The sequence below is a fragment of the Zea mays genome, chromosome 5 (assembly GCF_902167145.1).
Source record: "Zea mays cultivar B73 chromosome 5, Zm-B73-REFERENCE-NAM-5.0, whole genome shotgun sequence".
Taxonomy (NCBI): Eukaryota; Viridiplantae; Streptophyta; class Magnoliopsida; order Poales; family Poaceae; genus Zea; species Zea mays.
This window is the reverse complement of record NC_050100.1, coordinates 18,421,226-18,493,314: the sequence shown is the minus strand read 5'-3', so window position 1 is coordinate 18,493,314 and position 72,089 is coordinate 18,421,226.

Genomic DNA, 72,089 nt, shown 5'->3' with positions numbered 1-72,089 from the left:
ATCGCACTGTGAGACTCACTGCTCCACCTTTTCTCTTCCTGCCCGTTGATATAACTGCCGCCGCCATTGCTGGTTGTGCTGTGGCTGCCGCACTTGTGGAGGACTGTATTCCTCTCTGTTGGATTTAGAGGTGGCACGGTGCTGCTCGGTTGCGTATTGTATTGCACGGTGCTGCTCGGTTGCGTACTATATTCCTCTCTGTTGCTGTGCTTGGGTACCTGTGTGGTGCCGTGCACTCTGACTGGTCTTTGTTCCCAACTTTTTTGCATTTTAGCTCTTTTGGGGTTTCTTTTGCACAATTATGCCCTTTATAGTTTCATTTCAAAAAATGGACCCTTACCTCGGCGCCGTCATCATTGGCGCCGAGGTAACACATAGTGGCGCCAACATAATTGGTGCCAACTTTTCCTACGTGGCAGTCGATGTGGCAAGTCTCAAGGGGTCGGCGCCATAGATCTTGGCGCCGACCCCCCTGGATAGCACCGGACCCCACCGTCAAGGGGGGTCGGCGCCAAGATCTATGGCGCCGACCCCCTGGGACTTGCCACATCGGCTGCCACGTAGGAAAAGTTGACGCCAATGATACTGGCGTCGATGTGTGTTACCTCGGCGCCAATGATGATGGCGCCGAGGTTGAGGTCCATTTTTTGAAATGAAACTGTAAAGGGCATAATTGTGCAAAAAAAAACCCAAAAAGGACTAAAATCCAAAAAAGTTGGGTCTCTGTCCACCGTGGCCTGGTGTTTGGGCTCCCTGCTGCGCGGTGTTCTTCTTCTCGGGCTGATGCTGTGGACGTCTCCCTCGGCTCAGCAGCGGCTCTAGTATCTCCGTTAACCTCCCGCTGTGCAGGCCCGGACGTGGGCGGCGGAATTGGTTTTCTGGAACAGAACTTCGTGTTCGCTGAGCTAGTCTTCCCAAGTAGATTTTCTACGTGCTGTGAGTTACTCGTTACTTCTCTATATTTATTAAGTAATTTTGTGCAATCTGCTAGTATTATTTACTTGGGTGTGATTGCGCAATCTGTGGGCGGATTTGATTGCTCGATGATGATAGCGGTACAGTGAGACGACGTGACAGTCTGGGTTTTAGTGTATTATTATTTTCAGCAGTAATATTATTTATGCCTAGTAATTTCTTTCACTATTGTGCAAGCTGATTATTCAAGTTCATTATTGTTCCTTAATTCATGTGCACACTGTTTTGATCTTGATATTCATGCTTGATTTCTAGGCTCATAATATTTAATCTAAAACCCTGATTTGGTAGGATTGGACTGTCACGTTAGTCGAGGATCTCTGATCACCTTTTTGCGTTGGAGGGCTGTTTATTACAGCAACCCGCTATTTTGAGAGCAATATTTTAAGATAAACAATCATGTTTATTTGTTTAATCTGCCTTCTTCATCTGCAAGCCATGTTTAATTATAAAATGGACCTGAGATGCTATTTTACATGTTTACATGTTCTAGAATTATTACTGTTCATTGCTGCAATAATTATATATGGCATTTATCTGAATTATATGCATGTTTTATTCAGAATTAAAATATTTAATATATTTTAATATAATGGAAGCATGTCACTTATTTCTCTAATTTTACAATAATCCAGAAAACCAATTCGTATAATGGCCTCCCGTTCTGATGTCATTAAGCCTGAAGTGTTCGACGGCGCAAGCTTTAAACGCTGGCAGATTAAGACTCACATGTGGCTCACTGACCTAAAATTATTTTGGGTAGTGACATCGGTTGTTCCCGAGGCTGCATCAGATAATGCTGATGATGCAGCGAAGGCCGCCGCACTAGCGGAGAAAGCCAAGTGGGACGAAGCCAATGAGGCATGCTTGTCTCGTCTCCTGAACGTCTTGTCGAACCGCTTATTTGACGTGTACTCTGGTTTTACCTCCACTAAGGGTCTATGGACTGAACTTGAGAACGAGTTCTCTGAAGTTGACAATGGCAATGAGTCATTCACAACGGAAAACTACCTCAACTATAAAATGGCTGAGGGAAGGTCTGTTATGGAGCAGCTACAGGAGATTCAACTCTTTGTTAGGGATTTGGTCCAATATGGCTGCGTCCTACCAGACAGTTTTTAGGTGAATGCAATACTGGCAAAGCTCCCACCTTCTTGGCGAGACTTTGTGACTTCACGCCGCCACATGAAGAAGCAAATGACTCTCACTGAGTTGTCAGCTGCGATAAATGTGGAAGAGCGTGCAAGGTCCAGTAACAAGCCATCCCAAGCAACTTCAGGCTCACATTGTTGAGAAGGGCGGAGATAGAAAATTTCAGAAGAAGAAGAAGAACTCTCCACAGAAGAATATGAACCAACCTAAGTCCAAAAAGATGAAGAAGAAAAAGGAGGACTTTATCTGCTACGTTTGTGGTGTCTCCGGGCATACAGCTCGGAGGTGCAAACTTAGGAAGGGAAAAGGTCCTCCACCTCAGCGCAAAGAAGGGAACGTGGTGGTTAACTCCACCCTAGGGTATGCACCTCAGGCCTTTATGGCAAGTCCATCAGATGACTGGTGGATGGATTCTGGTGCTACTGTGTCACACCCGGTTTTAGAAGGCAAACCGAATGCGAACCATGTACGTGCCAGGATCAGTTATTCACGTACACAGCAGTTACATAATATGGACATCATCACACAGTGCTCAAAATAGTATTAAAAGGGGAAATAGTCGATTACATCATACGTCTGAGACGTCCATATAGGTCTTACAATAAATCAAAGTGCGGAAAAGAAACGTAGATAACGCGGCCTTCACAGGCAGCCGACTGGGGGGTTGCCGCTAACCCACACCTAGAACTCGTCGTAATCTTGGAACTCCTGGAAGTCTCCTTCCACAGCTTCATCTTCGCCTGAGCAGTGGTTGCAATGCTGACAACCTGGGGGGGGTTTGGTGTGTAGAGCAAGGGTGAGTACACATCAACATACTCAGCAAGTATCCTGTTTGGCTGTAGTGGACTAGCTTTATGTGGGGATAAGTCAAGCGGTTGCTTTTAGTTGGTCAGATTATTATTTACTAGTAGAAAGCCAAGTTTTAGCATTACCCAAGTTATTAACCCGATGTATCCTTTCCAAACGGAAAGAATACCACTTACCAATACCATAATCATAATCAAAACCATCCTCCTCATAACCACCTGTACCACAATGTCTCTGATCAAGTACCACTAATCACTGGAGCTCCCTTGGCCGCTCATAACCGCGAGCACGGCTGATATATCAGTTTCATAACACTCTGCAGAGGCTGTGCACTTTACCCACAAGCCGTGATTCCCTTTCTGCCCGGAGAGAGCTACTCCCCATTGACCACTACCTAGGTGGCCTAGCAGGGCATCACTACGTAGCCTTTACAAAGATTCCCCGGGGCTGTAGCCACCCGTTAGGTTTCCTAAATGCACCGCACTCCTCCCCAAGGGGCGAACCCAAACTTGGCAAAGCGAGCCGCATACACCGAGCCCCATTGACGGCACGACGGCTAAGTGAACTACACCCCGGATCCTCTAATTATTCAGCTAAGGGCACCCCATTCCACCCTCATGGTTGCACTGTTTTCCCGGGCGGTCATCCATAGAACAGGTCCTTACGGAGAGGCACTCGAGAAACCGCTCGAGCCCCCTTGAAAACCACAAGTATAATCATAAAGAAGAACGGGAAAACAGCGTATCATAGATAATCACATCATGTTCATTGATTAGAGTTGAGCAATAGCATCAGACTAAGTAGTAATAATCCGACCCAAATAGGTAAACAAGGACATGGATAACAAAAGCTAGTCAATCCTTAGGTATAAATGTGTAATGCGGGAGGTGAATTAAAGAATGAATAGGACATAGATAGGTCAAAGGACACTTGCCTCCACCAACCGACTGCTGCTCAGGGGCTTCTCCTGCGAATTCCTCGGGCTCTTCGACCGGATCGTTCTCTATGCGAGCGCAAACATACATACATACATCCACATATTTAATACAAAAGAACAGTACACCATACAAGATAACAAATAAAGCGAATATGCATCAAGTATGACATTCGATAACGCATTTGTTATGGTTAGAAAGAAACGGGAAAGGTCTCGCAGGGGGTTAAATCTTATGCACTAATGACACAATTGGTTTTTAACAAAATAATTCTGTTATATATATTTATATATACTGATGGAAACCTAATCACTTTTAGTTGATCAACATTGCACAGGGTAAACAATTAACTACGTGAATCAATAACATAACGGAATTTTAAACTAAACTTCCTATTTTCCCATAGCATGAACAGTGATTAGCCTACTTAAAATACAGTAATTATGATCACAGAAAGTAAATAAAATAAAATAAAAAAAATAAAAAAAACAGAAGGGGGGGGGGGGCGGTTGAACCGGCCCTAGGGCGGTTGAACCGGCCCTAGGCGGGGCGCGCAGGGGCGGCCGAGCCGGGGCGGCTGAGCCGGCGGCGGGCGGCCGGGCTGGCGAGGGCGGGCGGCGCAGGGGGCGGCCGAGCCGGCCGAGCAGGGGGGCGGGGCGGCCGAGCGGCCGAGCCGGCGGGGTGGGGCGGGCGGCCGAACCGGCCATGGGGCCGAGCGGCGAGGGGAAGGGGAGGGAGGAGAGGGGGAGGAGGGAGAGAGGGAGGAGGGGGGGGGGGCTCACCGGTGTCGGGGATCGACGGCGAGGGGCGGCCGGCGGCAGGGGGCGGCGCGGCGACCTAGGGCAGGGGGCGGGTAGGGGGTAGGGGCGGCGGCTTAGGTGGGGAGGGAGAAAATGAGGGGGGAGAGGGAGAGGGTTAGGGAATAAGGGAAAGAGGGGGGGGGCGGCTGGGCCTATTGGGCCCAAGGGGGGGGGGGCGCGCAGGGGCCTGGGCCGGCCGGGGTCGGCCCACGGCGCGGGAGAGAGAGAAAAAGAGGAGAGAAAAAGAGAGGGAGAAAAAAGAAAGAAAAGATCTTCTCCACATTTTCGAAATCCGATCTTTCTACATGAATGCAATTGCGCTTTCAAAAAAAATGCAAGGGCGGCATGGTGCATCAAACAACATAAAGTATTTAGGGTTTTTATACGTACGGGAATTCCAAACCGAATCCCGCTTAGAACTTTGGAAAAGGTCAAGGTTTAGCGAAGGGAAAAAAGAAAAGGAAAAGGTAACGCCCGAATTTTGGCGAGTAAAGAAAAGAAAAAAAATTCAACTGCAAAATTCGGGGCGTTACAAACCTATCCCCCTTAAAAGAATCTCGCCCTCGAGATTCAGGGCTGGCTAGCAAAGAGCTCCGGGTACTTGGCCATCAGATCATCTTCACGCTCCCAGGTTGCTTCTTCTTCAGAGTGGTGACTCCATCTGACTTTGCACATTCTGACGGTCTTCCTTCGGGTGACTCTATCTGCAACCTCAAGGATCTGAGCTGGCTTCTCAACATAGGTCAAGTCCTCCTGGACCTCAAGACCTTCCACTGGCAACTGCTCTTCCGGCACACGCAAGCACTTCTTCAACTGAGACACATGAAAGACATTATGCACAGCAGACAAATTCTCTGGCAAACTGAGCTGATAAGCCACTTCTCCTCGTCTTGCAAGAACCTGATACGGACCAATGTAGCGGGGTGCTAGCTTGCCTTTCACTCCGAACCTTCTGACTCCTCTGATCGGTGACACCTTCAGATAAACAAAGTCTCCGACTTTGAAACTCAGCTCTCTTCTTCTTGTGTCTGCATAGCTTCGCTGCCTCGATTGCGCTATCTTCAGATTCTCTCGGACCATCTTGATGTTCTCTTCGGCTTCAAGCAGAATGTCTGGCCCAAACACTTGCTTCTCTCCAGGCTGATCCCATTGCAACGGAGTTCTGCAACTCCTTGGCCAACTCATAAGGCATCGGGCGAGCGACCATCAGATTGACTTGACTCTTTCTGCTCAAAGCATCTGCCACTACGTTCGCTTTTCCTGGATGGTAATGAATCTCCAACTCATAGTCTTTGATCAATTCTAACCATCTTCGTTGCCTCATGTTCAACTCTGACTGAGTGAATATGTACTTCAGACTCTTGTGGTCTGTGTAAACATCACATTTCTGTCCATACAGATAGTGCCTCCATGTCTTCAGTGCGTGAACCACTGCTGCCAACTCTAGATCATGTATTGGGTAGTTCTTCTCATGAACCTTCAGCTGTCGGGACGAGTAAGCCACAACTCTTCCCTCTTGCATCAACACGCATCCCAAACCTGTGTAACAAGCATCACAATACACCGAGAAGGGCTTGTGCACATCAGGCAAGACTAGGACAGGCGCTGTAGTCAACTTCTCTTTCAGCGCTTCAAAGGCCTCTTGGCATTTCTGGGTCCACTTGAACTCAACCTTGTTGCCTAGCAACGCTGTCATTGGCTTCGCAATCTTCGAAAACCCTTCAATGAATCGCCGATAATATCCGGCCATTCCAATGAAGCTCTTGATTCCTCGAGCATCCGTTGGCGCTTTCCAGTTTAGAATGTCTGCCACTTTCTTCGGATCCACAGCCAATCCTTCTTTGTTGATTATGTGACCCAAGAACAGGACTTCACTGATCCAGAACTCACACTTGCTCAACTTTGCATACAACTGGTGCTCTCGCAATCTCTGCAATACCATCCTCAAATGATCTGCATGCTCTTCTTCACTTTGAGAATAAACCAGAATGTCATCAATGAATACCACCACGAACTTATCAAGATAATCCATGAATACACTGTTCATCAAGTTCATGAAGAACGCTGGCGCATTGGTCAAACCAAAAGACATCACTGTGAACTCATATAAACCATACTTGGTAATAAATGCCGTCTTCGGAATGTCCGAAGGTCGGATCCTGAGCTGATGATAACCTGACCTCAGATCAATCTTGGAGAACACACTGGCTCCTCTCAACTGGTCGAACAGATCTTCTATTCTGGGCAAGGGATACTTGTTCTTGATCGTGACCTCATTCAAAGCTCGATAATCGATACACATCCTCTTGGTGCCATCTTTCTTTTCTACGAACAAGACAGGAGCGGCCCAAGGCGAGGTGCTTGGCCGAATGTAACCTTTCTCTGACAGCTCATCAATTTGCTTCTTAAGTTCATCCAACTCTGGTCCAGATATTCTGTAAGCTCTCTTGAAGATAGGGGCGGTTCCAGGAAGAAGCTCTATAGCAAATTCAACTTTCCGCTCTGGTGGCATACCCGGTAAGTCCTTTGGAAACACATCTGGGAATTCAGACACAACCTTGATACTCTCAATTGGGTCTGCTTCACTGCTATCGACAGCCATCTGATAACAACTTCCTTTCTTTGGCTCAGGTGGGACTAACTCGGTCACCACTTCCTCTCCTAGTGGGGACACCAACTTGATTGTCCTTTTATCACAACTGATAACTGCCTGATACTTATCTAGCCAATTCATCCCTAGGATGACATCTATTCCCTGAGTACCCATTACTATAAGGTTGGCGGGAAACGCTATCCCCCTTATTTCCACACTTACATTTAAACAAATGCTATCAGCTCGAATTCTACCACCGGCTGAGTCAATTTGAATGGGGGTTAACATGGTAGTAGTTGGAAGATTATGTGCTTCTACCCATGATGCAGTAATGAAAGAATGTGTTGCTCCAGTATCAAATAACACTTCTGCAATATGGGAGTCGACTGGGAACATACCTACTATCATGTCGGGGGTCTCCTGAACTGCTTCAGCCTCCAAGTGATTCAATCTTCCATGATTATAGCGCTGCTGAGAGCGATTGCCTGCTCCAGGCTGAGGCACATTCTGCTTTGCTGGGGCATTGGGGCCTGACTGCTGCTGGGCTGCCTTCTTCGGACATTGCATCACCCAATGGCCTTGCTCTCCACAGTGGAAACATGCCCTGTTTCCAACCTGAGCTGGTGCTGCCTGACTGTTCTGCTGGGCTGTTGGGGCAGGAAGACGAGGTGCCTGCTGATTCTGCCTTTGAAACTGACCTCCTGACTGATTGCTCTGACGGTTCTGGTACTGGTGCTGAGGATACTGCCTTTGAAACTGCTAATGCTGCTGAGGTGGACGCTGGTTCTGCCTGAACTGCTGGGGTTGATTGCCTGCAAAACGGGGACGATTGCTGCTTCCAGGCTGGGGTCCACTGATCTTGCGCTTACGATCTTCCATCTCCTTACGCTTTCTTTCTGTCATGATTGCTCTGTCAATCAGGTGCTGGAATGTCGGGAAGGTGTGATTCATCAGTTGATACTGCAGAGGGTCAACCAAGCCTCTCAGAAAACGGTACTGCCGCTTGGCATCGGTGTTGACATCTTCAGGAGCATAGCGAGACAATTGCAGAAACTTGTCCCGGTACTCACTGACAGACAATGGCCCTTGCTTGAGGGCCAGGAATTCCTCCTTCTTCACTGTCATCAGACCTGCAGGGACATGGTACTGACGAAAGCTACCTCTGAATTCTTCCCAGGTGATAGTGTCGGGGTTGGCATGGGTGGCGAGGTAAGACTCCCACCATGACTGGGCTGCTCCTCTCAACAGACGGGGACCATACAAGACTTTCTCCCGGTCATCGCACTGAGCGGTATGCAACTCCCGCTCCACAGTGCGCAGCCAATCTTCAGCATCCATGGGGTCAGAAGAATGAGCGAACGTTGGTGGATGACCTCTCATGAATTCAGCACGCTTGTCTCTAGGCATCTGAGGCATCTGAGGCTGGGGTGGTGCTTGCTGCTGTTGCTGCTGCTGCTGCTGCTGAATGGCGGCCAGAGTCTGACCGATGGCTTGAACTGCCTGAGTCTGCATCAGAAACATCTGCTCGATGGACATCGGGGGCGGGGGCGGCAGGTGCTGCTGCTGGGGCACCTCATCCTGTGGAGCGGCTCGCTCCTGCTGAGCACGCCTTCCTCCTCTGCGCCTGTTCTCTGACATCTGCAGAACGCAACCACACATCAGAACTGATCTGGCAAAGCTTGCAGCATAAGAAAAGAGTATAGAATTCTCCAACAGCACTGAACAGATGAGCATCTTCACTGATTCTCCAACACAGACCACACAGCTTCTCAGATAAAGAGGAAAGGAGAATAATGGGTTTCCCAACTATATAACTAACTTTATTGACATAGTATGTAAACCAAAATGCAGGGGATACCCACACTCTGGTGACAATCATTACAAAGATCCAAACCAGACATAGTCCATCATGACAAACATAAATGCACAGGATATAGCAAACTACCCTGTCTAACTAAAACTAACTAAGACCGAGACTAACGCTAAGACTGAAGCTTCCATGTATATATTTATTTCGTATTAATTACAAGATCCAACTCTAACGATCTATGGTTCTAGGTTTATCTTGGTCTTGCAGGCGGGATTGCCATAAGACTGGTGTCCACGCTGAGGTGAGCGGTACGGGTGCTGAGTCCCAACGGGAGCGGGGGAACCACCATCCAGGTGACGACGTTCCGCGCGCTCAGCCCGCAGCAGGGCGATCTCAGCACGAGCCCTACTCAGCTCGTCTAATGCATGGTCCAGCTCCGTGTTTAGCACGGCGGCTAGGTTGACTGTGCTGCTCAACCTAGGATTGCCCTCACCGACAGGTGAGACAATCACGCCTCCTGTGCTGCCAGATGAACGGCGGGGGTAATACTTCAGGTCAAGACCGTCAGCTGCCCCACCGAAAACCGAGCAGTAGTGCGAAAGCGCACGCCGTGCAGCATCTTGCATGGCTGCCTCAGCTGAGTCCCGCTCAGAGATAGAATAGTGCTCTGAGCAGGCCTCTGCACCCTGGAGACTGTCCTCCGGGCAGCGCACCAAGCAAGTTGCCTCCCAGCGGTCCGGGTAGACCCCGCGACTATGCTGGTAGACCACACAGCGATACTCGACGGACCAAGTATGCCGGTCAAATGCCCGACGTAGCAGGGTGTCGAGCGCATCATGGAAGTGACACCCGCGAGCAGCGTCGCGAGTGATGGGTCGAGCAACCCATCCTTCCGGCTCAGGGTTAGCAGAGAAGTCGGTGTCGTGGCTCGAGCTGTCGTCGCCATCTCCGTCGTCTGGGTCTCCTCCAGCAGCTACTCCAGAGGCTGGGGCGCCCAGTGGTGATGCAGGGGGCGGCTCCAGAGGAAGCACAGGGGAGCAGCTCCTCACAGACTCTATCTCCTGGTGGAGCGAGAGGGAAGAGCTCTGCTGCTCCTGTCGTCGACGTTCCTGCTCCTCACGCAGGCGGTGGTGTAGTCTCTCCAAGTGGCTGGACTGTCCGGCCACGGGACGGCGAAGCGGACGCTCAGCAAGGCGGGAGGGTAAGAAGGGGATGACTGACTTTCGTGCAGTGTGTCTAAGTCGAGCCATCTACAAAAGACATCGCAAGCAAAAGGGTGAGAACAGAATTAATATGACCAGCAAGTAATGAATCATAAATAGATGAAGGATTAGAATAAAACATGGTTTTCAGCAAGGTATAATATATAGTAGAACATAGGTTTGGTCAGTAGGACCAACTTTTGAAGGGATATCAAAGTCAAGGAAGAGACAGAGGTCTATAATCCTTAGAACGACCATTCTACTCTAGGTTAGCGGTCCTACAGTCAGCACGGCTTTGATACCACTTATGTCACACCCGGTTTTAGAAGGCAAACCGAATGCGAACCATGTACGTGCCAGGATCAGTTATTCACGTACACAGCAGTTACATAATATGGACATCATCACACAGTGCTCAAAATAGTATTAAAAGGGGAAATAGTCGATTACATCATACGTCTGAGACGTCCATATAGGTCTTACAATAAATCAAAGTGCGGAAAAGAAACGTAGATAACGCGGCCTTCACAGGCAGCCGACTGGGGGGTTGCCGCTAACCCACACCTAGAACTCGTCGTAATCTTGGAACTCCTGGAAGTCTCCTTCCACAGCTTCATCTTCGCCTGAGCAGTGGTTGCAATGCTGACAACCTGGGGGGGGTTTGGTGTGTAGAGCAAGGGTGAGTACACATCAACATACTCAGCAAGTATCCTGTTTGGCTGTAGTGGACTAGCTTTATGTGGGGATAAGTCAAGCGGTTGCTTTTAGTTGGTCAGATTATTATTTACTAGTAGAAAGCCAAGTTTTAGCATTACCCAAGTTATTAACCCGATGTATCCTTTCCAAACGGAAAGAATACCACTTACCAATACCATAATCATAATCAAAACCATCCTCCTCATAACCACCTGTACCACAATGTCTCTGATCAAGTACCACTAATCACTGGAGCTCCCTTGGCCGCTCATAACCGCGAGCACGGCTGATATATCAGTTTCATAACACTCTGCAGAGGCTGTGCACTTTACCCACAAGCCGTGATTCCCTTTCTGCCCGGAGAGAGCTACTCCCCATTGACCACTACCTAGGTGGCCTAGCAGGGCATCACTACGTAGCCTTTACAAAGATTCCCCGGGGCTGTAGCCACCCGTTAGGTTTCCTAAATGCACCGCACTCCTCCCCAAGGGGCGAACCCAAACTTGGCAGAGCGAGCCGCATACACCGAGCCCCATTGACGGCACGACGGCTAAGTGAACTACACCCCGGATCCTCTAATTATTCAGCTAAGGGCACCCCATTCCACCCTCATGGTTGCACTGTTTTCCCGGGCGGTCATCCATAGAACAGGTCCTTACGGAGAGGCACTCGAGAAACCGCTCGAGCCCCCTTGAAAACCACAAGTATAATCATAAAGAAGAACGGGAAAACAGCGTATCATAGATAATCACATCATGTTCATTGATTAGAGTTGAGCAATAGCATCAGACTAAGTAGTAATAATCCGACCCAAATAGGTAAACAAGGACATGGATAACAAAAGCTAGTCAATCCTTAGGTATAAATGTGTAATGCGGGAGGTGAATTAAAGAATGAATAGGACATAGATAGGTCAAAGGACACTTGCCTCCACCAACCGACTGCTGCTCAGGGGCTTCTCCTGCGAATTCCTCGGGCTCTTCGACCGGATCGTTCTCTATGCGAGCGCAAACATACATACATACATCCACATATTTAATACAAAAGAACAGTACACCATACAAGATAACAAATAAAGCGAATATGCATCAAGTATGACATTCGATAACGCATTTGTTATGGTTAGAAAGAAACGGGAAAGGTCTCGCAGGGGGTTAAATCTTATGCACTAATGACACAATTGGTTTTTAACAAAATAATTCTGTTATATATATTTATATATACTGATGGAAACCTAATCACTTTTAGTTGATCAACATTGCACAGGGTAAACAATTAACTACGTGAATCAATAACATAACGGAATTTTAAACTAAACTTCCTATTTTCCCATAGCATGAACAGTGATTAGCCTACTTAAAATACAGTAATTATGATCACAGAAAGTAAATAAAATAAAATAAAAAAAATAAAAAAAACAGAAGGGGGGGGCGGTTGAACCGGCCCTAGGGCGGTTGAACCGGCCCTAGGCGGGGCGCGCAGGGGCGGCCGAGCCGGGGCGGCTGAGCCGGCGGCGGGCGGCCGGGCTGGCGAGGGCGGGCGGCGCAGGGGGCGGCCGAGCCGGCCGAGCAGGGGGGCGGGGCGGCCGAGCGGCCGAGCCGGCGGGGTGGGGCGGGCGGCCGAACCGGCCATGGGGCCGAGCGGCGAGGGGAAGGGGAGGGAGGAGAGGGGGAGGAGGGAGAGAGGGAGGAGGGGGGGGCTCACCGGTGTCGGGGATCGACGGCGAGGGGCGGCCGGCGGCAGGGGGCGGCGCGGCGACCTAGGGCAGGGGGCGGGTAGGGGGTAGGGGCGGCGGCTTAGGTGGGGAGGGAGAAAATGAGGGGGGAGAGGGAGAGGGTTAGGGAATAAGGGAAAGAGGGGGGGGGGCGGCTGGGCCTATTGGGCCCAAGGGGGGGGGGCGCGCAGGGGCCTGGGCCGGCCGGGGTCGGCCCACGGCGCGGGAGAGAGAGAAAAAGAGGAGAGAAAAAGAGAGGGAGAAAAAAGAAAGAAAAGATCTTCTCCACATTTTCGAAATCCGATCTTTCTACATGAATGCAATTGCGCTTTCAAAAAAAATGCAAGGGCGGCATGGTGCATCAAACAACATAAAGTATTTAGGGTTTTTATACGTACGGGAATTCCAAACCGAATCCCGCTTAGAACTTTGGAAAAGGTCAAGGTTTAGCGAAGGGAAAAAAGAAAAGGAAAAGGTAACGCCCGAATTTTGGCGAGTAAAGAAAAGAAAAAAAATTCAACTGCAAAATTCGGGGCGTTACATACTGTTCATATTTGTGCTGATCGATCCATGTTCTCTTCATTCCAGGGAAACAACAGCGCACCAGTCTTGATGGGAAATGGTGTTCCGGCAGCAGTTCGAGGTACTGGACAGGTCTACCTAAAGTTAACTTCAGGAAAGACGCTCGTTCTGAAGGACGTACTCTATGTGCCATCGATGAGCCGGAACCTCATATCAGTGTCGCTGCTATGTCGACAGGGTCTCAAATTAGTGTTTGAGTCTAATAAAGTGGTCCTGTCTAAGTTTGGTACTTTCGTTGGAAAGTCATATGAGTCAGGCGGTTTGTTCCGCCTTTCTGTTTTGAATAATCATTCTTCTTACCATGTTAATGTGGTCTGTAATAACGATTCCATTAATAATATATGGCATTCCTGTTTGTGTCATGTGAATTTTGAGGCCATTAAGAGATTAAGTGACATGTCTTTAATTCCTGAATATAAACATGTAAGGTGTAAAATGTGGTATTTGTGTGCAAGCTAAGCAGCCTAGAAAACCGTTTCATACGGTTGAAGGCAGAAGTACCACTCCTTTAGAACTAATTCACTCAGATATCTGTGAGATGAATGGTATAATCACAAAAGGCGGTAAAAGATACTTTCTTACCTTGATAGATGATGCTACCAGGTTCTGTTATATTTACTTACTCAGAACTAAAGATGAGGCACTAGAACACTTTAAGATCTATAAGACTGAAGTTGAAAACCAGCTAGACAAGAAAATTAAAAGGTTACGGTCTGATAGAGGAGGTGAATATCTTTCCAACCTTTTTGATGAGTACTGCAAAGAGTGTGGAATCATTCATGAAACCGCTGCTCCATATTCACCTCAGTCAAATGGGGTAGCTGAAAGGAAGAACCGAACGGTGTGTGACTTAGCTAACGCTTTGTTGCAAAGTTCGGGGATGGCTGCCATCTGGTGGGGCGAGGCAGTATTCACAATGTGCTATGTCCTGAACAGGGTGCCGCCTCGCAACCGTGAGGTCACGCCCTATGAAGGATTTAAAGGAAGGAAGCCAGATCTTTCGCATCTTCGAACTTGGGGCTGCCTTGCAAAGGTGAATGTCCCGTTGCCAAAGAAGAGAAAGCTAGGCCCTAAGACCGTAGACTGTGTCTTCCTGGGTTATGCACATAACAGTGCAGCTTATAGATTTCTAGTGGTTCATTCCGAGACAAGCGAAGTCTCTATAAATGTAATAATGGAGTCTCGGGATGTGACATTCTTTGAGAGCATCTTCCCTATGCGGGATAAGGAAGTAGTAGCCCCAGATGGTCCATCTCGGACATATTCTCTGCCCTTGAGTGTCCATGACCAGACTCCGGATTTGGAGTTAAGGAGGAGTAAGAGACAAAGGACTGAAAAGTCTTTGGGTGATGATTATATTATTTATCTAGTGGATGAAGAACCACGCTCCCTCACAGAGGCATATAAATCTCCGGATGCAGAGTACTGGAGGGAGGCTGTCCGTAGCGAGATGGATTCAATCATCTCGAACGGAACTTGGGAGATAACCGATCTCCTAGCTGGTTGCAAGCCTGTGGGCTGCAAATGGATCTTTAGGAGGAAGAGGAGACCCTATGGTACTATTGAAAAGTACAAGGCCCGTCTTGTGGCTAAGGGTTTTACTCAAAAGAAAGAGGAGGATTATTTTGATACTTATTCTCCGGTGGCTCGATTGCCCACAATCCGTGTGCTTTTAGCACTGGCAGCTGCTTATAAACTTTTTGTTCATCAAATGGACGTAAAGACAGCATTCCTAAACGGAGAGCTGGAAGAGGAAATTTATATGCAGCAACCAGAAGGATTTGTGGTTAAAGGTCAAGAGAGCAAAGTGTGTCGCTTGATTAAATCCTTATACGGTCTTAAGCAAGCTCCCAGACAATGGCATGAGAAGTTTAATAATACTCTAACCACTGCCGGGTTTTGTGTAAACGAAGCCGACAAGTGTGTGTATTATCGCTTCTCTTGGGGCAAAGGTGTCATCATGTGTTTATACGTTGATGACATATTGATATTTGGGACCAATTTGGAGGCTATCATGGAGACAAAAGTATTCCTCTCCAAGAACTTTGATATGAAGGACTTGGGTGAAGCTGATGTTATACTGAACATCAAGCTGATAAAGGGTGAGGATGGGATTACTTTGTCACAATCCCATTATGTGGAAAAGGTTCTGACTCGCTTTGGACATATGGACTGTAAACCAGTCACCACGCCCTATGATCCATCCTACACGCTCAGTAAATATGAAGGCGAGCCTGTGAACCAGCTACTATATTCGTAGATCATCAGATCTCTCATGTACCTGAGCAGTGCAACTAGACCAGATATCTCATATGCAGTATGCAGACTGGCTTGTTATTCGGCCAATCCAGGAGATAGACACTGGGTAGCCTTGTACAGAGTGCTTCAGTATTTGAAGGGAGCGATGAATCTTGGTATTAAATATACCGGATTTCCGTCAGTACTTGAAGGATTCAGTGATGCAAACTGGATCTCTGACTCGGATCAAATGAAGTCTACAAGTGGCTACGTGTTCACTTTAGCTGGTGGGGCCATGTCATGGAGATCGTCTAAACAATCAGTGTCGACACATTCCACCAAGGAGGCTGAATTAGTTGCACTTGATTCAGCAGCATTGGAGGCTGAATGGTTGAGAGACCTGTTGTCAGACCTTCCAATGCTAGCAAAGCCGATACCGGCTGTCCTAGTATACTGTGACAACACTTCTGTGTTGCTGAAAGTAAACAGTAGAAAGGACAACCAAAAATCCTCGAGGCATATCAGAAGACGACTTGATTCATGTCGGCATGCTAGAGAGACGGGTGTAATAACCGTAGATTACATCAAGTCTGAAAGGAACCTTGCTGATCCTTTCACCAAAGGACTGGCTCAAAAGCCAATCCAAGCAGCGTGCATGGGAATGGGACTCGTACCCTGTTAGCGGTTTCAACTGCGGATAACTCTCCTATGTGACCGGAGATCCCGAGATCTAGGCTCCAGGAAACGAAGCACTGTGTAACCAAGAGCACAAAAGACAAAGAGTCTCATGAGCTGCTGTGCTCTATCTGTATGGCAGGTTGAGCAATATGCTCTTAATGAAGTCAATGCTATAAGCAGGGAAATTGTCCTACAGAATTTCCTTAATGATTTCACCTATATGAGCTGACTGTGGGGTCGCAGTCCGGGAGAGAATGGAGTTTTCTCTCTAGTGAGTTCATGAATAGCTATTAAAGGGCATGACCGTAACGCCCTGCCCCGTAAGAGAAGCAGATAATCTGCCTAGTACTATGTGCCTTTTGTGCGAAGATTCTCACACTAGGGTTTGTGGATCAAGGCGTAGTCCTCCGCTTACTCGTGCAGGGTTAGAGTACACTGGGATAGGCTTTAGTTCAAACCTAACAAGTACCTCTGCCGAAAAGTAGTATATAAACAGTACGGGAGCTCAATGACATTGATCAGAAAATAAGAGTGAAAATGGTGGGGATTGCTGTCCGATTATGTGTTTTCACCTTATTAAAAAAGGCTAACCAGGCTGGGCCGCTACAAAGGCCTAAGGCCGAGAAGTCCACCCAGCCGGTTGGTAGAAAGGACGCACGTTCCTAGGGCAAAAAGCAAGAGACCGCAGAAGGAAGCAAGTGAGCGGACAGAGGGAGAAAGGAAGCGGGAGGCTGGCGGCGGCGCTCATCGGCCGATCTGTTCGGCTCCCGCCGAAATCCACGCCACCCCCTGCGCAACTTCCTGGAGGTCGGCTCCTTAAAGAATGGGCACTTTCTCCCTCCCGGTATCGCACTGTGAGACTCGCTGCTCCACCTTTTCTCTTCCTGCCCGTTGATACAACTGCCGCCGCCATTGCTGGTTGTGCTGTGGCTGCCGCACTTGTGGAGGACTGTATTCCTCTCTGTTGGATTTAGAGGTGGCATGGTGTTGCTCGGTTGCGTACTGTATTGCACGGTGCTGCTCGGTTGCGTACTATATTCCTCTCTGTTGCTGTGCTTGGGTAGCTGTATGGTGCCGTGCACTCTGACTGGTCTCTGTCCACCGTGGCCTGCTGTTTGGGCTCCCTGCTGCACGGTGTTCTTCTTCTTGGGCTGATGCTGTGGACGTCTCCCTCGGCTCAGCAGCGGCTCTAGTGTCTCCGTTAACCTCCCGCTGTGCAGGCCCGGACGTGGGCGGCGGAATTGGTTTTCTGGGACAGAACTTCGTGTTCGCTGAGCTGGTCTTCCCACGTAGATTTTCTACGTGCTGTGAGTTACTCGTTACCTCTCTATATTTATTAAGTAATTTTGTGCAATCTGCTAGTATTATTTACTTGGGTGTGATTGCGCAATCTGTGGGCGGATTTTATTGCTCGATGATGATAGCGGTGCAGTGAGACGACGTGACAGTCTGGGTTTTAGTGTATTATTATTTTCAGCAGTAATATTATTTATGCCTAGTAATTTCTTTCACTATTGTGCAAGCTGATTATTCAAGTTCATTATTGTTCCTTAATTTATGTGCACACTGTTTTGATCTTGATATTCATGCTTGATTTCTAGGCTCATAATATTTAATCTAAAACCCTGATTTAGTAAGATTGGACTGTCACGTTAGTCGAGGATCTTTGATCACCTTTTTGCGTTGGAGGGCTGTTTATTACAGCAACCCGCTATTTTGAGAGCAATATTTTAAGATAAACAATCATGTTTATTTGTTTAATCTGTCTTCTTCATCTGCAAGCCATGTTTAATTATAAAATGGACCTGAGATGCTATTTTACATGTTTACATGTTCTAGGATTGTTACTGTTCATTGCTGCAATAATTATATATGGCATTTATCTGAATTATATGCCTGTTTTATTCAGAATTAAAATATTTAATATATTTAAATATGATGGAAGCATGTCACTTATTTCTATAATTTTACAACAGTTTATAGGACTGGATAACGAGCCAGCTCGGCTCGACTCGTCCGAGTTCGAGCTGGCTCGTTAAGATAACGAGTCAGTTCGGCTCGACTCGTTAAGTTAACCATCAGCTATAGAGTCAGCTCGGCTCAGCTCGTTTACGAGCTCGAATTGGCTCGTTTATCTCGCGAGCGAGAGCAGAAAAATTTCAAACTAATTTAACAATAGAAAATAATAATTATACTCATAGTTTCACAAATCGCGTCAATGTAACACCAAATTAGCATAATTCATCACTTATCAATTCACAATTCGCATACATGTTCATCAGTTTAATCTACAATTATATTTGCATAGACCAATTTAACACATAGACCTAGTTCATTAATCATTATTTTAACTCATATGCCATAAACACCTCACATACACATAATATGTTCATCAATTATTCCGTGAATGATATATATAGTTTTATTTTGCTGGAATGTGGTAGCTCGTTTAGCTCACGAGCAAGCTCGTTAACGAATTGAGCTAGAATGTTAGCTCAGCTTATAAAAAAATTTAAACGAGCCGATCCGAACTGAGCTAAGTCGAGCCGAGCTGACCATGAACCGAGCGAGTCACGATCATTTCGTCGAGCCCTAGTTGTTTAGTTTTTCGTTTGTGTTTTCTGGGTGGAATCCCTTCGCGTATCGTATAGTAGTATATCCTGGTACACAGTACTAGCTCGTATGAAAATCAAAGTACTGCAGTGGGGGTACGGAGTTGGACTGCGTACGTAAAGGTCTCTTTGCTGAGCATTTGAACCAGCTTTTACTTTTGTAAAAAAACAACCAAAAGACTGAAAACCATAGCGTTTTAGACCAAAAGCTTACAAAAACTAAAAACGGTTCTATCCCCTATTTTATCTGCGTGAAGATGGACAACTTTAAAACATTATCAACTTGTCACTAGTTATGAAGATATCGGTTCACTCTGTCCTCTTCTCGTTCGTGAGACACTGATCCTTTTCTCTCGTACCATAGAGTTTCTAGTCGGTGCCGATGCTCCTTTCTCTACTGTGCTCGTTCGGCCCCGGTAACCTCTCCTCTAGTCTCCTCGGGGGCGAGGCCACCCTTTCAGGGCTGATTTTGTGATCGGGATCCTCAGGGGAACAAATTCTCTTGCTATTCAAAATTGAATTAGAAGATGATTCCTTTTCTATAGATCCCTAGGGGTTCCCTAATCACTAAATGAGTCCTCAGGTCAGTTTAGGAGTTAAAATACCGAGGGGATTGAAGGGGCTAAAAATCCTCTTTTTATTTAATTTCTCTAACCCTTCTAATTTTGTGGTTCTCAAACTAGTCCTTAAGAGTTAGTAATATTGGAGAGGAAAGAAAATCCCCTTCTTATTCAAACCCCTCCAATTTTGTGACTTCCAACCTCTCCTCTAGTCGATGGTTATTGACTTATGTATAGGATACGTTCCTGTGCAGCTGTGCTTACGGGTAAGCTTTTGCCCGTTTAGCTATAGGTCCACGCAAATATAATTGAACCTACCGTAGTCCGATACGATGTGCCTAAAAGAATATAGGCTAACAATACGGTAAATCTAAAAGACATTGAAATGAATACACATTAAAAATCATGGCAAAAGTGACGAGGTTAACGAAGGGGCACAAAAAATCATAAGTCGTGGCACTTGTCCCACTCATGTTATTGTTAGCTAAAGTAACAATAGAATAACCATTTTCGTTCAGTTAAGGACCTTTACACTCATAAGTTTATATGAACTGTACCTTTTATGTCACAATAGTAGCATTACAAATACGATTTTATCTCACAGGTGATAGGATAGTTGTATATGCCAACATATGGACAAACAAAAAAGCAAAAGAATTTGGTAGAATATTGTCCTTCATTTAGTCTTCGTTTCTCTTTAGTTTTATAATTAAACTATATTTAATACGCGTAGTTGACATTTAAATGTTTGATGTGACACATGCTAAATTTTACTCAGGAAAACCAAGCACCTCAGTCGAATCGATCGAACCTCCACCAGCACCATCCTCAGTACACACCGTACATACGAATATTACTTGTACCATATTTATTTTTATTTTTACCCTTTGGATTCGGATCGGATATTGATATTAATAAGTTGTGTCGGATAAGATTTGAATGGATATCAACATCTTAAGTACCCAACTTTGATTATACGTATGTGGATATAAATCGAATATGAATCGGTTACTGAATACAAGGACTCGGATGCGGATCAAATCTTAGCCCTTTTAGATGGATCAAATTCGAATATGTACAGATAATATTCGTACCATTTGCATCAGTATGGCAGGCGGCAACAACATGTCAATGAAAAGAATAAAACAAGAGAATTAATTAGAATTTTAAAGATAATGAAATCAAATAAGAAAAAAACATAAAAACTAAAGAAAAGAAATAGAAAATAAGTCAACAAAAGTGTATATGATTGACGTCGCGTACATGATTGAAGGTGGAGAAGAAAGAAAATAAAGGAAAGAAAGAAGGAAGGGAAATAAAAAAAAATAAAGAAAAGAAAGAGAAAATAAATAAGGAAAGAAAGTGTCATGCCCATACGGTTCTTGTGGGGTGGTAGCGTGGGGACGAGTGATGATCCGAAGAATGTCCTTCGTTGGATGTGAGTGAGTAAGAAAAAGGAGAATTTTATGTAGGATCTTGTTTGTTTATTTTTAATGTGTTGGTTTTCTGGGTGCATTTGTTGTGATGGCTCTAGATTTATTTGAAGTGATGGATTATATAACGGTGTAGATATAGATATAGATTAGTGTGGTTAAAAGGACGATCCATCTGCTTGGTTTCTCGTTAGCTAGTCGTCCCAGCTTCGTTCACTTCACTTCAACCATCTCTATAGATAGGGATGGGAAAAAAGCTCGAGCTTGCAGCAAATCGACTTAGCTGGTACAGGCTCGACGCTTGGAATGAGCTCGAATCGAGCTTGTTTTTGTGGCTCGTAAAAAGAGCAAGCCAGTTTGGATCGCGAGCTGGCTCGTGCTCGACCTAACAAGCTCATACTCAACCCAACAACAATTCATTACATAAAATTCTAATTAACGTATAATGTTAATATCAAATAGACAATTAATTTATATTATTCGAGACTAATATACAAAATCTATTTTCTATATTATATTAGTAATATATTTATTTCGCTAATTTAAATATGTTATTTAAATTATTTTTGATATTTTATATTATAATTTGGAGGCAGCTAGCTGAATCATTACACTGGAGTCACCGGATCCAGATATCTACCAACTTTCTGGATCCAGTCGCTGAACACAATTCTAACGAGCAACCACATATCAGTACAACACAACAACCTGTAACGACTTTCTTTCGCTACCATCCAGACTTTCTTCACCATAGGGTTGTTCATTCGTCATCTAGCTAGTATTTATGTGCAATGACGAGTGCACCGAAAAGCTTCACGATGACGACGCTAGCTGAAGAACAACAATGCATGGGTGTGAAGCTAAGAGAGGCTTTCTCATCACAGTCATCATCAACACATGATCGGAGAGCAGCAGTAGCAGTATGAAATTAATGTGGTATAGTATTAGGTATTTAGCGGCAGGAGGGGCCTGCCCGCGTCATCCTAAGCTAAACTAAACGCTCTCTCACTAATCGCATAGCTCTCATCCTAAGCTAACCGAGCCGTACGTAATCACTTTGGGTCCTTCTCATCGACTTTTGCTTGCAGCGTCTAATCCTCTGTCGATCCTAATTAGCCTTCGTCTCACGAAGGAGAAAAGGAGCAAGTTACCGATGCCGCCTGCTTACTTCCGCTGGCGAGTGCGTCATTGCTAAGATTTTCTAGTTGTTCGCGTCCTTTCCAATGACCAGACCCTGAAAGCGTGGCTGTGCGTTCTAGAAAACGTTTTTTTTGCTTGTAATCAAGTTTTTTCTTCAATAGACAGTATAGATGAAGACTTTAACCTTTGTGTACGCAAATAAAGTGATCTCTATATGTGACAACGTTCGGAAGTTGCCTGAGAATATATATGACACCATATTGTCGAAAACATTAAATCGACTGTCTGAGGTACATACCACAAGAAGTATGACGTAGGGTGGGATCAACAAGAAGCAACAAGTATTCAAACGGTTGGATATCGTCCGGAGGCCAACCACATCCTATCTGACCCCCGGCCGCGAGGGATGGACAATAGACGTTTTTCTGCCTCGCCCGACCCTCAACCCCCAAGGGTCTGGGGGACAGATGACCCCGACTTGCGGTTCCGTCTTACTCAACCGCTGACCCCCAAGCACCATGCACCAAGGGTCAGGGAGACAAATGACTGTACTTCAGAGTTCCGTATCGCCCAATCTCGCCTCAAAGATTTGCCTCGCTCGATCCCCGTGGGCAAGGGGTCGGATAGCTTCGCCCGACCACGCGGGTCTATGATTCTTGGAATCATACCGCCTCAGCCACTATAGACGTGGGGATGTGTGAGCCAAGCTCTAACACGACGTGAAGTCCGAATGATAACACAAAGGAAGGTATGTCAAAACGTATGCATCATCCATGAAAGGATCACGATGCCCAAGAGGAGGGGTGAATTGGGCTTTTCTAAAAATCAACACTAATTAAAACCTAAGCAAGAGCTAATAGCAAGAGCCCAACTTCACCCCAACAACTAGTACTACGAATATAATACTAGAAATGCAACAAAGCTAAAATAATACTTCAAATACTTGCTAAACAAATACACAATGTAAAGTGCTTGAATTAAGTGCGGAATGTAAAGCAAAGTTTAGAAGACTCCTCCAATTTTTCCCGAGGTATCGAAGAGTCGGCACTCTCCACTAGTCCTCGTTGGAGCACCCGCGCAAGGGTATCGCTCCCCCTTGGTCCTCGCAAGAACCAAGTGCTCACTACGAGATGATCCTTTGCCACTCCGGCGCGGTGGATCCCTCGAGACCGCTTACAAACTTGAGTCGGGTCACCAACAAGATCTTCACGGTGATCACCGAGCTCCCAACGCCACCAAGCCGTCTAGGTGATGCCGATCACCAAGAGTAACAAGCCGTAGACTTTCGCTTGACCAAGAGAAGCCTAATGCAAGTGGTGTGTGCTCTAGGTGGCTCTCACTAGCGCTAATGAGGAACAACCGCGGATTATGATTCCCTAATCTCCTCACTAGGCTTTTGGTGCTTGCAATGCTCTAACAATGTGCTGAAATAAATGTGGAGTGCAAGACATTGAATATGGTGGGTGGAGGGGGTATAAATAGCCCTTACCCACCAACTAGCCGTTACAGGCATTTCACTGCGCGATGGCGCACCGGACAGTCCGGTGCGCCACCGGTGCGCCAACGGTGCGCCACCGGTCGTTTCCAACGGCTAGTTCTGGCAGCTAGCCGTTGGACTCATGGCACACCGGACAGTGAACAGTTCACTGTCCGGTGCACACCGGACAGTCCGGTGCGATGTCCGGTGCGCCACTAAAATTCAACTCTCAAAACCTGCGCTCTCGGGTTTCTGCGGAGGGAAAGCCTCTGCCCTGGACCAGCCTGGCCCCACTTGGCAGAGGGTGCACCGGACAGTCCGGTGCACACCGGACAGTCCGGTGCCCCAGGGCTAGAAACACTACTAAATCTTGATTTTCAGCTGATTTTCAAATCGGTTTTCGTTCTAACTTGTGAGTGAGTTCTAGAGTGACACCTAGCACTGTGTAAGAGTGTGATTGTGCACCAACACTACACTAGAACTCTCTTGGTCAAACTACTCATCGATAACCCCTCTTTATAGTATGGCTAAAAGAGAATAAAAGACCTAACTAAATCGCGAGTGTCCACATCTCCTTGACACTCGGACTCCGTAGACCTTCACCTTTTGTTTCGTCGTTTTAGCCGTCGCTTTGAGTTCTTATCTCCGGGATTGTTTTCACCGTTGTAGTACTTCTACCTGTCATGCGACCTAACTTACCATTTGTCTCTGCAAAACACACGTTAGTCACATATAATATTACGTTGTCATTAATCACTAAAACCAACGAGGGGCCTAGATGCTTTCAATCTCCCCCTTTTTGGTGATTGATGACAACCCTACAATTTTTGTGAGAGTAGTTTGTTTTGAAGTTTCTGTCAATAGAAAGAATGGTTAGTTATACTCAGTAATCTTTGACAGAAAGAACGTGTACCATAATAATAAGAGTGAGCGCATACACATCATAAGATTCTTGTTCATATAAAAGTGAAGTTAAATCAATGAAACAAGAGCTAGAAGACTGGTGATAAAATATAAGAGCTATAAGGTGAAAACATAATACACACAGTCAATCATAAGCAACGAGAGTATATGTCGAGTTTGTGAGCCAAAAACATCAAGCTAGTACAGAGAGTAGCAAGCACATATATTACATCAAAATGACTCTCTACTAACTCTCTAACTCCCCCTAGCTCTCACAACTCATATCTCTCCCCCTTTGGCGTCAAACACCAAAAGGGACCTGAACCTAAACATCTGAAGCAGGAGGAGGCGACGGGGGCGCATCCGGTCGTGGTCGAGGCAGCAGAGCGAACGCCGGCGGAGGGTCAGAGTCAGTCTCGGATCCAGGATCTGCGGTAGAAGCTGGAGCTGGTACTGACTCGGACTGAGGCCGCGCTGCAGGAGCTACCGGAACAGAAGCGGTCACAGATACTGCCACAGCGGTAGTGGTAACAGCAGATGCTGGTGGCACTGGCGGCTGCGGGCAGACAGAGCTGAGAACCGGAGAGGTGAACGCCAAAGTGACCGGCCGGAGCGGAGAGGTACCAACAGGGGGTCCTGACAAAATCGATGGCACCACTGGAGCGTGAAGCGGAGGAGGTGGAGCAGACTGAACCGGAGGTACTGAGATACCAGAATGCTGAAGCATAAGAGCCATGAATGCCCTAGTCTCAGCCCGATCCTGAAGTAGCTGCTGCTGAAGGGCATCCTGCCTGTCCTGCATGTTCTGAAACATCGAGAGCATCCTCTCGGATAACCGGGCCTGCTCGGCCGCCAGGTTGGCCAGAATCGAAGCAAGAGCAGGGTCCATAGCCTGAGGAGGAGCAGGGGCAGCACTAGAACTCCCAGCCTCATGATCATGTGAGCGTGGAGGCATAGGAGGCGGAGGCGGAGGAGGAACCCCAAAATCATCATCATCATCATCATCAGCTGCTGTACCCTGAGTGTCAAACTGTCGAAGAGCTGCATCCTCGGCCTGAGAGTCAAACACAGGAGCAGAAGCTGGCACAGGAATCTCAGGCGCAGGATGGTAGGATCCAAAAACGAGGCGTGAGGCCTCAAGGGTGCTCTGAAATCGAGGGGGCTGAATCAGCTGTGCAAAGATGTGGCACAAGTAGTGAGCATAAGGCAACTGCCGACGAGCACGAATCCCATCCAGAATGGTGTCCTCGATCTCACAGATCAGGAAGTCCACAACGTCAAACTCAGAGTGGGAGACCAGGGCACCAAGGAGCCAAAGCTGTATATGAGTGGTAGCCTCCCTGTATCCCATCCTCGGCAGAAGAGTCCGTCTGATGAGCTCATATAAGTACTTTGCTGCTGTAGTAAAATCTGCCGGTGAACGTCGCGACCCATCTGAGAAGGGCGGGCGGAACAGAGCCGCGACGTGAGCTGTACCCGGAGCTACACCGCCGTGAGGGCGACGAGGAGGGTCAGAAGTGCCGTAGCAGAGGCTGTGAAGACGAGTCGTCGACTCGGGAAATCCAAAAAGCTGGCGGATATGACTGGCAGTAATGGTGACATCCTCGCGCTCAAAGCGAAACCTCATCCAGTGATGATCCGGGTCAATCCAAACAGAGGCGTAGAAGACTCGTACCCACTCCTCAACATACCTGCCGCTGGTAGTCAAAAGGGTCTGAAGGCCAGGCAGATAGGTGAGGTGCGCCTCAGAGTCAGCACCGACTGCAAGCAGAAAGGCTGGAAGATCCAAAAGCCGGTGCACACGCAGAGCTATCTGAGCAGACATCTGAGCTCTGAAAAACGACTCCTGAGTACGTGTGCTGAAAAGGTCACCTGCTGCAGGGTCTCTCTGAGCTGGTAGCCAAGACTCCACGGGTACGTATCTGAACCTACGTACCCGTGCCGCTGTAGCACGCTGAAGATCAAACAAACGAGGATCCGTAGCCAGGGGTCGAACCCCAGTCTCATCGCGCTCCCGGAATCGAGGTGGAGGGACAGGAGGAGCTGAAGCGGGAGCGGGAGGAGCAGTGGAAGCTGGCGTAGTGGAGGTAGCGGGTATGGCTATGGAGGTGGATGGAGCAATAGGAGTGACGGGAGCAGGCAGAGTGGGTGGCGGAGTGGAGGCGGAGGTGTGAGTGGAAGAGCGATGCCGGGAGGCGAGACGACGAACACGGTATGCAATCTGATCGGATGGAGTCTGCGGCTGATCTCCATGCTCGGCCTGCGCAGCGGCCGCTGCAGCCGCTGCCGCTGCACGGGCTGCTCTGTCCGTACGCCGCTTCTTGCGGCCTTCCTGCTGCTCCAAGTAAACAGTCTTGCCCTTGACCTGCCTAAAGGGGCGACGAGGATCCTCATCATCGCCTCCCCCTGGCGCCGACACATTCTTTGTGCGCGGCATCCTGAACTGATGTCTGGAAAGCTCACCCGAGAGGTGACGATCCAGGCAGGACGGGAGACGGCACACGAGCAGTCAAGGTCACTGAAAGGACAGAAGAGGTGAGCACGTATTAGTCACATAGTCATAAGTATATGAAATGTGAATAAATACATACACGGAGAGATATGGCACAGAAAACACGAGACGAGACGATCGAGAAGTCAAACGACGTGAAAACGACGTTTGAAGGATAAATAGTGTCATAGGAGGTTTGGAATTCGAATTGAGGCACGGAACGATATGGAATTGAGCCGATACTTCACGAATAGGTTTATTTAGGTGAATATGAGTGAAGTGTGTGCTTGGTTTGAATTTATGCGAGGAAAAAGGGATTTGGGCACTCGGCTCGGAAACGATCGCTCAAAACGGGAAATTTGGTGAAATTTAAGCCTGGAATCTCGGATTGGCGTGAAATTTGGCAGGTAGGTTACTGGAAGTGTTGTGAAGGTGCCTGAAAAATTTGGGTTCAATTGGAGCATTTTTGGCTGGTTTGGGCATTTCACCGAGCACGTGGCGTGCGGAGAATTAGGTTTTCGGTGAAACGGCTATTTGAGGTGGGAAAACCCTCCCGAAGGAGCTAAGAACCTGCAGGGATACTCAATACACACAGAGACACACAAACCACAACAGGGATTCACCAGATTTCTCAGGATTTGGAGTTTTTGCACAAAAGGGAGAAGTGGGAGCCTCTGCTCACCAGAACAGAGGGAGAGGAGAACTGAGGGAGAGGTTTGCTCACCGAGGAGGGAAGGAGAGGGGCCCAAAGTCGTCGGAGCACAGTCGGAGATGGTGGCCGCCGGTGGTCGGAGATCGCCGGTGGGTGAGAGGGAATCACCGCGGGACAGAGAGGAAGTCTGGCGAGGGGAGAACAGAGAGCCTCTGGCTCGGTCGGGCTGGAGGCCTTTTTTTTAAAACGCGATATGGGCGCACCGGACAGTCTACAGTGCCTGTCCGGTGCACACCGGACAGCGCACAGTAGCTGTCCGGTGAACCACCGGACAGCGCACAGGAAAATGGATTTAGTGCGCGCGGCTGTTGGTGCACCGGACATTGCACAGTGCAGTGTCCGGTGCACACTGGACTGTCCGGTGAGCCCAGACAGAGGGGAGTTTGGAAAATTTTGAATTTTTCTATCTAACTCCCAACCAAACCAAATCCCAACTTATAATCACACAAAATAACACTTGTTGGGACAGGTATTGGCACCCTCATATACTTTTCAAAATATTTTGCCATAGGCTAGATAATTTTTAGAGAAAATAGGCAAATGGTGAAATTTGCATTTTGGCTTGCACTAGGGGTTTTCATGAGTGATTTGAGTTTTGAATACTCCCCCTAAGTGCAGTACCTCATGCATATTTCAAGAACCAATATTTGCATAAAAAGTAAGAATTTAAGTGCTAAAAGCTTAAAACTAAGACTTGTCAGGTTTGACCCGAGTTAAGCTTTTTCACTCGCTTTGTTGGCGGTTATCCCAACTAGGTTAGACAAGTCCTAGATGCAATACAAGGAATTTAAACATGCAATGCAAGCTTGACAACACCATTTGACATTTTACATGAAATTTCTGAGATCAAGAATATTTAGTTCATTTCTCAACATGCAAAAGCGGGTCTTATCAAGTGGCTTAGTGAAAATATCCGCTAATTGATCTTCCGACCTCACTCCTTCTAAAATGATATCTCCTTTAGCAACATGATCTCTAAGGAAGTGATGACGGATATCAATGTGCTTGGTGCGAGAGTGTTGTACAGGATTATTAGCAATTTTAACATCACTCTCATTATCACACAACAAAGGTACCTTTTCTAGAACTACGCCATAGTCTAGAAGAGTTTGTTTCATATATAAAATCTGTGTGCAACAAGCACCTGCGGCAATGTATTCCGCTTCGGCAGTTGACAAGACAACACTATTTTGCTTTTTGGATGTCCATGAAACTAGTGATCTACCAAGCAGATGGCATCCCCCAGAAGTACTTTTCCTATCAATTTTGCAACCGGCATAATCCGAATCGGAATAGCCAATTAAATCAAAAGTAGCTCCTTTGGGATACCACAGACCGACGCTTGTGGTGTGCCTGAGATACCTAAGAATTCTCTTAACAGCGCGAAGATGAGCTTTCTTAGGATTAGATTGAAATCTAGCACACATGCAGACACTAAACATAATATCGGGCCTAGATGCGGTAAGGTACAATAAACTACCAATCATAGAACGGTAGAGAGTTTAATTAACCGGGTTACCTCCCTCATCTAAGTCGAGATGTCCATTTGTAGGCATGGGGGTCTTGATTGGTTTGCACTTCTCCATGTTGAACCTTTTCAACAAGTCTTTGGTATACTTCTCTTGTGAGAGAAAGTTACCATCTTTCATTTGCTTGACTTGAAAGCCGAGGAAGTACGTTAGCTCACCAATCATTGACATCTCGAACTCCTTCGACACCAACTCACCAAATTCCTTGCAATGATAGTCATTTGTCGAGCCAAAGATTATATCATCAACATATACTTGACAAATGAAAATATCACCGTTATGTTTCTTTGTGAAGAGAGTTGTGTCGACGGTCCCGATCTCAAAGCCCTTTTCGATGAGGAAGTCGCGAAGGCGCTCATACCAAGCCCTTGGAGCCTGCTTTAGCCCATATAGCGCCTTGGACAACCTGTAAGCATGGTTAGGATATCTAGGGTCTTCAAATCCAGGCGGTTGCTCAACATATACAAGTTCATTTATGAAGCCATTTAGAAATACACTTTTTACATCCATTTGATAAAGTTTGATATCATAGCATGATGCATATGCAAGTAGGATACGGATGGCTTCCAGTCGAGCAACCGGTGCAAAGGTCTCTCCAAAATCTAAGCCTTCAACTTGAGAGAATCCCTTTGCGACAAGTCTTGCCTTGTTTCTAACAATCACACCTTGATCATCTTGTTTGTTTCTGAACACCCACTTCGTTCCAATGATTCTTGCATCTTGCGGGGGCTTCTCCAGGGTCCAAACTTCGTTACGGGTGAAGTTGTTAAGTTCTTCATGCATGGCATTCACCCAGTCCGGATCCTGTAGCGCCTCATCTATACAAGTAGGCTCAACACAAGAAACAAAAGAGTGATGTTCAATAAAAGAAGCATGTCTATGTGATCGAGTAATAACCCCTTGTGAAGGACTCCCGATGATTTGGTTTTGAGGATGAGCTTGAAGTAGTGATGAGTTTCTTCTGTCGACCACTTGGGAAGAGGATCCAGGAGCATCAACATCATCGGCTTGTACCCTTGCTTGTTCATGAGAGACAAATGTATCTTCATTTGCATGCCTCTCATCTTTTTCATCATCTTGTGGTACATTTGACGAAGAAGGCCTGTCAATGATTTGCACCTCTTCTTCATCTTCTTTTGGTTTGATAGCTCCAATAGGCATGTTATTCATTGCTTCCCTAAGTGGCTCATCACCTACATCATCAAGATTTTCAAGTGCTCCTTGGGAGCCATTAGTCTCATCAAATTCCACATCATATGTTTCTTCTACCACGCTAGTGGCATGGTTGAATACTCGATATGCTTTGGACTTTAATGAATAACCCAAAAGAAAACCAATATCACAACGTCTTTGAAACTTCCCTAGGTGATGGCGTTTCTTGTAGATGTAGCATTTGCACCCAAACACCCGGAAGAAGGAGACGTCTGGCTTTTTCCCATTTAGCAGTTCATAAGGAGTCTTCGCAAGTAGCCGATGAGGAAATAGCCTGTTTGATGCATAACAAGCAGTGTTGACAGCTTCGGCCCAAAACCTCTCCGGTGTGTTATACTCATCAATCATTGTTCTTGCAAGAGTGATCAAGGTCCTATTTTTCCTTTCAACAACTCCATTTTGTTGAGGTGTGTATGTGGCAGATACTTCATGCTTGATCCCAATTTCATCACAGTACTCATGAATGTTGGTGTTGTCAAATTCTTTGCCATTGTCACTTCTAATCTTCTTAATCTTGCAATCAAATTCATTTTGTGCTTTCTTGGCAAACTTCTTGAATATAGATGCAACTTCAGATTTGTCATGGAGAAAGAACACCCAAGTGTATCTTGAGAAGTCATCAACAATCACTAGACAGTAGAGGTTGCCACCGACACTGACATAATTTGTAGGTCCAAATAAATCCATATGAAGTAGTTCCAGTGGCCTTGATGTTGACATGAAAGCTTTAGTGGGATGTGTATTAGCAACTTGCTTTCCAGCTTGACATGCACTGCATGGCTTGTCTTTTTCAAACACCACATCCTTTAATCCTCTAACCATATCTTTCTTTAATACCTTCTTGAGTGTGCTCATCCCAACATGTGTAAGCCTCCTATGCCAAAGCCATCCAAGAGATGCTTTGGTGAAGAGGCAAGTTCTTAAGTCTGTATCTTCTGAAGTGAAATCCACTAAGTAGAGGTTGTTGTATCTAAATCCCTTGAATACCATTGATTCATCATCCATTTTGGTTACAATAACCTCTGTTGGAGTGAATAAGCATTGAAGTCCAAGATCACAAAGTTGACCCACTGATAATAAATTGAAGCTCAAAGGTGCAACTAAGAGAACATTTGATATTGATAAATCATTTGAGATTGCCACCTTGCCAAGTCCTTGCACTTTTCCTTTTGAATTGTCTCCAAATGTGATTTTATCTTGACCATCAACATTCTCATCTAGTGAGGTGAACATCCGTGGGTTGCCTGTCATATGTTGTGTGCATCCACTGTCAATAACCCAATGACTCCCACCGGTCTTGTAGTTCACCTACATTCACAGACAATTCAAGCTTGAGTTTTGAGGGCCCTATATTGCATAGGACCAGTGACTCTCTCAATTAAGGACTTTGCCACCCAGATTTGTCTAGGTCTACTCTTGTTTGGTGGACCTAGGAATGTAACCTTAACCTTTCCATTTGCAACCTTTCTTAGAACATAGTGAGCATTGAAAGCAAATGGTCTTGAGTGCTTAGGCAAGGGAGTTGGTGGTTTAGCTTCGCAGTTGTGGGCAAAATGACCTTCATTCCCACACTCAAAGCATTTGATAGGCTTGTGAGTCTGCTTTGGCTTGTATTGAGTGGTAGCTTTCTTTTGCACAAAAGCATTGTATCCAATACCACTCTTGTTATTTTTCATAACAGTGTTCATAAGCAGCTCATTTTGGAGGTATTGACCCTTGTTGAACTTTTGCACACTTGTTGCAAGATGTTCATTTTCACTTTTTAGTTTCTTGACCTCATTTTTAAGCCTTTGATTATCCACTGCCAACTCATTGTTGAAATCATTGTTCTCAATAGCAACCTTTCCTCTAGTAGTTGCATCAGTCAAGTAGTTCTTCAATTTTTGATTGTCTAAAGTCAGGACTTCAACTTTTTCAGTCAATTCAGCATGTAGACTAGTTTGCTCTTCTTGAATCAAATCATCACATGAGGTTGCTACATCAAACTTAACAACAGGGTTAATAGCCTCATGTGTTTTGCAAGATAAAAGTTCATTTTCAACAAGAAGATTGTCATGATCAAATTTAATTTGAGTATAGTCTTCCTTGATCTTTACTGTTGGGACTATGCTTCGTCACCGAAGGTCTTGTAGGAAGAAGCGGCTTTCAGATGAAGCTGTTTGTATGGGATGGCCGAAGGTTCCTCTTCATGAAGCTTCGGTATTACAAACCGACTTAAAGATAGAATGACCTTTTAGCCCATAAGGGTCTGAGTCAATGTTGTAAACTTTTATGAGGGGCGTAATTGTAATTCTTCACAGGCTGCGACCTGTGCCTATAAATAGTGAACAATATTCCTTTACTGTTCACGCATTCTGGTAATTGCTATCGCATCTTTCGGGAACCAATCTTTGCCAAGGCAGAGGTATAACTGTTTTCAATGATTCAATATATTGAGTAAATATAATATAATTCGTTTATGATTCATTTACCTTTTTATACCCTTTATTTTATGTTATCTTATACAATCTATTAAAATTTAATTACGAAGACTTAACCTTCATAATTATATTCTCATCAACCTTCGTACAAGGTTCATTATCCTCAAGGGAATAATGTTTCATGGACGAAGGACGTTAACATTTAACATTTTATGTTGCCTTGTTCTTAATTCATAGCATTTGAGAACAAGTCCCCAACATTGGCGCCCACCTCCGGTGAACTCACTTCCACTTTTTTGAGCTGATGGCTTCGTTCAACGATCAAGCTGGAGCTGCTTTGGACCCGAAGCTGGTGCTCCCGATTACAGGTGGTTCGTGCTCAGAACCAGCCAATAAAAAGCAGAAGAAAGAGGCGCAGAGAAGGGTACAACATGTTGGAGTGCAAGGACCCTTTATCAAGTCAAGGTGGTCCCACATCCCAATCACCTTCTCCCAGGAGGACCTTCAGCTCAAGGATTTTCCTCATAACGATGCTATGGTTATTTCTTGCGTTATCAAAGGGTTTCTGGTCCACAATGTCTTGGTTGATACATGCAGTGCAGCTGATATCATATTTGCTAAGGCCTTCAGACAAATGCAAGAGCCAGAAGATAAGATTCATGATGCTACACATCCTCTCTGTGGCTTCGGAGGAAGACAGATTGTAGCACTAGGCAAGATCACCATGTCAGTGACCTTCGGGTTCATCAACAACACTAGAACTGAGCAAGTTGTGTTTGACATTGTTGACATGGAATACCCTTACAATGCAATTATTGGTCGTGGCACCCTCAATGCTTTCGAAGCAATTCTTCATCCTGCTTATCTTTGCATGAAGATACCTTCGGATTAAGGACCCATCGCTATTCATGGAAGTCAGGAAGCTGCCAGAAGGGCCGAAGGAAACTGGACTGACTCAAAACCAATCCATAACATAGATGGAGCTGAAGCTCGTGAACAGTACAAATTCAGAAGGGAGAAAGCAGCTTCAGCAGATCAGCCGAAGCCCATGCTCTTATGTGAGGACATAGCAGAGCAGAAGGTGCTGTTGGGCTCTCAATTATCCGAAGAACAGGAGAAAACCTTGATAAGGTTTTTGTTCAACAACAAAGATGTTTTTGCATGGTCAGCCAATGATCTCTGCGGAGTTAATAGGGATGTTATTGAACACTCGCTCAATGTTGACCCATCCTTCAGACCCAGAAAGCAGAGGCTTCGGAAAATGTCTGATGATAAGGCCGAAGGTGCTCGTAATGAAGTCAAAAGACTCCTCAGTGCAGGAGTTATCAGAGAAGTAAAGTACCCAGAATGGCTAGCTAACACTGTTATGGTAAAAAAGGCCAATGGCAAGTGGCGAATGTGTATCGATTTTACAGATCTCAACAAGGCTTGTCCGAAGGACGAATTCCCATTACCAAGGATAGACTCTTTAGTTGATGCAGCAGCTTCTTCAGAGCTCATGAGTCTGCTAGACTGTTACTCAGGCTACCACCAAATCTGGATGAAGAAGGAAGATGAGCCGAAGACTAGCTTCATAACCCCAAGTGGCACATATTGCTATCTTCGGATGCCTGAGGGGCTCAAAAACGCTGGAGGAAGTTTCAGCAGAATGACTGCGAAGGTTCTCCAGTCTCAGATAGGCAGAAATGTGCTAACTTATGTTGATGACATCATTGTAAAAAGCACGAAACAGGAAAATCATATTGCTGATTTGCAGGAGACGTTCGCCAGTTTCAGACAAGCTGGCTTAAAGTTGAATCCAGAAAAATATGTTTTCGGAGTAAAGAAGGGGAAATTTCTTGGATGCTTGGTTTCAACAAAGGGAATTGAAGCTAATCCAAGTAAAATTGAAGCTATACTTCGAATGGAGCCACCAAATACAAAAAAGGGGGCCCAAAGATTAACAGGGAGGTTGGCATCTCTTAATAGATTTATATCCAGATCAGCAGAAAGAAATTTACCATTCTTCGAAGTGCTGAAATCAGCCGAAGTCTTTCAATGGGGACCAAGCCAACAAAAAGCCTTCGAGGAACTGAAGCAATATCTGATAGATTTAACAACATTAACTCCACCAACGCCAGGGGCTCCTTTGTTATTATATGTGGCAGCTTCGCACTCAGCGGTAAGTGCAGCACTTGTCCAGGAGAAGCTTGATGGCCAAGTCAAGAAGCAGGTCCCAGTGTATTTTGTATCTGAAGTTCTTAGTATATCAAAGAAAAACTATACAGAATTAGAGAAGGTGTTATATGCTGTTTTGATGGCATCCAGGAAGCTTCGGCATTACTTTCAAGCATACAATATTGTTGTTCCTTCTTCGCAGCCGTTGAAGGATATTATGAGAAATAGAGAAGCTACTGGGTGGATTGGAAAATGGGCTGCAGAGCTCAATGAATTTTGCATTGATTATGTGCATAGATCTTCGATCCAGTCCCAGGCGTTAGCAGACTTCATTGCTGACTGGACGCCAGGGGCTCAGGATGAAGAAACAAATAAAGATGCCGAAGTATGGACAATGTTTTGCGATGGGTCTTGGGGAACCTTCGGGGCAGGAGCAGCTGCTGTGTTGGTCTCGCCATCCAAAGTTAAAACTTGTTATGCGGCAAGACTCGATTTCAGTTGTACAAACAATATTACTGAGTATGAAGCCCTGCTTTTGGGTCTTCGGAAGCTAAAAGCAATGGGAATCAGAAGGGCCATTCTTAAAACTGATTCCCAGGTTGTTTCGGGTCATATCGACAAGAGTTGCAAGGCTAAAGATCTGAAGCTTGAAAAATATCTGGACATGGTTCGAAGAGTCGAAGCTTCCTTCGAAGGATTTTCTGTCAAAAATATCCCTCGATGACAAAATGAGCATGCTGATTTGCTAGCTAAGTCAGCAGCGCAGGGGCTGCCCTTACCTTCGAATGTGTTCTTCGAAACAATAAAAGCACCTTCGGTGGAACTTCTTGAAAGAGCAGTCCTCAATATATCTCCTGTTTATAGCGAAGATTGGAGAACTGAGATCATCTCTTACCTTCAGGGTAAATTCCTTTCAGATGACAAAACTTATAACAGGAGGATAGAGGCAAGAGCTCGTCCATATGTCATGATAGAAGGGGAGTTGTACAAGCATGGAGTTTGTGCTTCGTTACTCAAGTGTTTATCTAGAACCGAAGGCATAGAGTTGATGAAAGAAATACATGCAGGCCTGTGTGGATCTCACATTGGATCTAGGCCATTACTTGGAAAAGTTTTCCGTCAAGGGTTTTATTGGCCGAAGGCAGCTTCGGATGCAGCGGAATTAGTTCAAAAGTGCGAAGGTTGTCAGAAATGTGCAAGAGATCAAAAACAACCTTCGTCCTTAACACAGCTCATACAACCCATCTGGCCATTGCAAAGGTGGGGCCTTGACTTGTTGGGTCCATTACCACCGGCCCAAGGGAACTTAAGATATGTTGTAGTGGCTGTGGAATATTTTTCCAAATGGATTGAGGCAAAGCCTTTAGCCACAATAACTTCGGCCACCATTCAAAAGTTTTTCTGGCAGAATATTGTTTGTCGTTTCGGGGTACCAAAGGCCATCACTGTGGATAATGGAACACAGTTCGACTCCGAAGCTTTCAGAGATTTCTGTGATCAAATTGGTACGAAGATTCATTTTGCATCAGTCAGGCATCCGGAGTCAAATGGGCTCGTTGAAAGAGCCAATGGCATTATAATGACAGGAATAATGAAGTTAATCTTCAATCAACCCAGGGGAAAGTGGCCAGATCAGCTAACCAAAGTGGTGTGGAGCCACAACACAACAACATCAAGGTCTACAGGCTTTACTCCATTCAAGTTATTATTCGGTGACGAAGCAATAACTCCGGAGGAAGCTAAAACTGGATCAATAAGAGTAGTAGCTTCGGCAGAATCAGGTTCTGAAGATGCTTATTCTGTGGAAAAAGATGCTTTAGAAGGGATCAGGCTTCAAGCTGTGGAGAATATCAATAAATATCAAGCCGAAACAATCAAATGGCGAGATAGAAAAGTTCGGCTAAAGAATATTGAGCCAGGACATTTGGTGCTTCGGAGAGTGGCCAACCCAGACACAGTGGGCAAGTTGCAGTTGAAATGGGAGGGACCTTTCTTAGTAGCATCTTCGTCAAGACCCGGTTCATACAGATTGAAGGATATGGACGACAACGACATTCCTAGATCTTGGAATGCGGATGAGCTTCGGCGATATTATGTGTAACTTGATGTAACTTTTTATGTTTTTTCTTTTTCATGGCACCCTTTTCCTTTCTAAAGGGGGAGAAAGGTTTTTAATGGGGCCATCATATGTAATTTCCTTTTTTAGTTCTATAAGAGCAAAATCCCCCAAGGAATGTAAATGTAAAAGCTGAGAACGCACCATCGAGTGCCGAAAAGTAAAAAGCGAAGAAGCTCCAAAGTCGTTCCTAAGGGAATGCAGAGCTTACAGCGAAAAGTCAACACTGATTCCGCCAAAAGTAAAAGGCGAAGAAGCTCCAAAGTCGTTCCTAAGGGAATGCAGAGCTTACAGCGAAAAGTCAACGCTGATTACGCCGAAAGTAAAAGGCGAAGAAGCTCCAAAGTCGTTCCTAAGGGAATGCAGAGCTGACGTGTGATTGTTTCTAAGAAAATAATGGCTGAGAGTATGGCTTCGGATATGTGTTTGGACATTCATTCGCACATCACATTACATCATAGCATTTGCATTCATAAACATTCATCCAGGCATATGTAGGATAATCATCATCATGGCATAAGTGGTTGCTTCGGCATAAGAGAAGAGCTTCTTCGCGTACAAAAAGGAGAGCTTCGGAAGAAAGGGAAATGTTGTTTTCTATGCTTCGCTGTGTATGAAAAGAAGGGAAGGTGTTTTTTCGCCTTCGGCTCAAAAAAGATAATTTCGTCCACAACAAAGCACTTCACATACATTAATGGAAGGGTAAGAGCATAATACAAGGTATGAACAGAACTCATTAAAGACAAGTTTAGTTACATTTACAAAAGTTATCTCAAAAGTTTCCTGAGTCTGTCTACAGTCTACTCCTACTTAATCTTCGAGGGATTTTAGCTTCGGTGTCATTCTTTTTAATCATCGACTTCGGCTTCGTCATCCTACATGAATTAAGTTGTTGTAAGTCAAAATCGAGCTTGAAGGAAGAGGTAAGCACAGGGTATGATTTCTTACTGGTTCAAGATGACTCCGAGCTTCGTCTCCAGCCTTTTCTCGCCCGCCTTTTGTCCATATCATTTTTACAAATCTATTGGAAATACTTCGGGCGAGATCAGGAATGTCATCTAGGATTGATGGTGATAAAGTGAAATTGGGCCTATTGACAATCTTTCCATGATCGCAGCCAGCTTTTAGGAAAGCTGCAGCAGTGCCCCGAGAAGCTACCCAGGCACAGAAGTCACCGTGCCCAGCTATAACTTCGTCGAGCTCGTCAATTTCACCCTCAATATGTTCGAAGGTCTTCGGTAAATCTTCAGCTGAGGGGGTGAATTTCTCACTGCTGGCTCCAACTGAGTGGAAAATTTTTCTTAGTCGTTGAATGCATTTGTTGCTAAATTCCAAACATTTTTCTTGAAGGCCCGCCAATAGTTTTTTCAAATCTGAATTTTGTTGAGCTTCGGCTTCAAGTTTTGCATTAAGTTCTTGCTTTTCTTGTTCAAACTGCTCAGATTGGCAGAGAAGCTTCGTGTTCAGTTCTGTTATTTTTGCTTCGGCTTCCGCCAATAAACCTTCAGTTGCCTGGAGCTCAAAGTTCTTTTTCTCAATAGCAGCTGATTGCTCCTTTATTTTGCTTTCTAAATTTTCAATTATAACTTCGTGCTTCTTGTCTTCAAAATCTTGCTGCATTTTCAAGGCTTTGCTCAACAACATACTCTGCACGAAAACAACCTTCGTTAGACATGTTTTCATTATTAAAAACAATAAAAGTTAAGGGAAAAGTAGTTCACCTTGAAATTGGAATAAAATAAACTACCAACAATATGTTGTCGTCGGTAGCGGCTAATGTCCGTTTCTAGCTTCGGAAAACCGATACTCTTTGACAGAGTACCGATAACTTTGGCTCCAGTTTGGTTTCAGATACAATCTAATTTTTCATCATCAATACCTCCGAAGAGGAGTGCTCCTGGTTTGTACCCGCAAGATTTGGCATACTCTTTAAGCTCTTCTATTTCGGGTTTTGACAATTTTTCTCCAACTAAATTTTGAAACATGAAGGCCTCGTCCTCTGAAGCTTCGTCAACAATTTCCTTTTCTTTCTCCGGCACTGCGGCCATAGTCTCTTCGGCGGCAGTGGCAGCTTCTTCTGTGGCCATGTCTAGCAGTATTTTGTCAATGTGTTCGATTGTGCTTTCCAGGTTCAAATCTTCAATTGAGGCAGCTTCGGCAGCCGCGACCTCCGAAGGTGTGATTTCAATATTTGTTCTTTCCTCAGCCGCTGATGTCTTCTGAGCTGAAGCTCTTGGTGGTGTCTTGTCAATGACCTCGGTCACAGTGATGATTCTTTGTCTCTTTGCTTTAGTCGTTTTCTTCGTTTTTTCAGGCTCCTTTTCCTTCTGAAAAAACTTTGTCAGTTGAGGCCCCAATGGACTTAGCTTCGCAGGCAGGGATTCAGTCATTACCTTCAAAATTTCCTCCACGTCAGGGGCAGAGGGTGATGCGGGGGTTTCTTCTTCGTCGGATATTTTTTGCTTCGGAGAAGACGCTTTCCTCTTCTTCGGAATTTTCTTCTTTGATTCTTTCTCATCTTCATTTAAGGCTTCAGTTATCCTTTTCCTTTTCTGGCCCCCGACACCTTTATTCAGATTTTCATAGTTAGGGTATTCAAAACCCAAGGCGTCCAGCACTCGGTTCAGTCTTCGCTTCGGACGGGTGCCGAAGGCCACAGTCATCAATTGATCTTCTTTTTTGGAGTAGTTGCCAAGTATTTCATTACACATTACTTCAATTGTATCCAACCACTCTTGGCAAGGTGTTTTAAAGTATTTCTTAAACTTGAAATAGTAAGGTAAACGCACAAGTTCACCTTCTTTCTTCTCCCCCTTTAGCTTCGGCATTTCCCATTCTTTTAAACTAGGAAAAACCTTGAAAGCCAAAAACTCCTGAACCAGGTCTCTTGTACTGATATGCTCTGCAATAATTCTGAATTCATTCAACGCTTGTTGTGTTGGACCTTCTGGTGTCATGTTGCAACGAGGTCGGGTTTCTCCGAAGATTAGTTCGAGTGGACTTTGCACAAGCTTCTCCTTGTCGTCATCAACCTTGACATATAACCACTCCGACTTCCAGCCTGCTGCCCATTTGCTCCGGTAGCTGATTACAGGAAACTTTGTGGTTTTCCGATAAGCAAAATTATAGCAACCAAAATTGTCATGCAATCCATCTTTTTTAGCCTTCGTCTGATAGTGCAGTTCGTGAACTCGACAAAAGCTGTCCGCAAACGGCTCCACCGCTTGGCTTCGGAGGGCCCAGATATAAACACTAAGCCTAACAATAGCGTTAGGAGTCAACTGATGAAAATAGATACCAAACCTCTTCAGTACCTCTGCAATAATCCCATGTAGGGGGAATCTTAATCCAGCCTTTAGAAAGCTCTTGAAAATGACAATTTCATCCTTCTCCGGCTTTGGGGTAGTCTCTTCTCCCCCGAAGCGTAATAGCTTCTTCTGATTTTCATTGAAAAAGCCCGACTTTACCATCTTGGAGAGATCAGCCTTCGAAACAGTAGATTTTCCGAAGTCCAAGTGGCTGGGCTTGCTTGGCATGGCAATACGATAATCGTCTTCGGGATCAGTTTCCTCAATATCTTCTTCTTCCGCTTCGGCAATTGCTTGTTCTGCTTGTTCTGCATCATCACTGGGGATCTTTTCCGAAGTTACCAGTCCGGATCTTTGCATCGCTTCGGAGATGGGAACAGTCTCCGAACCTTCAGCTTCGCCCCCCTCACGCTCAACCCTAGCGGTAGAACGCACTCTGGCCATTTAATTCTGAATTTGTGGAAATTTAATACTTTTTTCTTCCCAAGTTTTTTCTTCTGACGAAGCAGGCTTCAAGTTGGAGCTTCGTTCGATTCCGAGAGTCAAGCTTCGGCGTCGGTTAAAAATTTTGGCAGCAAAACAGTGCAAATAGCAATGAATGCTGTGGTAACTTCACACCTACTCGTCTGTTTATATAGTACTGCAGGTAAGAAGGCGAAGCGCCAGGATTTTTACACCAGGCGGATACGCGCTTGCACTCGCTGCGTGGTGGACCGCAGAGTCAAACAGTAACTCTGCAAGGTGGGACCGCCACGCGCTGGGAAATTGAATCGTTTCTCGACAACGAGCTCAGGGAAGGTGTTTTTTGGACCTTCAGCTCCCCGAAGCTTAAGAGACTTTTTTCATGGATCAAGCTCGTTACGAAAAACGATCTAGCACCGCGAAAGGGGCTACTGTTGGGACTATGCTTCGTCACCGAAGGTCTTGTAGGAAGAAGCGGCTTTCGGATGAAGCTGTTTGTATGGGATGGCCGAAGGTTCCTCTTCATGAAGCTTCGGTATTACAAACGGACTTAAAGATAGAATGACCTTTTAGCCCATAAGGGTCTGAGTCAATGTTGTAAACTTTTATGAGGGGCGTAATTGTAATTCTTCACAGGCTGCGACCTGTGCCTATAAATAGTGAACAATATTCCTTTACTGTTCACGCATTCTGGTAATTGCTATCGCATCTTTCGGGAACCAATCTTTGCCAAGGCAGAGGTATAACTGTTTTCAATGATTCAATATATTGAGTAAATATAATATAATTCGTTTATGATTCATTTACCTTTTTATACCTTTTATTTTATGTTATCTTATACAATCTATTAAAATTTAATTATGAAGACTTAACCTTCGTAATTATATTCTCATCAACCTTCGTCCAAGGTTCATTATCCTCAAGGGAATAATGTTTCATGGACGAAGGACGTTAACATTTAACATTTTATGTTGCCTTGTTCTTAATTCATAGCATTTGAGAACAAGTCCCCAACATTTACTAGTCTATTTTGCAACTCCCTATTAGCTTCATTTAATTTGACATATTTTTCCTTAGCATCTTTTAGGGAGTTTGTGAGCTCATTTATAGTTGATGACATAGTTTTATTCTCTTCTTTTATTTCATCACTAGCCTTTATAACTATGTCATATTTGGCATTTAAAGATTCATTTTTATTTTTCAACCTATCACATTTAGCTTTTGACTTTCTAATGATTTGAGTATATTCTTTAAGTAAGTCAGCTAACTCATCATATGAAGGTGAAGCAAATTCCTCATCACTATCACTATCACTATCATCAGCAATATTAATATCATTTTGTACCTTCCGTTCACCCCTAGCCATGAGGCATAGGTGAGAAGTGGATGATGGTGATGGTGGTGGTGAAGAGAAGTCCCCGGCGATGGCGGCAACTTTTTCATCATTCTCTTCTTCACTTGAAGAAGACCCACTTGATGATTCGATGTCGGTGAGCCAGTCGCCAACAATATATGCCTTTCCATTCTTCTTCTTGTGGAACCTTTTTTTGCTTCCCATCATTTCTCTTGAAGAATTTCTTTTCCTTCTTTTCATCATCGTTGTCATCTTCTTTCTTGCCCTTGAACTTGTTCTTCTTGGGCTTGTTGCATTGATGAGCAAGATGACCAAGCTCACCACAGTTGTAGCAGTCCATCCCAGAAATGGGCTTTCTTTTGTTGGAAAAGAACTTCTTCTTCCTTGAATCAAATTTGATACCTTCTCTATTTAGCTTCTTCAACATCTTGGTGGTCTTCCTTACAATCAAGGCAATGTTTGCATCAAGGTCATCATCACTTGAGGATTCTTCCTCAACTTGTATTTTTGCTTTTACTTTTCTTTCATGATTTGCTTTGAGAGCCAAATCCTTTCTTTTGGAAGACGATTCTTCTTTGTCGTTGATGTGCATGTACATTTCATGGGCATTGATCTTTCCCAAAATTTGTGTAGGTGTGGTAACTGAAAGATCCATTTGATGTAGCACAGTGACAATGTGTCCATATTTGTCTATTGGGAGGACACTGAGAATCTTCCTCACAACATCCGGTTGTGAGATTTGAGTAAGCCCCAATCCATTAACTTCCTCTACAAGAATATTAAGTCGTGAGTACATAGCATTTGCATTTTCATTAGTAAGCATTTCAAAAGAATTTAACTTTCGCATGGCTATGTGATATCTTTCCTCACGTTCACTTCTAGTTCCTTCGTGTAGAGCACAAATGTCCATCCACAAATCATGAGCATTTTTATGATTTCTTACTCTATTGAACACATCTTTGCAAAGGCCTCTAAAAAGGGTGTTTTTGGCCTTAGCATTCCATTTCTCATAATTGAACTCATCACCTACAAGATTTGTGGGATCTCTAGGTTCGGGGAACCCTTGTGTGGCGGCTTTATAGACACCGATGTCTATAGCCTCTAAGTATGCTTCCATACGAATTTTCCAATAAGGAAAATCGTCACCATCAAAAACAGGAGGAGGTCCATCCCCACCGGACATCGTAACTCTAGCGGTTAAGCTAATCTATGAGCAACAAGGCTCTGATACCAATTGAAAGGATCACGATGCCCAAGAGGGGGGGGGGGGGTGAATTCGGCTTTTCTAAAAATCAACACTAATTAAAACCTAAGCAAAGCTAAGCAAGAGCCCAACTTCACCCCAACAACTAGTACTAAGAATATAATACTAGAAATGCAACAAAGCTAAAATAATACTTCAAATACTTGCTAAACAAATACACAATGTAAAGTGCTTGAATTAAGTGCGGAATGTAAAGCAAAGTTTAGAAGACTCCTCCAATTTTTCCCGAGGTATCGAAGAGTCGGCACTCTCCACTAGTCCTCGTTAGAGCACCCGCGCAAGGGTATCGCTCCCCCTTGGTCCTCGCAAGAACCAAGTGCTCACTACGAGATGATCCTTTGCCACTCCGGCGCGGTGGATCCCTCGAGACCGCTTACAAACTTGAGTCGGGTCACCAACAAGATCTTCACGGTGATCACCGAGCTCCCAACGCCACCAAGCCGTCTAGGTGATGCCGATCACCAAGAGTAACAAGCCGTAGACTTTCGCTTGACCAAGAGAAGCCTAATGCAAGTGGTGTGTGCTCTAGGTGGCTCTCACTAGCGCTAATGAGGAACAACCGCGGATTATGATTCCCTAATCTCCTCACTAGGCTTTTGGTGCTTGCAATGCTCTAACAATGTGCTGGAATAAATGTGGAGTGCAAGACATTGAATATGGTGGGTGGAGGGGGTATAAATAGCCCTTACCACCAACTAGCCGTTACAGGCATTTCACTGCGCGATGGCGCACCGGACAGTCCGGTGCGCCACCGGTGCGCCAACGGTGCGCCAACGGTCGTTTCCAACGGCTAGTTCTGGCAGCTAGCCGTTGGACTCATGGCACACCGGACAGTCCGGTGCGATGTCCGGTGCGCCACTAAAATTCAACTCTCAAAACCTGCGCTCTCGGGTTTCTACGGAGGGAAAGCCTCTGCCCTGGACCAGCCTGGCCCCACTTGGCAGAGGGTGCACCGGACAGTCCGGTGCACACCGGACAGTCCGGTGCCCCAGGGCCAGAAACACTAAATCTTGATTTTCAACTGATTTTCAAATCGGTTTTCGTTCTAACTTGTGAGTGAGTTCTAGAGTGACACCTAGCACTGTGTAAGAGTGTGATTGTGCACCAACACTACACTAGAACTCTCTTGGTCAAACTACTCATCGACAACCCCTCTTTATAGTACGGCTAAAAGAGAATAAAAGACCTAACTAAATCGCGAGTGTCCACATCTCCTTGACACTCGGACTCGGTAGACCTTCACCTTTTGTTTCGTCGTTTTAGCCGTCGCTTTGAGTTTTTATCTCCGGGATTGTTTTCACCGTTGTAGTACTTCTACCTGTCATGCGACCTAACTTACCATTTGTCTCTGCAAAACACACGTTAGTCACATATAATATTACGTTGTCATTAATCACTAAAACCAACCAGGGGCCTAGATGCTTTCAATCCACTTTGGCATGGAGTCTGGCACCAGATCAACAACTCCTTGAATAGGAAGTCAACAAAAGACACATAGAAGCCCACTATAGGATATGATGGGGTGTAACGGTAGGTGCCATGACGATCCATACATGGCTATAGTACCATGATGGAAGAAGGGGACGTCATCCACGACGTCCCTCAATCGACAAGAATCCCGAAGGACAACGACTACACGATAACACCGAGCAATTGTAACCGAACCTACTCATGTAGTCACCAGAGACTTGGGAGCTCCTCTCTCTCGACTATTTGTAACCCACTACTACAAACTTATGTGCCGAGTAACATGAGCAACTCAACTGGATGTAAAGACATTCAGCCCGATTAGTATAAATATTTATAAATATTTATGTACACTTAGCACACCATTCCCTCCAAGACATACAAAGCACTAGAATTTACGAAACACCGACAACTCCAACTCCAACCAATTTGAGTGGACCATCGCTTGAAAATAAAAAACAATACTAAATTGTGCGGACATTCTATAATAATAGTGGATTTGTGAAATGTGGTTAATTGTGCCCATATTATTCAGTGTGATAAGTGGTTAACAAGGATATAATCAACTTTATTTGAGTTTGAGACTAACATTAGCGTGAGTGATTTGATGTCATGTAACATGTCTCTTATCTTGTGGTGTATAGGTGTGGAGCTTAGAGATTCGACAACATTGGAGAAGGTCAACCAGGTTCATATTGATGGACTACACAGACGCTATCAAGTTTGGACCAAGGGATAAAGGAGGCCAGAAACTAACTATGGATGGCTGACACCCATGGACATGGATAAACAGAAATGTGCATAGAGGGTACACCATGTTGACCAAGTCAATACAATAGTTGACTCAGTCAACAAGAGGTGTTGAAGGACTTGGTAATCAGGCGATCGAGGATTGGAGGTGACACACTAGGTTTAGGCCTCAAAACAACGAGATGATGTTTTTAGATTTGGGTCACAAAACTCACTTGGAGTTTCAGCGGGAATGATATGCGACAAGTGGCATCATCATGAAGCTTGTGTCAGATACCCAGGAACGGGGTACCCAAAGCGAGACCCATAAACGTAGCAAGGCGAGGTCCATAAACCTCTCTCTTGCCCATTTACGGACCAAGTCCCCACCAAGCAAGTGTGCGAGGCGGGGTGAACGACCAAAGTCTCCACCGAGCAAGTGTGCGAGGCAGGGCGAACGACCATGTCCTCATCGAGCAACTCTGCAAGCCAGGGCGAACGACCAAGTCCCCACCGAGAAAGTCTACTCGGCGGGGTGAACGACCAAACCCCGCCGAGCGGATGCACAAGGAGGGAACCTAGGCTGACGTTGCCATGACGAATGCGACAAGACGTAACATCGCCAAACCACGTCTGAACCGTACATATAGTACCAAAAGGTCTCTAGCAGACACGATGGAACACCCCCACATGCGCCCACGTATATACCCTCACTGACTCATGGGGCCAGTCAACCTCGGTCGTAGGGGCCTTAGCACTAGAGTCTCTACAGTGGCCCATACATCGAAAAAGACAAGACGATACCCGATACTGGGAGTATATCTACGCGTACTGGATAGTGACGCAAGGAATATGAGGGAACCCTGAACCTCGTCGTAAACTCACTGTTTCCTACACTTATCTCGCTAGAGGCAAACAACACGCGACCGCTTAGGGTTAGCTCACTAATCCTGCTATAAATCTCTAACCCCATTGTGGCCTCCATCCCTAGACAAGCGACGGAAACACAGAACCAAACCCCACTCCCTTCCTCCTTCCTCCGACGGGTGATGCACATGCGGTCGTTGCTCGCGCGAATGTGTGTACTCGCGCAAGGCCACACCATGGCTCCTGTAAGTGCAATCAACCCTAACTGAGGGTTTTGGTGATTAAATGACAAAACAAACAGAGATTTTAACAAGTTTGCTCCTAGCATGTATACAATTATTTTACAGACAGGAGAAGCACAGATCATATATGTATGCAAATGTAAAAGCACAACGGATTAAAATTCTACATCATATAGCGTGCTCCAAGTGCTTGGGAACAACGACAGTTTGCATTTTACAATTCTTGAGTCATAGAAATCGCTGTTCAATTAAGAAGGATCCGTAATAGTTAAGTAAGTATTGTGATGAGCTCAGTCCAAACCTTTTCAAATCCTCTAAGAAAATATTTTACTAGATCATGAATGCTCTTGGAAAAACCACTTTCACTCCCCACTAACATTTCCCCTTGTTTCACCTCAGTTTTCTCAAAATCTGTTCAAAAGTTTCAAAAATCGGTTCAACCGGAATTGAACCGGTTCAACCGGTTTCTGCATTGTTCCCCTCTATCACTTTCTGACCTGCCAGTCTGCCAGTCAATCCTGTTAGAAAAAGTCATGTGCATATTTTTTGAAAATAGGTTCAACCGGATTCTGACCCGGCTCAACCGGATTTGGGGCCAGTCGAGTCTCCAGCTGAGTCCCTCAGTGAACTGAAAACCCCCTAGTGGTAACCGGTTCAACCGGTTTAAGAACCGGTTCAACCGGTTTTCAGTCAACTTTTCCCAACGGCTGCCAGCTTTTGGGGGATCCTTTATATACCCCTCTCACTCTCTCTCTTCATTCACTTCTGCCCTCTCCACGAATTCTTGGCTGACCAACCTTCAAACAAGAGCATTCAATTCACCTCTCACACCCGAAATCACATCTCCTTCAATCGTTTGAAGGACCCTTGGTGTGAGGTGAAGTCGATCTAACTCGCTGTTGATTTCATCTTGATTCTCCCATTCTCTTCATCTCTTGAGCTCATCGCAAACTTGAATCTTGTGCGGATTTGTTACTCTTGGAACCTTGCGTTCCTTGACGGATAGAGGTTGCTTGGGAGTCTCCAAATTTGTGGACGACCCCAAGAAGTTTGTATCACCCGCTCGTTGAGCTAATTTGAAAAGAGATTGCCTTGACCTCGGTGGTCGGCTTGTGGAGGATTAGGGTTGGAAAAGACCCGGCCCTTTGTGAGCTCCTCAACGAGGAGTAGGACACCTTTGTGGTGGTTGCCGAACCTCGGGTTAAATCGTGTGTTCTTGTGTGTTCTTGATAAGTGCTTTAAATTGTTGGTTAGTTCATATTCGATTATATTGTGTGCAAATCGTGTGAAACCAATTCACACCGATTTGTCACCTATTCGAGTGGATTTTCTTTAGGGCAAGTCTTAAGCAAAAATCTCTCATTACTTTGTCACACTTGTTTAACTGTTTATCTAATCTAAGTTGAGCAGGTTCAAACTTGTTCAGCTGTAAACGAAATCAGCTGAACCAGTTTGCACCAGTGCAACTTGAATTTAACATTATCTTGAAGTTTTTAGTGAAAAATTTCAGGTGTAGCCTATTCACCACCTCTCTAGGCTACTTTCAATTGGTATCAGAGCTTCGTACCTCATTTTACGCTTAACCACGTGAGGAAACGATCATGTCTACTCAAAGGTACCATGTGGATCCTCTCCTCGAGGAAATCCCCGTCACATCTTCTGGTGAGGAAATAGACCCCAAGGTCCTCGACCTCGCCATGAAGATTGCCGAGAAGAGGTTCCTCAAAATGAAAGAGGAAGATGCTAAGAAAAGGGCCAAAGAAGAAGAATCAAGAAGAAAGGTCGAAGAAGACAAAGGAAAGGGAAAAATCGAATACAATGATGATTTGGTAGAACTTTTAGTGTCAAGGGTGATAAGCAAGGTAAGTCTCAACACCGAAGGATCATCTACCAAAAGTAATGATAACGAGTTCAATAAAGTTCAATTTGATTATTCTAGAAATTTTATTCCCAACTTCTCTTCTGCCCCACTTGGAAAGTTACCAACTCTTAGTGAGTTGAACTATGATGAGTGGGCCGATAAGATGAAGTCGCATTTAATCGGTGTACATCCTAGTCTTTGGGAGATTGTCAATATAGGTATGTATAAGCCCGCCGAAGGAGAAGAGATGACTCTGGAAATGATGCAAGAAGTGCACCACAATGCTCATGCGGTGAGCATAATAAAAGGAAGCCTTTGTCCGGAAGAGTACCAGAAAGTCCAAGGAAGAGAGGATGCTCGTGACATTTGGAATATTCTCAAAATGTCACATGAAGGAGACCCCAAAGCTAAGAGACATAGAATTGATGCTTTGGAGAGTGAGCTTGCACGATATGATTGGACTAAGGGTGAGTCACTTCAATCACTCTTTTACCGGCTAATGGTGTTGGTCAACAAAATAAGAGTGCTTGGAAGTGAAGATTGGAGTGACTCCAAGGTCACTAGACTATTTATGAGAGCATACAAAGAAAAGGACAAGAGTCTAGCAAGAATGATAAGGGACCGTGATGACTATGAGGAAATAACACCTCACCCAACTATTTGCAAAGATTCAACAACATGAGTCTGAAGAAGCCCCTATCAAGACAAGAGACACTCATGCCTTGATCTCAAATGAACAAGATTCCTCCAAGAAGAACAAAGATCACACGACAAAGAAAGTGGTCGAAACATCAAGTGATGAAGACATAACTATGTTCATCAAAACCTTTAAGAAGTTTGTGAGGAAAAATGATAAGTATCAAAGAAAAGGAAAGAAGAGGGCATGTTATGAATGTGGCCAAACCGGTCATTTCATAGCGGATTGTCCAAACAAAAAGGAACAAGAAGCCAAGAAGGAATACAAAAAGGATAAGTTCAAAAAGGGGGGGGGGGCAAGAACAAGGGATACTTCAAGAAGAAGAAATATGGCCAAGCCCACATTAGTGAAGAATGGAACTCCGATGAAGAAAGTTCTAGCTCCGAAGAAGAGGAAGAGGTGGCAAACATCGCCATCCAATCTACTTCAAGCTTGCAACTCTTCACCAACCTTCACGATGACTCCTACACTCCAACTTGCCTCATGGCCAAAGGAGATAAGGTAACTTTATTTAGTGATGACTTCACAAATGATGATGATGAATAAATTGCCATGAAAAATAAAATGATTAAAGAATTTGGTTTAAATGGATACAATGTTATTACTAAATTGATGGAGAAGCTAGATAAAAGAAAAGCAACTCTTGACGCTCAAGAAGACTTGCTCATCCTTGAAAAGGAGAGAAACCTAGAGCTTCAAGAATTGCTATTCAATAAAGATGAAATGCTAGAAGCTCGGACTAAGGAAGTATCGTTAGTCAAAATAACTATAGAGGATAAAGAGAAAGAAATGACAAATATGAAAACCTCTATAGTTAATCTTGCAAATGACAAGGATGCACTTGAATCAAGCTTGTCATGCTTAACGGTTCAAAATCAAGAACTTCAAGTGCAACTTGAAAACTGCAAGAACTTCAACACTTCATCTTTAGTGGAAAAGTCTAAAACTAGCTCCTCAAATAACAATATTTGTAAACATTGTACAAAATATCATGCTTCTTGTTGCTTGACTAACCATGCAAGAAAGGAAAGCTCATAGGTTAAAGTCAAGAAAATATTGAAGAAATGCTCTAGCAATGATGGGTTAAAGAAAGTTGAACCCAAGTATAAAACTTTGAAGCCCAACAATGGGAGAAAGGGGCTTGGGTACAACTCATACAAGGTAAACCCTAGCATAGAGCATAAGGGGTGGAGATCCCCCAAGTTCATAGAGGGAACCACCCTATATGATGCCTTGGGGAGGATTCACTCCTCAAATGACAAGTCAACTCAAGTAAAGGTAAACTTGAGTTACACAAAGGACAAGATGAAGGATACGGTCTCCACAAATGGAGAAAAGTTTAGAGCTCCCATTTCTCATTCCTATCTTTGTGATTATACGTTGACTTGGGATTCAGGAAAACTGGTTGTTAAATATGTGGGTGCCTACACTAAGAGAAAGGTCATGAAAAAAAGTGTGTGGGTACCCAAGGCTATAACTAACACTGTAGGACCCAATTCAATTTGGGTACCTAAAAGCATAGCCTAAATTTGTTTTGCAGGTCTACTCCTCTGGTGGGTCAAGCTGGGTACTTGACAGTGGATGTACAAATCACATGACCGGGGAGAAAGACATGTTTCACTCCTTGCAACTAACTCAAGAAGCACAAGAAATTGTGTTTGGAGATAGTGGCAAGAGTAAAGTGATTGGTATTGGTAAAATTCCTATCTCTGACCAACAATCATTTTCAAATGTTTTGCTAGTAGATTCTCTAAGCTACAATTTGATGTCTGTTTCACAACTTTGTGGAATGGGATATAACTGTCTATTTTCTGATTAGGATGTGAAGATCCTTAGAAGGGAGGATTCCTCAGTTGCTTTTACGGGTCGCTTGAAGGGCAAACTTTATCTTGTTGATTTCACAACAAGTAAGGTGACGACTGAGACTTGTTTAGTGGCAAAATCCGACAAGGGTTGGTTATGGCATCGTCGGCTAACTCATGTCGGCATGAGGAATTTGGCCAAACTTCAAAAGGATAGTCACATCATTGGACTAACAAATGTTGTGTTTGAGAACGATAGGGTTTGTGGTGCATGCCAAGCAGGAAAGCAACATGGAGTCCTACATCAATCAAAGCATGTGGTCACAACTAAGAGGCCTTTGGAGCTTCTTCATATGGACCTATTCGGTCCCGTGGCCTACATAAGTATTGGAGGGAGTAAGTATGGTCTAGTTATTGTTGATGATTTTTCTCACTTCACCTGGGTTTTCTTTTTCAGTGACAAAGGTGAAACCCAAGATACTTTGAAGAAATTCATGAGAAGAGCTCAAAATGAGTTTGAGCTTAAAATCAAGAATGAGAAGTGACAATGGGACAGAGTTCAAGAATACAGGTGTTGAAGAATTCTTAAGCGAAGAAGGAACCAAACATGAGTTCTCGGTTCCCTACACTTCACAACAAAATGGTGTAGTGGAAAGGAAAAATAGAACACTAATTGAAGCCGCAAGAACCATGTTAGATGAATACAAGACACCTGACAACTTCTGGGCTGAGGCGGTCAACACCGCCTGTCATGCAATCAACCGGCTATATCTTCATAAGGTCTATAAGAAGACTGCTTATGAGCTTCTCACCGGTAACAAACCTAAGGTTGATTACTTTAGAGTCTTTGGTTGTAAATGCTTTATTCTTAACAAGAAAGTCAAGAGCTCGAAGTTTGCTCCTAGAGTGGACGAGGGTTTCTTGCTTGGTTATGCATCAAATGCGCATGGATATCGTGTTTTCAACAATACCACCGGTCTTGTTGAAATAGTGATAGACGTGATATTTGATGAATCTAATGGCTTGCAAGGGCATGTTTCTAATGATATTGCAGGAATTGAAGAACCACCTTGTGATGCCATAAATAAGATTGCAATAGGTTAAGTGAGACAACAAGAAAAGGATGATGAAAAAGGAACCTTGTGGATGACAAATGAGGTCTTTGATGTGGGCGCAAAGGTGGTGGGTGATCAATCCTCCACTCAAGCAAACCCATCAACCTCAAGTCATCCAATTCTTGAAGAAGTTCATCAACCCCAAGAGATGCCAACCATGGTGGAAGATGAACCTGAAGGTGTTGATGATGAAGTGCCTCTTGATCAAGTGGATGATGATGAAGAGCAAATTCAAAGACAACCATCAGTGCCCCATCCTTGAGTCCACCATACCATCCAAAGAGATCATCCAATGGACAAAATTCTTAGGAGTATCAAAAGAGGGGTAACAACTAGATCTCGTTTAGCAAATTTTTGTGAATTTTACTCGTTTGTTTCCTCTCTTGAGCCACTTAAGGTTGAAGAAGCGATGGGTGATCCGGATTGGATAATCGCAATGCAAGAGGAGTTAAACAACTTCACACAAAATGAAGTCTGGTCCTTAGTTCAAATACCTAAGCAAAATGTGATTGGAACAAAATGGGTCTTTAGGAACAAACAAGAAGAACATGGCGTCGTTACAAGAAACAAAGCACGGTTGGTTGCCCAAGTGAGAGCACCTAGAGGGGTGGTGAATAGGTGATCCTGTAAAAATTAACAACTAATAGCCACAAAACTTGATTATAAAGATGTTAGTGCAATAGAACCAAGTGGCTATAGAGCGAGCTCTTGCGAATCACAACAATCACAAAGAAAGACAACACAAGAGACACAGTGGTTTATCTCGTGGTTCGGCCAAGTATAACACTTGCCTACCTCCATGTTGTGGCGTCACAATGGACGAGGGTTGCACTCAACCCCTTTCAAGTGATCCAATGATCAACTTGAATACCACAGTATTCTTCCTTATATCTTTTCCCGTTTGCGAGGAATCTCCACAAGTTGGAGCCTCTCGCCCTTACAAGATTGATCACAAAGAAGGCACAGAGTAAGAATTTGCTAATCTTGAGCGAGTAGTTACTCCCTTGCTTATGTCACCCAGAATCTGGTCAACGGGGTGATTCCTTTGAATCGTCGCTCGGACTTGAGTTGGAGGGGCATGTGGTGCTTCTTCCTCCATAGCTGGTTCTTCTTGTGCTCCCCCTTGATCACACGCCTCTTCTTGAGGAACCTGTCCATCGTCTTGAGTTGGGGGATGCACCATTGTTGAGGAAGAAGGTTGATCTTGCTCTAGTTGTTCCTGTGGTCACACATCTCCAATCGCCATAGTTCGTATTGTGGCCGTCGAAACATCATCTTCATCTATGTCATCAAGATCAACTTGCTCTCTTGGAGAGCCATTAGTCTCATCAAATACAACGTCGCTAGAGACTTCAACCAAACCCCATGATTTGTTGAAGACTCTATACGCCTTTGTATTTAAGTCATAACCTAGTAAAAACTCTTCTACAGCTTTGGGAGCAATTTGGAATTTCTACCTTTCTTCACCAAAATGTAACATTTGCTCCCAAATACACGAAAGTATGAGACATTGGGTTTGTTACCGGTAAGAAGTTCATACGAGGTCTTCTTGAGGAGGCGATGGAGGTAGAGCCGGTTTATGGCGTGGCAAGCTATGTTCATAGCTTCCGACCAAAACCGCTTAGGCGTCTTGAACTCTCCAAGCATCATCCTTGCCATGTCGATAAGCATCCTGTTCTTCCTCTCTACTACACCATTTTGCTGTGGTGTGTAGGGGGCGGAGAACTTGTGCTTGATGCCTTCCTCCTCAAGGTACTCCTCCACTTGCAGATTCTTGAACTCAGACCCGTTGTCGCTTCTTATCTTTTTCACCTTGAGCTCAAATTCGTTTTGAGCCCGCCTTAGAAAGCGCTTAAGGGTCCCTTGGGTTTCTGATTTATCCTGCAAAAAGAATACCCAAGTGAAGCGGGAAAAATCATCAACAATTACTAAACCATACTTACTTCCCTCGATGCTAAGGTAGGCGACGGGTCCGAAGAGGTCCATGTGGAGAAGCTCCAGTGGTCTTCATGTAGTCATCACATTCTTGCCGTGACGAGTGCTTCCCACCTGTTTCCCTGCCTGACAAGCTGCACAAGGTCTATCTTTTTCAAAACATACATTGGTTAGTCCTAACACATGTTCTCCCTTTAGAAGTTTATGAAGGTTCTTCATCCCAACATGTGCTAGACGGCGATGCCACAGCCAGCCCATGCTAGTCTTAGCTATTAAGCATGCATCTAGATCGGCCTCCTCTTTCGAAAAATCAACTAAGTAGAGTTTGTCGTCTAATACAACCTTAAATGCTAATGAACCATCACTCCTTCTAAAGACAGATACATTAACATTTGTAAACAAACAATTGTAGCCCATGTGGCACAATTGACTTACAGACATGAGATTGTAGCCTAGCGACTCTACTAAAAATACATTAGAAATAGAGTGCTCATTTGTGATGGCAATCTTGCCCAAGCCTTTGACCTTGCCTTGGTTCCCATCTCCAAAGATAATCGTATCTTGGGAATCCTTATTCTTGACGTAGGAGGTGAACATCTTCTTCTCCCCCGTCATGTGGTTTGTGCATCCGCTGTCGATAATCCAGCTTGAGCCCCCGGATGCATAAACCTGCAAGACAATTTACGCTTGGGTTTTAGGTACCCAACTCTTGTTGGGTCCTACAAGGTTAGTTACAATAGCTTTTGGTACCCAAATGCAAGCCTTGTCTCCTTTGCATTTGGGTCCCAATTTTTTAGCGACCACTTTTTCATTTTTACATGAAAGTACAAACGTAGTGTTGCAAGCATGAAAGACAATAGTGGGTTTATTACACATTTTCTTGGGAGCATGAGACACAAAATTTCTCCTAGACCTACCATTAAAATTGGAACTTGAAGTGAACATAGCATGTGAATCATAAGCATCATAATCATATCTCCTATTATGACTAGCAATTTTCCTATTATACATGAAAGCATGATTCTTTTGAACGTTACTAGCCATAGGGGTCTTCCCTTTCTCTTTGTTGGAAATGGGAGCCCTTTGGCTTGTTAAGTTCTTGGCTTCCTTTCGAAAGCCAAGTCCATCCTTAATTGAGGGGTGTCTACCAATAGTGTAGGCATCCCTAGCAAATTTTAGCTTATCAAAATCAACCTTGCAAGTCTTAAGTTGATCTTTAAGGCTTGCCACCTCATCATTTAATTTAGCAATAGAAGCAAGATGTTCATCACAAGCATTAATATCCAAATCCTTGCATCTATTGCAAATTACAACATGTTCTACACATGAACTTGATTTATTAGCTACCTCTAGATTAGCACTTAAATCATCATTCAAAGTCTTTAAACTAGAGATAGATTCATATCTCAGAAGATAGTAATTCATTTCTTTTAATCTCTAAGGCAAGAGACTTTTGAACACTAACAAATTTGTCATGTTCCTCATACAAAATGTCCTCTTGCCTCTCTAGCAGTCTATCCTTTTCATTTAAAGCAACAATCAATTCATTGATCTTTTCTACCTTTGCTCTATCTAAACCTTTGAATAAGCTAGAATAATCTACTTCATCATCACTAGAATCATCATAGCTTGAAGTAGTATACTTAGGGGTTTCTCGAACGCTTACCTTTTTCTCCTTTGCCATGAGGCAAGTGTGGTGTTCGTTGGGGAAGAGAAAAAGATTTGTTGAAGGCCGAGGCTGCCAGTCCTTCATCATCGGAGTTGGATGACGAGCAGTCCGAGTCCCATTCCTTGCCAAGATGCGCCTCGCCTTTAGCCTTCCTATAGCTTTTCTTCTTCTCCTTCTTCCCATGTCTTTCTTCCCCCTGGTCTTTTTCATTATCGGGACATTGAGCAATAAAATGACCTGACTTACCACATTTGAAGCAGGAGCGCTTTCCCCTTGCTTTATTCTTGTTGGGGTACTCCTTGCGTCCTTTTAATGTTGTCTAGAAACGCTTGATGATGAGAGCCATCTCATCTTTGTTTAGCCCGACCGCCTCAACTTGTGCCACCTTGCTTGGTAGCGCCTCCCTGCTGCTTGTTGCTTTGAGAGCAACGGGTTGAGGCTCGTAGACGGGTAATGGACCATTAAGCGCGTCGTCTACATATCTGGCTTCTTTCACCATCATGCGCCCGCTTACAAACTTTCCGAGTATCTCCTCGGGCGTCATTTTTGTGTACCTGGGATTTTCATGGATGAGGTTCACAAGATGAGGGTCAATAATAGTAAAAGACCTGAGTATAAGTCGGACGACGTCGTGGTCCGTCCATCTCGTGCTCCCATAGCTCCTAATCTTTTTGACCAGGGTCTTGAGCCTGTTGTACGTCTGTGTTGGCTCCTCCCCTGATCATAGCGAACCTTCCCAGCTCGCCTTCCACCAACTACATTTTGGTGATCATGGTGGCATCGTTTCCCTCATGTGATATTTTGAGGGTGTCCCAGATTTGCTTGGCGTTGTCCAAGCCGCTCACCTTGTTGTACTCGTCCCTGCACAAAGATGCTAGCAAAATAGTGGTAGCTTGTGCATTTTTATGAATTTGCTCGTTAATAAACACAGGGTTATCCGTACTATCAAATTGCATTCCATGTTCAACGATCTCCCAAATACTGGGATGGAGAGAGAATAGATGACTACGCATTTTGTCAGTCCAAAAAGAGTAGTCCTCTCCATCAAAGTGTGGAGGTTTACCAAGATGAACTGAAAGCAAATGAGTATTGGAATTAAAAGGAATACGAGAATAATCAAATGAATAATTTGAGTTAACCGGTTTCTTTTTCTCGTCGTCGTCATCTCTTGGTGAAGAGGAAGTGAAAGGGAAATGTGCCCTTGGGCCATTTCTAAGTATTTTGGTGATTAAGTGACCAACACAAATGGTTATGTGTTAAACTATGCCAAATGTTGGACAAAGTGCAAATCAATACAAAGGTATGATTCTAGACTTAGTACATTGGTTTCTGTGTACTAACATATTTGTCTAAGTGCTAGAATCAGAGAAAAGACAAATGGAAAAGACTTGGCTCGAGCAGCCAAGACTCTGCTCAGTCTGGGTGCACCAGACTGTCCGGTGGTGCACCGGACAGTGTCCAGTGCGCCAGGCTGGCTCTGGTGAAAAGGCCGCTCTCGGGAATTGAACGGCGGCGTACGGCTATAAATCACCGGACTGTCCGGTGGTGCACCGGACTGTCCGGTGAGCCAACGGTCGACCGCGCGTGACGCGTGGCCGGGCCAACGGTCTGATGGAGGCACCGGACTGTCCGGTGTGCATCGGATAGTGTCCGAGGCGCCAACGGCTCCAAATCCTCAACGGTCGGCTGCGCCAGAATAGGAAAGAGATCTGCACCGGACAGTGTCCGGTGCACCAGTCGACAGAAGGCAAGATTTGCCTTCCTGGATTGCTCTCAACGGCTCCTAGCTGTCTTGGGGCTATAAAAGGGACCCCTAGGTGCATGAAGGAGAACACCAAGCACACTCAAAGCATTCTTGATCATTCACACTCCGTCTTTGCGCACTCGATTGGCATTCTTAGTGATTTGAGCTCCGTGTTAGTGGTGAACCTTGTGTTATTCATTTGAGCTCAAGTCTTGGCTGTGTGTGTGTGTGTATTGCTGCGGATTTGTGTGTGTTGCTCTTCCCACTCTTACATCTGTGCTTCTTTATGATCATCTCATTGTAAGGGCGAGAGGCTCCAAGTTGTGGAGATTCCTCGCAAACGGGAAAAAGTTAAGAAAGAAGAACACAGTGGTATTCAAGTTGATCATTGGATCACTTGAAAGGAGTTGAGTGCAACTCTCGTCCATTGGGACTCCACAACGTGGACTAGGCAAGTGTTGTACCTGGCCGAACCACGGGATAAAACTCTGTGTCTCTTGTGCTTGTTCTCACTGTGTCAATTGTGGTTCACAAGAGCTCTCCTTAGCCACTTGATTTCATTGTGCTAACACTTAATCAAGTTTGTGGCTTTAAGCTTCAAGTTTTTACAGGATCACCTATTCACCCCCCCTCTAGGTGCTCTCAATTGGTATCAGAGCTGTTCTCTTCAAGAAAGGGACTAATCGCCCGAAGAGATGGATCCTAAGGGAAAGGGGATGGTGGTCAACGACAATGAGAAGGAGTCCATCTTCAATGAGCCAAGGGACGACAAAGTCAATGACTCCGTCTCGAGTCAAAAGAAGAAGGATGGAAAGAAGAAGAGGCGCATCAGGAAGGTTGTCTACTACGACAGCGACAAATCTTCCTCTTCTCAAAAGGACGACGAATATGAGGAGAAAAATAAAACGGTTAACTCGAACTTTTCTTTTGATTATTCTCGTATTCCGCATAATTCCAATGCTCATTTGCTTTCCATTCCACTTGGTAAACCCCCACACTTTGATGGAGAGGACTACGGATTTTGGAGTCACAAAATGCATAGCCACTTGTTCTCTCTTCATCCAAGTATATGGGAGATAGTAGAAAATGGAATGCAATTTGATAGTTCGGATAACTCCATGTTTATTAATGAACAAATCCATAAAAATGCACAAGCTACTACTGTTCTTTTAGCATCTTTGTGCAGGGAAGAATACAATAAGGTGAGCGACTTAGATAATGCCAAGCAAATCTGGGACACCCTCAAGATCTCACATGAGGGGAACGACGCCACCATGCTCACCAAGATGGAGTTGGTGGAAGGCGAACTAGGAAGGTTCGCAATGATCAGGGGAGAGGAGCCAACCCAAACATACAATAGGCTCAAGACCCTGGTCAACAAGATAAGGAGCTATGGGAGCACGAGATGGACAGACCACGACGTCGTCCAACTCATGCTAAGGTCCTTCACCGTCCTTGATCCTCATCTTGTAAATTCTATTCGTGAGAATCCTAGGTACATTAAGATGATGCCCGAGGAAATACTCGGAAAGTTTGTAAGCGGGCGAATGATGATCAAGGAGGCAAGATATGTTGATGATGCGTTGAATGGCCTAATGCCGATCTATGAGCCTCAAACTGTTGCTCTCAAAGCAACAAGTAGCAGGGAGGCGCTACCTAGCAAGGTGACACAAGTTGAGGCAGCCGGGCTAAACGAGGACGAAATGGCTCTCATCATCAAGCGCTTCAAGACGACGCTCAAAGGTCGCAAGGAGCATCCCAACAAGAGCAAGGCAAAGGGAAAGCACTCCTGCTTCAAGTGTGGTAAGATTGGTCACTTTATTGCTAACTGTCCCGATAATGATAGTGACCAGGAACAAGGAAAGAGCGGAAAGTGGGAAAAGAAGAAGACCTACAAAAAGGCGAAGGGCGAGGCACACCTTGGAAAGGAGTGGGATTCGGATTGCTCCTCATCCGACTCCGACAACGAAGGACTCGCCGCCTCAGCCTTCAACAAGTCGGCTCTCTTCCCCAACGAGCATCACACATGCCTCATGGCAAAGGAGAAGAAGGTAAATACTAGAAGTACTATTACGTATGCTTCTTCAAGTGATGATGAGTCTAGTGATGATGAAGTAGACTATGCTAGTTTATTCAAAGGTCTAGATAGAACTAAAATTGATAAGATCAATGAATTAATTGATGCCTTGAATGAGAAAAATAGATTGTTAGAGAAGCAAGAAGATCTTTTATATGAAGAGCATGATAAATTTGTTAGTGCACAAAATTCTCTCGCTCTAGAAGTTAAAAGAAATGAAATGCTTTCATGTGAACTATCTACATGCCATGACTCTATTTCTAGCTTAAAGAGTATTAATGATGATTTAAATACTAAGTTAGAAATAGCTAATAAATCAAGCTCTCTTGTAGAACATGTTGTGATTTGCAATAGGTGTAAGGATTTTAATGTTGATGCTTGTAGTGAACACTTAATTTCCATTTCCAAATTAAATGATGAAGTGGATAGTCTTAATGCCCAACTTAAGACTAGCAAGAATGACTTTGATAAACTAAAATTTGCAAGGGATGCCTACACTATTGGTAGACACCCCTCTATTAAGGATGGTCTTGGCTTTCAAAGGGAAACCAAGAACTTAACAAGCCAAAGAGCTCCCATTTTCAACAAGGAAAAAGGGAAGGCTCCTATGGCTAGTAGTAATCAAAAGAATCATGCATTTATTTATGATAAGAAATTTTTCTAGAAATGTTCATCATGATAGGAGTTGTAATGCTTATGATTCAAATGCCACGATTGCTTCAAGTTCTTCCTTTATGCATAGTAGAGATATGCCTAGGAAAAATGTCATTCATCATATGCCTAGGAGAAATGTTGCTCATGTACCTAGGAAAGCAAGTAATGAACCTTCTACAATTTATCATGCTTGCAATGCTTCATTTGCAATTTGTAGAAAGGATAAGAAAGTGATTGCTAGGAAATTAGGGGCAAAATGCAAGGGAGATAAAACTTGCATTTGGGTCCCTAAGGATATTGTCACTAACCTTGTAGGACCCAACAAGAGTTGGGTACCTAAGACCCAAGCCTAAATTTGCCTTGCAGGTTTATGCATCCGGGGGCTCAAGCTGGATTATCGACAGCGGATGCACAAACCACATGATGGGGGAGAAGAAGATGTTCACCTCCTACGTCAAGAACAAAGATTCCCAAGATTCAATCATATTCGGTGACGGGAATCAAGGCAAGGTTAAAGGACTAGGAAAGATTGCTATTTCATCCGAGCACTCCATATCTAATGTGTTTTTAGTTGAGTCGCTTGGGTATAACTTGTTGTCCGTTAGTCAACTTTGTAATATGGGTTATAATTGCTTATTTACAAATGTAGATGTGTCTGTCTTTAGAAGGAGTGATGGTTCATTAGCTTTTAAGGGTGTACTAGACGACAAACTTTATTTAGTTGATTTTGCAAAGGAAGAGGCCGGTCTAGATGCATGCTTAATTGCTAAGACTATCATGGGCTGGCTGTGGCATCGCCGTTTAGCACATGTGGGGATGAAGAACCTTCACAAACTTCTAAAGGGAGAACATGTATTAGGTCTAACAAATGTAACATTCGAAAAAGATAGACCTTGTGCAGCTTGTCAAGCAGGTAAACAGGTGGGAAGTGCTCATCACATCAAAAATGTAATGACCACATCAAGACCTCTGGAGTTACTTCATATGGACCTCTTCGGACCCGTCGCCTACCTAAGCATAGGAGGAAGTAAGTATGGTCTTGTTATAGTTGATGATTTTTCCCGCTTCACTTGGGTATTCTTTTTGCAGGATAAAACAGAAACCCAAGGGACCCTCAAGCGCTTCCTAAGGAGAGCTCAAAATGAGTTTGAACTCAAAGTGAAGAAGATAAGGAGCGACAACGGGTCCGACTTCAAGAACCTTCAAGTGGAGGAGTTCCTTGAGGAGGAAGGAATCAAGCACGAGTTCTCCGCTCCCTACACACCACAGCAAAATGGTGTGGTAGAGAGGAAGAACAGGACGCTCATTGACATGGCAAGGACGATGCTTGGAGAGTTCAACACCCCGAGCGGTTTTGGTCGGAAGCCGTGAACACGGCTTGCCACGCCATAAACCGGGTCTACCTTCATCGCCTCCTCAAGAAAACATCGTACGAACTCCTAATCGGTAACAAACCCAATGTGTCATACTTTCGTGTTTTTGGAAGCAAATGTTATATTCTAGTGAAGAAAGGTAGAAATTCTAAGTTTGCTCCCAAAGCTATAGAAGGGTTTTTGTTAGGTTATGACTCAAATACAAAGGCATATAGAGTCTTCAACAAATCATCGGGTTTGGTTGAAGTCTCTAGCGACGTTGTATTTGATGAGACTAATGGCTCTCCAAGAGAGCAAGTTGATCTTGATGATGTAGATGAAGAAGATGTTCCAACGTCCGCAATACGCACCATGGCGATTGGAGATGTGCGACCACAGGAACAAAAGGAGCATGATCAACCCTCTTCCTCAACAATGGTGCACCCCCCAACTCAAGACGATGAACAGGTTCGTCAAGAAGAGGCGTGTGATCAAGGGGGAGCACAAGATGATCATGTTATGGAGGAAGAAGCACCTCAAGCCCCTCCAACTCAAGTTCGAGCGACGATTCAAAGGAATCATCCCATCGACCAAATATTGGGTGATATTAGCAAGGGAGTAACTACTCGCTCTAGATTAGTTAATTTTTGTGAGCATTACTCTTTTGTCTCTTCTATTGAGCCTTTCAGGGTAGAAGAGGCCTTGCTAGATCCGGACTGGGTGTTGGCCATGCAGGAAGAGCTCAACAATTTCAAGAGAAATGAAGTTTGGACGCTGGTGCCACGCCCCAAGAAAAATATTGTAGAAACCAAGTGGGTGTTCCGCAACAAACAGGATGAGCACGGGGTGGTGACAAGGAACAAGGCATGACTTGTGGCAAAAGGTTATGCCCAAGTCGCAGGTTTGGACTTTGAGGAGACTTTTGCTCCTGTGGCTAGGCTAGAGTCAATTCGCATATTGTTAGCCTATGCCGCTCACCATTCTTTCATGTTGTTCCAAATGGATGTGAAGAGCGCCTTCCTTAACGGACCAATCAAGGAGGAGGTGTACGTAGAGCAACCCCCTGGCTTTGAGGATGAACGGTACCCCGACCACGTGTGTAAGCTCTCTAAGGCGCTCTATGGACTTAAGCAAGCCCCAAGAGCATGGTATGAATGCCTTAGAGACTTTTTAATTGCTAATGCTTTCAAGGTTGGGAAAGCCGATCCAACTTTATTCACTAAGACTTGTGATGGTGACTTATTTGTGTGCCAAATTTATGTCGATGACATAATATTTGGTTCTACTAACCAAAAGTCTTGTGAAGAGTTTAGCAGGGTGATGACTCAAAAGTTCAAAATGTCGATGATGGGCGAGTTGAACTACTTCCTTGGGTTCCAAGTGAAGCAACTCAAGGACGGCACTTTCATCTCCTAAATGAAGTACACGCAAGACTTGATCAAGCGGTTTGGGATGAAGGATGCCAAGCCCGCAAAGACTTCAATGGGAACAGACGGACACGTCGACCTAAACAAAAGAGGTAAGTCCGTTGATCAAAAAGCATACCGGTCTATGATAGGTTCCTTGCTTTACTTATGTGCTAGTAGACCGGATATTATGCTTAGTGTATGCATGTGTGCTAGATTTCAATCCGATCCAAGGGAGTGTCAGTTAGTGGCCGTGAAGCGAATTCTTAGATATTTAGTCGCTACGCCTTGCTTCGGGATCTGGTATCCAAAGGGGTCTACCTTTGACTTAATTGGATATTCAGACTCCGATTATGCTGGATGTAAGGTTGATAGGGAGAGTACATCAGGGACGTGCCAATTCTTAGGAAGGTCCCTGGTGTCTTGGAGTTCTAAGAAAAAAACTTCCGTTGCCGTATCCACCACTGAGGCCGAGTATGTTGCCGCAGGACAGTGTTGCGCGCAATTACTTTGGATGAGGCAAACCCTCCGGGACTTTGGCTACAATCTGAGCAAAGTCCCACTCCTATGTGATAATGAGAGTGCTATCCGCATGGCGGATAATCCTGTTGAACACAGCCGCACTAAGCACATAGACATCCGGCATCACTTTTTGAGAGACCACCAGCAAAAGGGAGATATCGAAGTGTTTTATGTTAGCACCGAGAACCAGCTAGCCGATATCTTTACCAAGCCTTTAGATGAGAAGACCTTTTGCAGGCTGCGTAGTGAGCTAAATGTCTTAGATTCACGGAACTTGGATTGATTTATAGCATACATGTGTTTTATGCCTTTGATCATGTTCCTTTATGCATTTTGTTGCTTAATTATGGTGATCAAGTTGTACAACGCAATCCCCGGATCTCAAGTCCATGTGTGAGTGATGCACACATTTAGGGGGAGATGTGCTACAACTTGATCATGTGAGACTAACCATGTGCTTAAGTTTTCTTAAATTAGTCTCAAAGACATATTGAAAGGGAAAATGTGGACTTGGACCATGAAAGACTTCCACTGCACTCCGATGAGAGGGTAACTTACTCCAAGTTCATCTCCATACTCTTATTGCCTTTTATTCTTATTTGAAGATTTTGGTGAGGCAATGGGGTTTTAGGGCCAAGATTGATCCCGTTTTGGTGCTTGATAATGGATCAGCTACCACTTGAGAATTTTGAAAATAGTAGAGTTAGAGTTTTTGTTTTGTCAAAATCCTCTTAATGTCTCTTCTTGTCAAAAGTTGGTCTCTTGTGGGGAGAATATTTGATTATGGGAAAAGGGGGAGTTTTTGAATCTTTGATCAATTTCTCTTGGAATACCTTTCTCTATGCCTCAACAAGTGAATTTGACTTAGAGATAGAAAATTGAGTTTGATTTGCAAAAACAAACCAAGTGGTGGTAAAGAATGATCCAAATATGCCAAATTTGAATCAAAACAAATTTGAAGGAGAACATCAAGCACACTCAAAGCATTCTTGATCATTCACACTCCGTCTTTGCGCACTCGATTGGCATTCTTAGTGATTTGAGCTTCGTGTTAGTGGTGAACCTTGTGTTATTCATTTGAGCTCAAGTCTTGGCTGTGTGTGTGCGTATTGTTGTGGATTTGTGTGTGTTGCTCTTCCCACTCTTACATCTGTGCTTCTTTGTGATCATCTCATTGTAAGGGCGAGAGGCTCCAAGTTGTGGAGATTCCTCGCAAACGGGAAAAAGTAAAGAAAGAAGAACACCGTGGTATTCAAGTTGATCATTGGATCACTTGAAAGGAGTTGAGTGCAACTCTCGTCCATTGGGACGCCACAACGTGGACTAGGCAAGTGTTGTACCTGGCCGAACCACGGGATAAAACTGTGTCTCTTGTGCTTGTTCTCACTGTGTCAATTGTGGTTCACAAGAGCTCTTCTTAGCCACTTGATTTCATTGTGCTAACACTTAATCAAGTTTGTAGCTTTAAGCTTCAAGTTTTTACAGGATCACCTATTCACCCCCCTCTAGGTGCTCTCAGTAAGATTCATCGCTGTCGTAGTAGACGATCTTCTTGATGCGCCTCTTCTTCTTTCCATCTCTTTTCTTATGACTCGAGCCTGAGTCGGTTGGCTTGTCATCTCTAGGCTCATTGAGGAAAGACTCCTTCTCCTTGTCGTTGACCACCATCCCCTTTCCCTTAGGATCCATCTCTTCGGGCGATTAGTCCCTTACGTGAAGAGAACGACTTTGATACTAATTGAGAGCACCTAGAGGGGGGGTGAATAGGTGATCCTATAAAAATTAACAACTAATAGCCACAAAACTTGATTATAAAGATGTTTGTGCAATAGAACCAAGTGGCTATAGAGCGAGCTCTTGCGAATCACAATAATCACAAAGAAAGACAACACAAGAGACACAGTGGTTTATCCCATGGTTCGGCCAAGTATAACACTTGCCTACCTCCAAGTTGTGGTGTCCCAATTTACGAGGGTTGCACTCAACCCCTTTCAAGTGATCCAATGATCAACTTGAATACCACGGTATTCTTCCTTATATCTTTTCCCGTTTGCGAGGAATCTCCACAAGTTGGAGCCTCTCGCCCTTACAAGATTGATCACAAAGAAGGCACGGAGTAAGGATGGGGAGCAACACACACAAATCCGCAGCACACGCACGCACACAAGCCAAGACTTGAGCTCAAAATGAAACACAGAGAGTTCACAACTAGAACGAAGCTCAAATCACTAATACGATCGATCAAGTGCGTGGAGACGGAGTTTAGGAGTATTAGATTGCTTAGTGAATGCTTGGGTAGCTCCTCCATGTGCCTAGGGGTCCCTTTTATAGCCCCAAGGCAGCTAGGAGCCGTTGGAAGACAACAAGGAAGGCCAAAGTTTCCTTCTGTCGGGTGGTGCACCGGATAGTCTGGTGCACCACCGGACAGTCACTATAGCATGTCTGGTGCGGATCTCCTTCCTAATTTGATGCAGCCGACCGTTGCAACTCCGGGCTGGTTGGCGCACCAGACACTGTCCGGTGCCCCCAGCCAACCGTTGGCGCGGGCCACGGGTCGCCCGCGGATTGTGCGGTCGACCGTTGCGCTGACGACCGTTGTCTCACCGGACAGTCCGGTGCACCATCGGACGGTCCGGTGAATTATAGCCGTACGCCGCCAAAATCTCCCGAGAGCGGCCAGTTCCCCGGAAGCCAGCCTAGCGCACCAGACAATGTTCGGTGTGCCAGACTAAGCTGAGTGTTGGCTGCTTAGAGCCAAGTCCTTTTCTTCTTCTCTTTTCTCTGTTTCTAGCACTTAGATAAAACATGTTAGTACTCAAAACAATGTATTAAGTCCAGAGATGTACCTTGTTACATGATTTGCACTTCTCTTTTCATTTGGCACATACTCAACTCACTTACTATGTGTTGGACACTTAATCACCAAAATAGAAATGGCCCAAGGGCACATTTCCCTTTCACCAAGGCTTCACTCAAGTGGAGGGACTTGACTTTGGTGAAACATATGCGCCGATAGCAAGGTTAGAGTCAATAAGAATATTAATTGCCTATGCTACTAATCATGATTTCAAGCTGTACCAAATGGATGTCAAGAGCGCATTTCTAAATGGACCACTACAAGAGCGGGTCTATGTGGAGCAACCACCGGGATTTGAAGATCCAAGAAAGCCAAACCATGTTTATCTACTCCACAAAGCGCTCTACGGGCTTAAACAAGCCCCTAGAGCTTGGTATGAATGTCTTAAAGATTTTCTAATTAAAAATGGATTTAAAATAGGAAAAGCTGACTCTACTTTATTTACTCGCAAAGTTGATAATGAATTATTTGTGTGCCAAATATATATCGATGACATTATATTTGGTAGTACTAATGAGAAATTTTGTGAAGGATTTAGCAAGGTAATGACGAACAGGTTCGAGATGTCTATGATGGGTGAACTCAAATACTTCCTGAGATTTCAAGTAAAACAACTCAAGGAAGGTACCTTTCTGTGCCAAACCAAGTATACACAAGACATGCTCAAGAAATTTGGCATGGAAAAGGCAAAGCACGCTAAGACACCAATGTCATCAAATGGACATCTCGACCTTAATGAAGAAGGATGGTGCATCGTAGAAATCCATCATTTGTTGAATCTGATTCAAGTGACGAAGCCCCAGAAATTCGTGAAGACACTCCTTGATCCAGATCCAAGCGCGGGTGCGGATCTGGCAATGTCCTGCCAGGTGGTGAGGCCTCTGGGTCTCATGGAGCTTGCGGACGAACGACCCGGAACCCCTCCGGTCGGTCTCGTCCTGCGACGAATCCATAGGCCTGGGAGGCTACCAGCGATGACGAGGGAGGAAAAGATGATGATGTTAATCTCCCTCCTGCTAATGCTCCAATTATCCAAGGGTTAGTGCTTCACAAAGCGCAGGCCCGTCGCTTCGTCAACGAACAGGTCATTGATTTCACTGCAAGTGGAGGGTCTGCCCTTCTTCAAGATATGCGCTTCCAAAATCCTACATTATGTGTTCGTGATGTCAGGATTGATGGTAATCGCTTCTGGACTCTCCTTCATGTTGATTTCTATAATTCAGTTATCCTTCCAAACAAGCACCAACCTATCCTCCATCATCATTTTATTGACTGGGATGGATGCGAAGCCATTGGAGATCCTGAGATGACACATGCATTGAGGGCCTGTGAGCAAAAGAGGATGAAGACCATCATGACATTCCAATATGATTGGAATGATGAAATCATTGCTCAGTTTTATTCTACTCTATGGATTAAGCATGCTGATGAGAAAAGTCCATACGACTTTACTTATCTCAATTTTTTCATTGAAGGAAGCTGGTATAAAGTGAGCTACAGGAGGTTTGCTCACATTCTGGGATTTACTGATGAGGATATCTCTGGAGACAAAATCAAGATCCATGACTTTCGCCCTCCCACCAGGGCTGAAGCCAAGGATCTCCACATCTTTGAGTCAGATGAATAATGGAGATCTACAAATCTGCACAAGTACTATAGGTACATCAACTCTCTCTGCAGGATGACCCTCATCCCCAAAGGGGGAAATCAGATGAATATCCTCGGAGAAAGTGAGGTCCTGCTTTCCTTCATGAAGCCAAACAGTTCTGAAAGCTTAAATGTTTTTGACATGATTTGGCAAGAGATCATCCATGCATCCTGCTTTCCCCTCAAGGGATGTCTACATGCCCCTTCATCATGAAAATGATTGAAGTGGTGACACAATTTCGATATGAAAAGGGCACACGACATCTCTCATATACCCCCTTCTGGATTGACCCAAATAATCTAGCAGGGCGATTGAGGAAAGCCCCTGCCAGCTCTCGGGAGCAAGCTGCTGCTGGTACCTCGTGTCCCTCTCTTGGTCGCGGATCTCCCACACCACGTGGTCGTGGTCGAGGTCGTGGTCGCGGGATGGGAGCACGATTGGCTCATGGCATCACATCTTTCTTTTCAATGCGTAGGAATATCTCCTTTGATGTTCATGAGCTGGCTAGGCGACAGCGAGAGACTGACGACAACCTCCGTCGTTAGGCCACTTCCATGGGTATGCCTTTTGCTCCCCGCTCGCCTGACGTGCCCCTCCATCCTCCTCCGCCAGAGATTAATGAATGACATCAGCAAACCTATGGGGTTCCATTCATGTCAGCAGAAGATGAAGAAGGTGAAGAGGAAGAATTTTTTGATGATAGAGAGCAGTATGTCCCACCCCCCACCAAGGGGATCTAGGTCCATCTTCTTCCTATCCTCCTCCCCAAGATCCTTCTGGCAGCTATCCTCCCCCAGCTCAGCCCGGGGAAGAAAACTTTGCAGCAAATTTGGCGTCGCAGTTCTTCGATCCATCTCTTCCTTGGTGACATGTGGTGGTTTCTCTCCTCCTGTTTTTGGTGCTCGTTGCCAAAAAGGGCGAGAATGATTGATAGTGGCTTGGTGGTAGCCCTTAGTGGCTTTTATTTATGTAATGAACAATGGTCTGTAATTGAAAGTCGCCTAGAGGGGGGTGAATAGGCAAATCTGAAATTTATAAACTTTAAGCACAATCTACAAGTCGGGTTAGCGTTAGAAATAAAAGCGAGTCTGAAAGAGAGGGCGAAAACAAATCACAAGGAAATAAAGCGGATGACACGGTGATTTGTTTTACCAAGGTTCGGTTCTTGCAAACCTACTCCCTGTTGAGGTGGTCACAAAGACCGAGTCTCTTTCAACCCTTTCCCTCTCTCAAATGGTCACCTAGACCGAGTGAGCTTTTCTCCTCAATCAAATGGGTCACTTAGACCCCACAAGGACCACCACAACTTGGTGTCTCTTGCTTTAATTACAAAGGTGTTGAGAACAAGAATGGGGAAGAAGAAAAGCGATCCAAGCGATAAGAACTCAAATGAACACAAATATCTCTTACTCAGTAGTCACTAATTGTTTTGAGTGATTCCGGACTTGAGAGAGGATTTGATCTCTTGTTTGTGTCTTGGAGTGAAGTCTAGAGCTCTTGTATTGAATGCAATGGCTGAAAACTTGGATGCCTTGAAGTGTGGTGGTTGGGGGGTATTTATAGCCTCAACCACCAAAATGGCCATTGGGGAGGCTATCTATCGATGGCGCACCGGACAGTTCGGTGTGCCAGCCACGTCACCCAACCGTTAGGGTTTGACCGTTGGAGCTCTGACAGATTGGGACACCGGACAGTCCGGTGCCGCACCGGACAGTCACTGTTCACTGTCCGGTGCGCCTTCTGGCGCTGCTCTGACTCTGCACGCACTGTCCGCGCACTGTGCACCTGTCAGCCGACCGTTGAAGTCGACCATTGCGCTTGGAAGTCGTTGCTCCGCTGGCACACCGGACAGTCTGGTGGCACACCGGACAGTCCGGTGAATTATAGGTGAAAGGGAATTAGGCTCACACCTAGTTCCTAAATAATTTTGGTGGTTGAATTGCCCAACACAAATATTGGACTGACTAGTTTGCTCTAGTGTATAAGTTATACAGGTGCAAAAGGTTCACATCTAGCCAATAAAAAGATCAAGTGTTGGATTCAATAAAGGAGCAAAGGGGCAACCGAGGGCACCCCTGGTCTGGCGCACCGGACTGTCCGGTGTGCCACCGGACAGTGAACAGTACCTGTCCGGTGCACCAGGGAACTCAGACTCAAACTCTTCACCCTCGGGATTTCTCGGAAGACGGCGCGCTATAATTCACCGGACTGTCCGGTGTGCACCGGACATGTCCGGTGCTCCAAGGAAGCTCGGCCTCCTGAACTCGCCAGCCTCGGGTTCGCGCGGCAGCCGCTCCGCTATAATTCACCGGACTGTCCGGTGTACACCGGACTGTCCGGTGTGCCAGCGGAGCAACGGCTCCCTGCGGCGCCAACGGCTCCCTGCGGTGCATTAAATGCGCGCGCAGCGCGCGCAGAAGTCAGAATCGCCCATGCCGGTGCACCGGACATCAAACAGTACATGTCCGGTGTGCACCGGACACCCAGGCGGGCCCACAAGTCAGAAGCTCCAACGGCTAGAATCCAACGGCAGTGATGACGTGGCAGGGGCACCGGACTGTCCGGTGTGCACCGGACTGTCCGGTGCGCCATCGAGCAGACGCCTCCAGCCAACGGTCACTTTTGGTGATTGGGGCTATAAATACCCCAACCACCCCACATTCATTGCCATCCAAGTTTTCCACTTCTCAACTACTACAAGAGCTCTAGGCATTCAATTCTAGACACATTCAAAGAGATCAAATCCTCTCCAATTCCACACAAAACCCTAGTGACTAGAGAGAGTGATTTGCCGTGTTCATTTGAGCTCTTGCGCTTGGATTGCTTCTTTTCTTTCTCACTTGTTCTTGAGATCACAACTCCATTGTAATCAAGGCAAGAGGCACCAATTGTGTGGTGGCCCTTGCGGGGAAGTTTTGTTCCCGGCTTTGATTAGAGAAGAGAAGCTCACTCGGTCCGTGGGACCGTTTGAGAGAGGGAAGGGTTGAAAGAGACCCGGCCTTTGTGGCCTCCTCAACGGGGAGTAGGTTTGCAAGAACCGAACCTCGGTAAAACAAATCTCCGTGTCTCATTTGCTTATTCGCTTGGGATTTGTTTTGCGCCCTCTCTCGCGGACTCATTTATTATTACTAACGCTAACCCCGGCTTGTAGTTGTGTTTATATTTGTAAATTTTAGTTTCGCCCTATTCACCCCCCCTCTAGGCGACTATCAATTGGTATCAGAGCCCGGTGCTTCATTAGAGCCTAACCGCTCGAAGTGATGTCGGGAGATCACGCCAAGAAGGAGATGGAGACCGGCGACAAGCCCACTACAAGCCAAGGGAGCACCTCATCGGAAGAGTCCCGCACCAAGAAAAGGGAGAAGAAGAAGAACTCCTCCAAGCGGAAGGAGAAAAGATCTTCCTCTTCTCACCACAAGGAGAAGAAGGAAAAATCTTCTTCTCACAAGCCGCATCGGAGTGGGGACAAGCACAAGAGGATGAGGAAGGTGGTCTACTACGAGACCGACACTTCATCGACATCTACCTCCGGCTCCGACGCGGCGTCCGTCACTTCTAAACGCCAAGAGCGTAAGAAGTATAGTAAGATTCCCCTACGCTATCCTCGTGTTCCTAAACATACACCTCTACTTTCCGTCCCATTAGGTAAACCACCAACTTTTAATGGTGAAGATTATGCTATGTGGAGTAATTTAATGCGATTTCATCTAACCTCTCTCCACAAGAGTATATGGGATGTTGTTGAGTATGGTGTACAGGTACCATCTATAGGGGATGAGGACTATGACACAGACGAAGTGGCCCAAATCGAGCACTTCAACTCCCAAGCCGCAACCATCCTCCTTGCCTCCCTAAGCAAGGAGGAATACAACAAAGTACAAGGGTTGAAGAACGCCAAAGAGATTTGGGATCTTCTCAAGACGGCGCACGAAGGTGATGAACTCACCAAGATCACCAAGCGGGAAACGATCGAGGGGGAGCTCGGTCGCTTCCGTCTTCGCCAAGGGGAGGAGCCACAAGACATGTACAACCGGCTCAAGACCTTGGTGAACCAAGTGCGCAACCTCGGGAGTACAAAGTGGGATGACCACGAAGTGGTTAAGGTTATTCTAA